The sequence below is a fragment of the Lolium perenne genome, chromosome 4, assembly GCF_019359855.2.
Source record: "Lolium perenne isolate Kyuss_39 chromosome 4, Kyuss_2.0, whole genome shotgun sequence".
In the NCBI taxonomy this organism is placed as follows: domain Eukaryota; kingdom Viridiplantae; phylum Streptophyta; class Magnoliopsida; order Poales; family Poaceae; genus Lolium; species Lolium perenne.
Window position 1 is genome coordinate 69,093,592 of NC_067247.2, and position 71,613 is coordinate 69,165,204.

The 71,613-nt window shown below is 44.3% G+C and overlaps 3 protein-coding genes and 1 long non-coding RNA gene across 14 annotated transcripts; 2 read left to right on the forward strand and 2 right to left on the reverse strand.

Annotated features, from left to right (window-relative positions):
- Positions 1-12,604: 12,604 nt before the first annotated feature.
- On the reverse strand, positions 12,605-14,830 carry LOC127292896 (heat stress transcription factor A-2a). The gene is made up of 2 exons (XM_051322417.1): positions 13,094-14,830; positions 12,605-13,020 (listed from the first exon to the last, which is right to left on the reverse strand). Exons 1-2 carry the CDS (start codon positions 13,469-13,471, stop codon positions 12,754-12,756), a joined length of 645 nt encoding a protein of 214 aa, XP_051178377.1. The 5' UTR covers positions 13,472-14,830; the 3' UTR covers positions 12,605-12,753.
- Positions 14,831-21,354: 6,524 nt separating this feature from the next.
- On the forward strand, positions 21,355-25,572 carry LOC127292898 (transmembrane emp24 domain-containing protein p24beta3). The gene is made up of 4 exons (XM_051322420.2): positions 21,355-21,674; positions 23,684-23,870; positions 24,058-24,165; positions 25,225-25,572. The coding sequence occupies exons 1-4, from the start codon at positions 21,459-21,461 to the stop codon at positions 25,356-25,358; spliced, it is 645 nt and encodes a 214-aa protein (XP_051178380.1). The 5' UTR covers positions 21,355-21,458; the 3' UTR covers positions 25,359-25,572.
- A 235-nt stretch (positions 25,573-25,807) lies between these two features.
- On the reverse strand, positions 25,808-28,336 carry LOC127292897 (uncharacterized). Of its 2 annotated transcripts, none has more exons than XM_051322418.2 (7): positions 28,188-28,336; positions 27,316-27,644; positions 27,092-27,211; positions 26,848-27,006; positions 26,352-26,524; positions 26,146-26,251; positions 25,808-26,061 (listed from the first exon to the last, which is right to left on the reverse strand). In XM_051322418.2, the coding sequence occupies exons 2-7, from the start codon at positions 27,556-27,558 to the stop codon at positions 26,032-26,034; spliced, it is 831 nt and encodes a 276-aa protein (XP_051178378.1). In that variant the 5' UTR covers positions 27,559-27,644; positions 28,188-28,336; the 3' UTR covers positions 25,808-26,031. The 2 variants fall into 2 exon arrangements, with proteins under 2 accessions (XP_051178378.1, XP_051178379.1); XM_051322419.2 differs by having other exon boundaries at positions 28,191-28,316.
- A 17,878-nt stretch (positions 28,337-46,214) lies between these two features.
- LOC127292899 (uncharacterized) lies at positions 46,215-52,449 on the forward strand. Of its 10 annotated transcripts, XR_007845432.2 has the most exons (12): positions 46,216-46,951; positions 47,073-47,134; positions 47,265-47,383; positions 47,585-47,727; positions 47,838-47,974; positions 49,025-49,133; positions 49,767-49,901; positions 50,410-50,498; positions 51,109-51,233; positions 51,503-51,542; positions 51,625-51,669; positions 51,943-52,449. It is a non-coding gene; the product is annotated as an uncharacterized lncRNA (long non-coding RNA). The 10 variants fall into 10 exon arrangements; XR_007845426.2 differs by having other exon boundaries at positions 46,215-46,951; positions 51,109-51,542; XR_007845427.2 differs by having other exon boundaries at positions 46,215-46,951; positions 51,109-51,669.
- The last annotated feature ends 19,164 nt before the right edge of the window (positions 52,450-71,613 follow it).

Consider the following 71,613-nt stretch of genomic DNA (forward strand, 5'->3'; position numbering starts at 1 on the left):
CCCAGATCCGTTCTGAGTGGCGTGGCGCCGTCTCTGACGTCGGTTTGCTACTTTTATCCGTATCAACAGATACGAAGAAAAATCCTAACGGACGCGTTAGGTACCCGATAAAATATGACTGGGACTCGACAGAATGGTAAGACCTTAAGCGGCACCTGTCGAAGTTTACACCAGTATCCCGAGATCATGTCCGGGGACGTGATCTTGAAGTAGGTTTTTGCGGATTGCCACTAGAGCAGTTAACTAGTACCTGATCCGTCAGATGAACTAGCCCCAATCACCATTATCCCTGTACAATATAGAAATTCGTATGAAGAAATATAGAGAAGTTTAAAGTTATAGAGTAAATATAAACAGTGGAGATTTTCCCTGATTCTGCGATTCAAGCAAAATCTCGGGGGCTACTGACATAGGCATCCCCAATGGGCCTGCCGAAGATAGTACCCAGGGTTTACTGAAAGCCCACGACTCGAAGAATAAGAAGAATCGGAAGCCCAAGTTGTTATTAAGGAAAGCTAGAGTTGTATTAGGAGATGATGTTTGTAATCTTGCGGGATGAGTTAGAAACCTTCCCGGAATCTGTAACTTGTACAATACGAATCCCTCGGCTCCACCTCCTATATAAGGGGGAGTCGAGGGACAAAGAAAGCATCGAATCTACTGTCAACACAACCCTAGTTTTATATTCGTCGAGTACTTTTCGGCTGAAACCTTCGAGATCTACTTGCCCTCTACATCTAGCTAAACCCTAGTCTACAATCCGTAGGCATTGACAAGTTGATACCTTGTCAACGGCGGCCCAGGCGGCAACGGCGGAGGTGGAGGCCAACTCTATGGCCAGGACAATCCTGTGGGACTCCTCCCTGGCCGAGGCCCTCGAACGCCGCAGGCGGGACGAGGTGACAAATCTGCGGCGTGCGCAGCGTGCGGAGTGCGCGAGGCGCTTCGACGACGGCGCCGGGCCCTCTGGCAGCCAGTAGTAGGCCGCGCGGCGAGTAACCGATGCCGTGGTGGTAGGCCGCGCGACGGCGAGTAGACTCGGGGGTTACTCCCATCGGGAGCGCATGACGCGCACCCGATAAAAACTACTGAAGATGAAGGAAAACGAACTCGAAGGTTTCAGGAGATCCAGGATTGAGCCCGAGGACTTGATCTTGAGTAAAGTAACGTTGTTTTGTTATCGACAGTTAACCAACATCGATTTATTGAGTAAGACTGGGCACATTACTTCTATCCCTTATGTACTATCATATTAAATGGCTTCACCGAAAGTTTTAGAAGACCCGATATATAAAAAGATATCGGATGATGATGGCAATTCAGAAATTATCTGCATCAGAATCTTCGAGTAGTATAAGTTGAGTCTACGCACGGTTGCAAGCATCCGTCCCTAGACTCGGGGGGCTACTCCCATCGGGAGCGCTGGACGCGCACCCGATAATCAAGCAGTTTCAACTCCAAAATGATGAAGAAGGATCAAGTCTTTTCAACAACTATGGACATTCGGATGAAGGCAATTATAGTCCCTACCCGAAGCTTTACTTCTGCCAGTCACTCGAGGGCTGCTGATGTGGGCAGTACTCTTGGGAACCAACATTAGACTACCTCCTCCAGCCCAACTAGGGGCCCATGAAGATTGCCCAACAACTAAGGTGGGCCTACACTTCAATTCCAGTGAAGGAGACTCACCCGAAGAAGAATTCTTGATGAATAAGGCATGAAGACGATATCACTACAAGAAAAGTTTTCATAGCCGACGAAGTTGAAGTCGCGTCGTGGTTGCCGATGCACCATGGTCGACGATTTTTGATCTCTCCGTGGTGCATGTCAAAACTTTTTTTTCTCATTTTTGAGGCCACCTAGCCCGACGAAAACGTCAAAAACGTCGTGTATGGTGGCCCGGGACGTGGTGCATGATGAATTCTCGGGTGCGCCGGCAGAGTCAACGCAAATCCGCACCGTCCAGGGATGTAGGGCCTAGATGGCAGCCTCTCTTGCATTGTTTTTTCTCGATCGCGCCATCTCGTTCAACGCTCTCCGATCAAGCCGTTTACGATGCAGCATCATGGGTCCCGCATGTCAAGAAATCGCACTCTCTATGAACATAAGCCTGCGTTTGCTGAACATCAAGAGGGACGAATTACTGTGGACTTGTTGGCTGGTCTGAAGTCTGATGAGGAGCGTCGACGGTTCTTGATCGCCAACACCGCCTAGTTCAGGCTTGACGCTTGAGTAGGTTCTGCCTCCCTCATGTAGCTTGATCGATGTCTCTGCATTTTTAACTGTCATAAAATTTGTAATTTTCTTCAGCATCTATACAAGACAGGTATTGATCAAAGGTGTGATATCCTCAACAAAATGGTCACCGTCGCTGGTTGGCACTGTTTCTTTTGATGCATCAATCTTCTTCGCTTCAAATCGGATGGATAGTGGCGTTGTTATCCGAGACCATAATAGTGCATGTTTGGCTACGTGTAGGGAACACTTTGAGGGGATCACATCGTCGGAGCTAGCTGAGGCTATGGCGGATAGGCAGACCATATGCTTTGCTAAATCTGATGGTTTTGAGAAAGTTTTTGTTTAATCAGACTACTCTCAGTTATTCAGCGTGTCAACTCTTCAACTACTGATCGTTCTATTAATGGCCCATTCATTGAAGACATCAATAAGCCGATAAAGTCATTTATGTCTTGCTCTTTCAAACATATTTATCGAGGAGCAAATGTTGCTTCTCACTTCGTTGGCTCATTTATGTGAATTTTCTTCTAAATGTGTGTCATGACTTCGGAGTGTCTCCGTGAGATCATTTGTAATGACATTACGGGACTGTTTGGTTGGCGCTGTCGCCAGCTGTACCAAAACATGATACGCCAATTATTTGGCGCAGATTTTGCCCGCCCAGCAGTTGGCGAAAAAATTGAACGCGTAACCAAAATTTTGGCATGGATCTAGAAATTTGACATCCAACCAAACGAGCACCCACGCGCATGGTTAACGCCGAAATTTTCGCTGGGCAGTACCGGGCTATAATCCAAACGACCCTACGGTTATGTGATTAATAAAGCACACGTTTCTTTCAAAAAAAATTGTAATATTTGCTGAAGAGTCATTCTGACTCCTTTCGAATGCTGTTTGGGTATTTCTGGCTCCATTTCTAATAAAAATGGGGCTGGTTGCTTTAGCCCCCTGTTTTTCTATAAAAAAAATCTTTGAATGGATGCTAATGACGAACTGTTGCCAATTGGTTTGCCTCATTGACAACCATGCAACTTTAACTCGAGTGGATTTACCTGTTGAGGCCCTTGACTAAAAATACTTATGAAATTAGGTTGACTGCTTGCGTAGTTGCGTTTAAATAAATATAACTGCCGTGCTTGGATGCAGTTCATGGGACCGGTTCGGGTTGAGATGGTACAGGCTCTGCACCAGCTCGTCCACCTCATCGTCCTCGGCGTCTCCTCCGCCCCTGCTCCTCTATGCTTCTCCTTCAGGCCCATGGCCATGTTCAGCAGCTCCATCCAGAAGCTCTCTGTGTCTTCGCCGCCGCCACGGCCGTCCGCGCTCACCGCACCGTCCGCGAGCCCGGGGCTGTAGCCTTACACCGCTGCGGGGCTGTAGCTGGCGCTGCTGCTGGTCTCGCCGTTGCGTGCGGGGACGCATTCGATTTGGGGGCGGTGGCGCTTCTTGGAGAGCGCGTCCTGGAGCTCCCTCCGCCGCTCCTGCCGGTCCACGAGCAGCTGCAGGAAGCTCGCGCTGTTCATTGCAAGGACCAGGAACACCGTCATCTGCTGCTGCTTCTGCTCCGTGGAGGAGATGCGCGCCTCTATGATCTCCATCAGCTCCCGCGCAGGGCCGGCCCATAGATTTCGAGGGCCCTAGGGCAACACGGCACCAAAGGCCCCTTCTTTACAGTGTCGAAGCTTTTTAGGGCAGGGGGCCATGGCCCCCTACTATGGAGAATTCCTTAAAGATATATATTTATGCTATTTTTACATTTTATTCACAATTTAAGTACGATTGGTGTTCTTGGCACCCCTAACAATCTCCGTCATGTTCCGCCATTTGGTTACGCATAATTTAAAAAAATATTATTAGTATTCCACAAGAGAAATATTCGGGTAATGCAATAACAAACTAAATAATATTTACATTTGAAAGATCCATAGTCTTTGAAATCTCAGTAAAGATATTGAAACTATTTATTTTTATTGTTCAATAAAATTATATATCATTATTCTTATTTTTACCATAGCTACATATATATATATATATATATATATAGGACATATTTATACTACACCCGGGTGTAGTTACACCCACGCGTGTTTCTCATAATCTAGAGAGTATCTATCATACCGAACGGTATGAATATGTAGTATGAAGTATATAAAACTATTTTGGAAGTATATATACTACTTTGTAGGCAGTATGTACATTTTTTTACGTAGACTCATTTTTTACGTATACATATGCATGTATTTCGGATATATAGTGCAAACTATGGGCTCACTTGCATTTTTTTCACCAAATTTGGTTTGGAGTATCTTAGATATAGTATACGAACATACTCAAACCGATAAAGTATCGTATATACTTCCGTACGGAAGTATATAGATATGGGTGTAACTACACCCAGGGGTTGGAAGTATTTATCCTATATATATATATATATATATATATATATATATATATATATATATATATATCTAAAATTAATCGGAGAAAATTTATGAGAGTCGGTGTTGTGGTTCATATTTGGAAAGGCTAGAAGAAATAATGTCACCAGGAAAAATTATTTAGAAGTATTGAATTATTTTTGTAAAAGGAGTCAGAGTAGAGGTATGATTGGATCTTTTGTATTTTCTAGAATTATTCTAAGCCCTGTGGCCTAAAGAGTAATTGTTGATTCTTCTGGTATTAGGAATCAGAGTAGAGAAGCGGTATGCTACATCATAAAACATCTATATATTCTAGAATTATTTTAAATTATACAACCCAAAAAGTATATATATAAGTGTATTAAATATGCAAACAAATCTTGGGCCAGGGCCCCTAGCTCCTGGAGGCCCGGGGCGAGCGCCCCTCTGCCCGCGCTATGGGCCGGCCCTGTCCCGCGTCGCCTGCTGCTCCTGCCGCAGCTTCAGAAAAAAGTCCACATAACCCCCATAAGTTTTGGGTTAGGGACACTAACCCCCCTAACTATTAAGTGGGGCAAAACACCCCCCTAACTATCCAAAACCGGACACTAAACCCCCCTGGCTGCTAATTCTGGTTTTGCAGGTGGTTTTGCGCCACGCTGGCAGGTTTTTTGCCACGCTGGACTTACCTGGTCGAGCCGCACCACAAATTCTCGAGCCGCACCGCACCTGGCAATAACTGATGCGATCAGAATCCCGCGACGTGCGGAAAAACCTGGTGAGATCGGCACAGACTTGACGAGGAGGATCTGCACCCAGACTTGACGAGGACGATCGGCACCCAGACCGGACGAGGACGATCGGCACCCAGACAGCGATCAAACCTGCTGACGACGATCGCCACCCAGACGGCGACCTCCCTGACGTGCGGAAAGGAGCAGCGGCGGAACGGCGGTTGCTCCCGACGACGCCGACGACGTGACGAGGTGAGATCGCCACCGCGATGCGCCATCGGCGCTCTTCCTTGTCCATCATCCTCAACCTTCTTCTGTCCCGGTCCCGTACAGGTACGTCTTCATCTCGGAGACAGCGGCGGAGGAGGACCAGAACGACGGCAGAGGACCATCACGACGGAGGTGGAAGCAGTAATTTTTCGACGAGCAGGTTAGATCCAGTTATCACCTGGCGATGCTTCTGTAACCATCAGCGCTATTTGGTTTACCCCTCTGAAAATCTGCACATGCCGGAAACAAACAGAGGTCATACTACATTATTCAGGCAAAATGAAATAAAGTGATCATTGAATTACTGCATAGTTACACTGAAAGTTATGTGGATCACCCATGTCAGTACGTGTTGATTTTGGAAACTGTGGCCAGTTAGAGCCAGTAAAGACTTCGATAATATAATTAGCAAACTGACATAATGGAGCAGAACTCTCTGACATAATCAGCTGACTTGAGATATATGCTGCCAAGTACTACATCATCTTGCATGATATAATGTAACAGAACTGACATAATTAGGAAACTGACATAATTCACCTGACTTGAGATATATGCTGGCAAGTACTAAACCAATCTTGCATGATATAATGTAGCAGAACTCTCTGTAAAGCTGTCATAAAACAGGAACCTCAAATTAGCATGGCCATTAAGTAGTGAGTGGTAGTTGCTAACCTGGTTTGCATGTGAACCAACTTGCATAAGCTTGAGAACACCATCATGATAATTTGTATTTGGCGTTAAAAAAGTCTGACTTTTTTAAGATAATTTCAGTTCAGTTCAGTTACATGTGCAATTTAGTTTTAATTGACAAAATTGTGATATTTTGTATAGGATGGACCATCTTGCTGTTCGATTCCATCTTCGTGGTAAATTGGAGTATGATGGGAAGGAGTGGAACTATATTGGTGGAAGGATTGGCCATTCAACAGTGGAAGTTTTAGACCTGTCAATTGAAGCCCTGAAGTTGCATTTGCTAGAATTTTTGGTAATATCTGATGAGGATTTGGAGGATACGACTCTGAGTTGGAGACTGATTGATAATGAAAGAAATTCGAGATGCATGTGCAGGCTTGATGATGACAGTAATGTGAAGAATATGGTTAAGCATGTGACAAGAGTTGCAGGTGGGTTTGTTGAGATATTTGCAGTAAGTCCAGAAAGACACAGAGTTGCTAGTTCAGATGAGGAGGAAGAAGCAATGGTAATAGAGGAGAAAGAAGAGCAGCAATGTCAGCATCAGCGAGAAGTAGTGACAGAGCATCAAGGTCGGGATGAGGAACAAGTTCTGACACAGTAGCAACTTGAGATAATTCAGATTAAGATGGAGCATGAACACCAAGTTGAGTATGAGCAACAAGAAGGGAGACAAATTGAGCATCTAGATGAGCAATTTCTGCAGACATTTGTTCCAAATATAGCAAGAAAAATGCCAGTTGTGAGGGCACCATTGCATGTGCAGGACAAAGGCAAAGAAATTGAAATTGACAGTGCAGATGGAGGAGATGATGCCGAGGACAGATCAGATAGTGAGTATGATGATGTGCTCGAAGCAGATAGTGGAGACAGTAGTGCTGATGATGATGAGGCACTACTTTACAGGAAGTATGCACAAGAATTGAAACAGAGTGTCAGAAGGCAAATGCTTGGAGAGGATAGGGCTAAAGTGAAAGAAGATTTTATTATTCCAGAGAATATTAAAGAAGCACAAGAAGAGGGTAGTGACTGCTTTTACAGTGATGACAATCTTTCATTTGATGAGGACAGTGATGGAGAAGTGAAAACAAGTAGGACAAAACACAGAGTATATGATCAGACTGCTGAAGTGAAAGAGTTTGAGGTTGGGCAATGCTTCACTGACAGTAGAGAGTTCAAGCAAGCACTTGTCAATTATGGATTAAAAGAGCACCATCATTTGAGATTTACTAAGGATGAGAGGACTAGAGTTCTTGCCAAATGCAGTTGGGTGAGTTGTCCATGGTCCATATACGGCTCACTTGTACCCAGTAGGTCACAGTGGTTCAGAGTCAGTAGGTACCACAATGTGCACAAATGTGTACAAAGGAGGAACAATAAGCTTGTTACTAGCACAGTAATTGCAGAGAAGTATTTCAGAGAAATTAAGGATAATCCTGGATGGAGGATTAAGAACATGCAGGAAGCAGTGCTAGAAGATTTGCTTGCTGATGTTAGTGCATCAAAGTGCAAAAGAGCTAAAAGAATTGTTATGGAGAGACTTGTTGAACACACAAGTGGTGAATATGCTAGAGTGTATGACTACCACATGGAATTGGTGAGAAGCAACCCTGGAAGCACAGTTGCTGTCACCTTGAACCCTGATGTCACTGACAAGCCTGTATTTGAAAGAATATATGTTTGTTTGGAAGGTTGCAAAACGGGTTTCCTTGCTGGCTGTAGAAGAGTAGTAGGCCTTGATGGGTGTTTTCTGAAGGGTCCAGTAAGTGGACAGATCCTATGTGCTATTGGAAGAGATCCTAACAACCAAATGTATCCAATTGCATGGGCTACAGCTGAAGGGGAAAACTACGACAATTGGTACTGGTTTTTATCACTACTTCAGAAAGACATACAAATGAATAACCAAGGCGGTGGATGGGTTGTCATATCTGATCAGCAAAAGGGCCTTATCAAGGCAGTGAACGAGATTATCCCAAGTGCGGAACATAGAATGTGTGCCAGACACATCTATGCAAATTGGAGAAAGGAGCACCGAGATAAGGTTTTCCAGAAATTGTTTTGGGCTTGTGCTAAATCAAGTGACAACATTCAGTTCAACTACAACAGGGCTAAGCTAGCTGAGAAAACAGAAGCTGGTGCAAAAGATATGATGAAGACTGCTCCTGAACATTGGTGTCGAGCCAATTTTAGGATTGGTTCCTTCTGCGATTCTGTTGACAACAATATGTGTGAGTCCTTCAATAATTCAATCATGAGAGCTAGATTTTATCCTGTTATCACCTCCATGGATATCATGAGGAGAAAGGTCATGGTTCGAATTGCAGAAAATAAGCACAAGTCGCAAGGATGGGTTGGTACAATCTGTCCCAACATATTCAAGAAACTCAAGCTTAATATCAAAAGATCCAATGTTTGCCAGGTTTTATACAATGGGGATGAAGGATTTGAGGTTCAAGAAGGGACTTGGAGAAGGTTTACCGTCAACTTGGAGAAAAGAACTTGCAGCTGCAGATATTGGGATCTATCTGGGTTGCCTTGTCCCCATGCTATCAGTGCTATTTACTGTCTGGGAAAAGAGGTAGATGAGTACATTGCCCCATGTTACAAGATTGACGTGTATGACCAGGTGTATAGCCATGTGCTGCAACCCGTAGAGGGCAAAGAGAAATGGCCATTAGCTCCAAATCCTAGGCCTTTTCCACCACAGAAAAAGAAAATGCCAGGACGGCCACAGACAGAGAGGAGAAGAGAAGAGCAAGAGAAACCAAAGGGTGACAAATTATCTAGGAAAGGTTGCATAATAAAATGCTCAGCATGTGGAGGTTTAAATCATAACAAAAGAAAGTGCACAAGCAACCCAGATGTTGTTAGGGAGCATGCACAGCAGAAAAAGAAAGCGAAGTGTGATAGGAGAAAACAAGCAAGAGTTGCAGCAAAGGTGTGTAAAAATTATAACTCTATTTCCTACTGTCTAAATACTTTTATCCATCCATGTATGACCTCTGCTATGTCTAAATTATTTCATGTAGGATGATTCATCTAGTTCCCAACAGCAACCTCAAGAGAAAGAAAGGCATGTATTGTACTATGAGAAGCCTGTACGCAAAAGAAGTAAAGGTACTGCACCTGCCGAGCAACATGGTCCTGCGCCAAAGACCTATACTGCCCAACCTCATGGTCCTCCGCCAAACTCCTCTTCTGCCCAACCTCATGGTCCTGTCAATAGGCCATTCATTCCTCCAAAGAAGAAGCAAGAACCACCATCTAATCAACCATCAAGTGAAGCATCAGCAAGTCAGTCATCTAGTCAACCAAAAGTAGCAGCAAGACAGACAATTCCCATGAGTGATGTTGTGACAGAAGCAGTGCCAAAGGAAGGGAGATTAAAATGGTACTTAACGGGGAACAACAAAGGATAAGAGAATTTTGGGCCATTTTTTTTAATCCGGCATAGGATGTTTATCTCAAATATTTTCACAGATTTCTGTTTTACTTTGTTGGTTTGTTCACAAACAGTACCATGGTTCAAGTACATTGTGTGTCCCAGATTTTTCTTCACAAACAGTACAATGGTTCAACTACATTTGGTGTCCCAGATAATTTTGTGTGCCAGAAAAAACCTGCAGGTACAAACACAAATATATGACATGCAGTACACAAACTGAACATAACTACACAACAAAATCATGTGATAACAGATAAGACTTCAGTGGATAAGAAGCACCAAAATGCATGACAACTGCAAATAATTACAACATAAATGCAGAAATAACTCTATGTACTGTTTTAACTTGATGACATGTACAAGTACAACCATGCAGGCATTTGTACAACTTAAACCAGGATAATCCAAATGAAAATGACAAAACAACATTGAAGTGAAGCATACAGTTTCTATTACCTCCATTACACATTACCTCATGTTTGACTACACTGTATTGGCCTATACATCCCAGATCAGAGATGAGAAAATGTATATTTCTACTTTGAACAGGAATCATAAGAATACTTAGTTTGTCCGTTGAATTCCGTCAGCAAAGAAGCATAAAATGGATTTTTAAAGGCCAGAGAAGGCGCAGTTATAACGTTCTCTCAATATGTTTCAACTGATTTTGTATCACATTTGTAAAGCAGCTTGTCATGAACAGCTCCTAACCAGAAACACTCATATACCCAGTCTTAGTAAAGCAGCTTGTCATGATGAGCTCCTAACCAGAAACACAGATTTAAATGAGCATGTAATAAACACGACAGAGGACACGAGGAACATACAGTGAAATTATGCCGGCGGCGACCATATTTGGGCGGCGCCGCCTACTAGCCTCTGTAACCTGTATTGAACAAGTGATAGAACAATAACATACTACTTATAAATAAGCACAGGTGTTTCTATTTCATGCATAAGAGTAGAAACTGAAGACATGTATAAATTGAAACTACTTGCTTTATATTTCATCATACCATAACTACTGCATTACAGAGCTACTGCATCTCCATCTAGCTACTGCATCTCCAAAAGATTACTGCTTTACATAGCTACTGCATTGCTAGCAAACTATAATTTTGGCTACTGCATCTCCAATAGGTTAACTAACATAGCTACTGCATGTCCATCTAGCACTACATCTGTACAACAGAAACTACATCAAAAGCTAGCACTAGACATGTACTGCTCATTTTCTCCAAAAGCATACTTGTCCATCATCTTCTCGGATTCGACATGGACTTCTTCTTCTTCTGCATCTACAATTAGCTACCACTAGCAGGGGGGTTCCATGCAATCGGCACCCCAAGCGGAGCAGCTCCGTGCTCCATCGATTTCATCAACAATCGAGCCATTTCGATCTTCGAAATGTACCTCAAACCAACCTCTGGAACATCTGCATACTTGCAAACCTCAATTATCTCGGACGTGTGCTCCGGTTCACCGCCGGCCTTGGCAGCACCGGCTCTGTATGCAGCAATGATATGCAGTGGCATCTCCACCAAATGGCGCACCTTGAACTCGGAATCCCAGCGGATGAGAAGCTCCATACCTTTGCGCCTGCACGCCACCCCCAGACGCTTCATATCAGCCATGGACCTAGGAGCAAACACCTCCTGCTGCTCCACCCCCGCCATATCCATCAGAGCCGCCGCCGCTTCCTCCTCCTCTTGCCCTTCTTTGGTACACGACGACGGCTGCAGGTACAGGCGACGAACAACCTCCATCACGGCGATGCTGTCGTAGAGGCCGACGGGCTGCTGTGGCGACGAAGGAGACGACGGCGCGGGCTGCTGTGGCGACGAAGCAGACGACGGGGAGGGCTGCTGTGGCGACGAAGGAGATGATGTGCCGGCGGCTGCTGTGGCGACGAATCGGAGAAGACGATATCCGCCGGCCTGCTGTGGCGACGAATCGGCCGCCGATGTGCCGCCGGGCTGCTGCAGCGACGAATTGGACAGAGCCGCCGGGCTGATGCAGCGACGAATCGCCGGCCGCCGTGGCCGAATCGGCCAACGACGCCCACGAATAGACGACGCGGTGGCGGATTCGCCGACGAGGTGGACGACTGTTGCCGCCGGCGACTGGAGGAAGAACGCGGGGAAGGAGAGCGGGGACGAGGTCAACGCGAGTGGAGGAAGAGTGCGGCTCCACTGCGGCTCGACCAGGTAAGGTGCGGTGCGGTGCGGCTCGACCAGGTAAGGTGCGGTGCGGTGCGGTAAGGTCCAGCGTGGCAAAAAACCTGCCAGCGTGGCGCAAAACCACCTGCAAAACCAGAATTAGCAGCCAGGGGGGTTTAGTGTCCGGTTTTGGATAGTTAGGGGGGTGTTTTGCCCCACTTAATAGTTAGGGGGGGTTAGTGTTCCTAACCCTAAATAATATTTACATTTGAAAGATCCATGGTCTTTGAAATCTCAGTAAAGATATTGAAACTATTTATTTCTATTGTTCAATAAAATTATATATCATTATTCTTATTTTTACCATAGCTACATATATATATATATATATATATATATATATATATATATATATATATATATCTAAAATTAATCGGAGAAAATTTATGAGAGTCGGTGTTGTGGTTCATATTTGGAAAGGCTAGAAGAAATAATGTCACCAGGAAAAATTATTTAGAAGTATTAAATTATTTTTGTAAAAGGAGTCATAGTAGAGGTATGATTGGATCTTTTGTATTTTCTAGAATTATTCTAAGCCCTGTGGCCTAAAGAGTAATTGTTGATTCTTCTGGTATTAGGAATCAGAGTAGAGAAGCGGTATGCTACATCATAAAACATCTATATATTCTAGAATTATTTTAAATTATACAACCCAAAAAGTATATATATAAGTGTAATAATATGCAAACAAATCTTGGGCCAGGGCCCCTAGCTCCTGGAGGCCCGGGGCGAGCGCCGCTCTGCCCGCGCTATGGGCCGGCCCTGTCCCGCGTCGCCTGCTGCTCCTGCCGCAGCTTCACAACCTCCGCGAGCAGGATGCTCTTGTCGCGCTGCAAACGGTGCGCCTCGCCCTCGTGACCCAACTGCCCGTCCTCCTCCTGCTGCTGCTGCTGCTGCGTGGGCGGCGTGCTCGACTGCGGCCGCCGACGCCTGATCGTCTTCAGCAGCTCTTTCTTGCCCCGCAGGAACCCCTCCGCCGCGAACTCCCACCTGTCCGGATCAACCTTCCTGAACCCCTGCAACCTCGATGCAAGCACATCAGGTTCAATTTGCGTTTGTTACCCGTCAGACGTCATTAGGCTTATTTACATAGGTGTTGAGCTGGCGGACGAAGCTGGAGAAGTTGCTGTGCTTGAAATAGCGCGGGAGGAGAATGGTGGAGAAGGCCTGCGCGTCCCACGCCATGAAGCTGTTCCCGGCGAAGCCCCAGGAGATGACGGTGTCCGTGCTGTGGTCGTCCACCACCTCGTACGTCTTGTTGAGGAACGGCGTCGGGCCGGCCTCGCCGAGGCTGTCCATCGGCCGGGGCATCTCCGGCAGGGCGCCGGCGCCGCCCCACGACGATGGCGAATAGTCATCAGCGGCGGCGCCGGCCCAAGACGACGGCGAATAGCCATCCGCTGCAGCTCCGGATAAGTTCTCGAATTCCTCCTCTTTCACAATGCCGTTGAACCTGAATGGATCCATGGCGATACAAAGACAGATACAAATGCAAAAGCGAACAAATAGAAAATCCTCAGAATCAAGCCCGTAAATGGCCTTTCCTGAATCAGATACAGAAGAGAGTTTCCTGAAGCAATTCGGATGCTAACTAACCCATCAATTATCGTCGGAAGATGAAGGGGAAAAGAGTGTTGTTGTGAAGAAGTGGAGCAGCAGAGAAGTGATCTTGTCCAAAATTGCCGAATTGGCAATACTGCTGGACCAATTTAGGAGATGCGAAAGTACAGGGAGAGAGATGGATTGAATAGTGAAGGATTAGGGACCATGGAGGCGGCGAAAGTACAGACTACAGAGCCCTATCCCTTTCACTCGTACTTGGAGCGGGCCAGCACGCGGTCGTCGCCCATTTATACAGCTCGCCCCCAGCTTCCGATTCCGATTCTGAAGTTTCCAGACGGTTCTGGAAATGGAAGGATTGGAACCATCTTCTCCTCCACGACGGAATATCTTATTAGCGGTGATGTGGCGGAGGGCGCGTTCGTCCGGATGGGGAGGAGGGTTCTGGAAGCGTCGCACAAGTTGCGGCTTATCTTATTGCCGCTGGCTCTGTCGCGTTCTCTCAACCTGCGGGCCATTGACCGCCGACGTCGCGCGGTAAGCTCGCCAAGTTGGCTGGACGCGTGGCGCGCACAGTGGCCGCTGTCGGGCGGGATATTTTCGGGGAGGCCGGCGGTGTCGCCGTGCGGCGCTGCCTGAGCTGAGGAGGGAGGGGATATTTTCGGGAGGTCGGGCGTTCTCGTTGCGCCGCCTGAGCTCGACACGGAGCGTGGAGTTGTTTATGCGGCATGGGGGCACTTTTTGCTACAGAGCCAAGGTCTGTGCGGTGTGCTTTGTCAGTTTGCTGCAGCGCCGGAGGCATGGAGAGGCCGCCCACGGACGGAGGACGTGCGCCGGGAAGCCTGGGCCAGCTCCGAGGCGTCGGCCCAAAATGTGCAAGAAACCATGGCCCGTACGGCCACACGGCCACTCTTGTTCACCTGCGGGCTGCCAAGGCCACGACCGGTTCCTTGCGAGCGGCACCGCGCAACGCCGCCACACACAGTCCTCGCACTGATCACGCGTCGCGCGCGGCTTCCTTGCCGGACGGCACCCACGCGCGCCGAAGCCATCCGCTGATACGGTGGCGCGCCGCCGTGCTGGCTGGCTGCTGCCCAGCGGATGCTCCCGGTATGCGATTCTTAGATGGCAGCCGGCAAACTCTCCGATTTCTCTCGTGGGCGTTCCCGCTCGCTCAGTGCTCCTCGCCGGTGCTCCCGCTCCGATTTCACAATTGTGTGGGAAACACCCCGGAGGAACACACGATTGGCTGCTAGCTCTCACCAACTGCTCCGCATTGTTCGGCGCTCTGCTTATCCTCGCCGTCCTTTATACACAGCCACTCAAGCGGTGGCGGGTGCCGAGTGCCGTGGCCGCTGGACACCTGTGTGGTGCATATGCCGTGCAACCCAGATATTTTCGACGGAGCGAAGCCGGAAAGGGACACCGATAGAGCGACATTTTTTTGCAAAACATTTTTTTTCAGCAATTTCACAATTAATATGCGATTTTAAAATTTTACAAATTGTGACTCTGTCGGTCGGATAGCCACCAATCGGGAGACCGGTTGGCTGCCGACCATGCCGGCCATTTGGGTTACATCCATGTACATGTTGTGCCTTTTGTGTTGGCTGCCCAAGCTTCATATCTAGTTGGTTAACAGTTAGCCCAACATTTGAAGTTTTTAAAATCGTATATTATTTGTAAAATTGATCAAAAAAAATATTATTTAAAAAAACGCCACCAATCAAGCACATCTCTGGGCTATGGTGGATGCTGGGGGTATAAAATTTAGGGCATCTCCAGCAGGCCGACGCCAAATGGACGCTAAAAGTGACTGCATTCATCCATTTATGTCGGTTCAAATGGCCGAATTCGACTGCGCGTTTGTTTGCATCTGGAGTGTCCCAGCGTAAAGAAATTAAAATTTTCCATTGAATTGAAAAATATAATTTACATAGGGAATAAACAAAAATAAAAACCTAAAACTAAAAAGTCCATGAAGCGCCTGCTAACCTAGCCTACTCCTCTTCCTCATCGGTGACGACGATCTCCGGGATCGCCCACGGCCAGTTGTCAGCCGGCAGAGCATACGTCGGTGTTATCGGTGGTGGAGGTGGAGGTGGAGCGGACAATGCAGCCCACATATTGAACGGTGGAGGTGGAGGATGCGTCGGGTGCGGGGCCGAGTTCTGGAGCGCCCGTTCGAGGGCCTCATTATCATATCCGTGAGGTATGCTGGCATGATCTCGGTGGCGTACCAGGGCATCTGCGGAGGTGCCTGAGGCAACTCCAACACGAAGATGCCGAGCCTCGCGATCTCGTCGTCGGTCATCGTTTCTGGCAGCTGGAAATCTCGGCCCTCCTCCATGGACGTTTGCTAGTCGTGGAAGATGCTGCCGACGAAGTCATTGTTGTCGTCCTTGGCCTCCTTGTTGTGGTAGGCCAACGTGGCGTCCTCCTGGGGAGGCGCAGGAGGGGACGGCTGCCATGCTTGACAAGGCGCATCATGGCGTGCGGGCGGTGGAGGTAAGACCAAACGGGTAGTGCCGATCATCGAGGAATCCCGCCTTCTTTCTCGGATCCGTCTCGAATTGGCGTAAGCTGAGCCATCAATCAGAGTCGGTGGCGTACGCAGGGTCGGCGCGAAGGTCCGATGACAGGTACATCCGACTGCGCCGAATCTCCATGATCACGCGGAGGCACGAGCGGGACACACACCGACGGTGGCTGAGCCGTCATCAACCACCAGGCAGGTGCACGTCCTGCCAATTGCCGCACGACATCCAGTTATCGTGCATCAGCCGCGTCATGTCGACGGCGGCTGGCACCCTGTACGGTCGCGCCTCCTTCTTCACGCCGCTGCCGAGTGCATCTAAGACATTCTTCTTCCCATGGTGACGCGACGAAGCGCGGTGGTGGTTGTGCGAGTGGAGGTGGCGGTGGTAGGGAGGTGTGGGCGATAGTAGGGACAATGGCAGTCGCCTTTTAAAGGCCCGGGGTGCGCGGGAGACGATGCCATTAATGGTGGCGCCAGAAGGCCAGCCGCTGCCCACCACTCATGGCGCGCTGCAACATAGACGCGTAAGCGAAGATCGCCGAGATGTGGCCGAAACAGACCTCGCGCCCGCTGCCAAGCAGGAACGTGGTGGTAGGATGTGGTCACGCGGCGCGACCGTGCAACGTCCACTCAGACCCATCCAAGGCACGAATTGAAGCCGCGTTTTCGTCTCGACGAATAGCCCGATCGCTGTATGTTGGGATGCTAGACTGAGATGCATATGCATATTTCAACCGTTCGGTTGTAAACGATCGTTTTGTGTATGTCTGCGTATATTTTTTTTAAGAATTCGACCGCTCTTTATTGATTAATCACAGTGTTCAAAGGAATACAAAAACCTTCTCGGGGTTGTAATAACCATTTCACGCCGTTGGATGCTCTACTTTCATACCTGAACGATGCCATCTCGATCAGGGCCGCCGTTTGATCATACTATATTCCACAGAGTATGGCCGCTACATACTACAGATCACCTTCAAGCAGTCTGATGCTACCTCGCATACCTTGTTCAGATTCAAGTCTTGGACAAGTGCGAGCATGTTTGCCTCTTTTTTTTTTTAAGAACTCATGTTTGCCTATATTTGCGTCACACCGTTAAAGATGACCTTAATTCAAAGGGCCCAACGAAGGGCCACATATGAGCCCATGATAAACCCGCAAACATGCAAAGCTTCCTCTCTCTATTCAACGGGGCTGTCGAAAATAAAACTTTTTCTAGACAGAGAAATCACATTCTTTTTGGGTCGTTACTGGAACCAAAGGTATGTCCCATTCTGTTCCGATCTTCCATAATAAGTGTTTTTCGATTTATAGCATTTCCTATGGAATTTTTCTTCAGAAGCTCTTTGATTCAAACAACCATATCTTAGAAAATATATCTCGTAAGAACATTGTAGTGTAGATTTCATAAGAAAATAGCATGATGTTAGACCGGACACAGGCGTTCTGGATCATAAGAGTATATGCTCATAATTTTTAAAATTAGTGTTATACGCATTTTAAAATTTCAAAAAAATCTAATAAAAAATGTCCTATGTACAACTTGATGCTCTATGTGCTCGCAAAGTCGTTTCGACAAAAAATATATATTTTATGTATCATGTGTAAAAAATGACAAAATTCAGTGCTTAAAATAAGCTGTTTAGGAGACATTTCCTTATCTTTTTACAGAGGACACAAAAAAATATTGGTGCATATAAAATATCGAGATGTATGCGCGGAATTATTGTTCAGAATTTTTTTTAACATTTTAAAATGTTATTTCAGATACCAAGAGTATATGCACCGTAGATCAAAAGTGGATTTCCCGATGTTAGACCTCATTTAAAAAATATTATTTGGGATGTAGTATAGTAGATTTTTTCCCTAAAAGATCTAGCTTTATCAAACCTTGGGAAACACTTGTTGATGATTAAGTAACGTCTATAGGACATGCTAGTTTATTTTATCTTACGTTTACCGGACTTTCCAGTTTCTATCTTGGATTGTGTCGATGGATGAAGATAGATCAGGAATGAAGTTTCACCTGCAACTATACATACATATGGGATGGAGATAAAGTTAAGCATACTCATGTGTAAATGATCTGACATAGATAGGATTTCTGGGAAGCATATTTGTAAATACAATAGCCCATGTGAGCCACATGCATATCATATATTCTCTTGGTCCAACTGTTACACCACGAAGAACCAGGCTATAAACGATTATTAAGTGAAATACATACCAAAGCATTAAGATATATAGATGATGTTGTTCTTCCCAAGTATATCGCATAACGAATATTGTACTCCTCTTGTTGTCACTGGGTTTCATGCGTAGACGCTATTTATCACACATCTCACCTCGAACCTTGATCAATCCTCGGGGTCATGGGTGTCTGACAATTCCTCGGTTTGTGGTAAGAGACAATGATACGAATAAAAAACTCCTATGTAATCACCGCACAATACTCCCATGTAATTAGATGCACATAGTTGCTGCGAGGCTAATCCTCAACCTGCAACATGTGAGGATTACTCACTCATAATAACAATATCAATGAAAGAAAAAATTGTAGAATTACTTAGATAAATACCAAATATTCTTACAAGGTCGCTAATCGCGAGGAGATCTCAATTACAAGCTATGACTATGACTGTGAGATGGGATGGAGATGATGAACTATGGTGCAGGCAAAGCGGTGGATCTTCCTCTGGGTGTATTTTCTGATGCAATCCGAGAATGACAATTCTCTGTGCGGCGGCTGGAGTCTCGAAATATATATGTGTCTTTACAAAAGTTGCTCCGTTTGACTAGGAGAAGGGCGATGCCATATGGTACGGGTCGACGGTACAGACGAGCCCTGCTCGTACCAAAGCTCGTTAACACTTTTGGACGCGTATCTTCGACCCCAATTAACTTGTGAGTATTAGCAACTTCTGATTTTTCCCTTTTTGCTCCATATTTCGCCATAAAAATGTGATTTCATGTATCACACCAATTAAAATAAGGACTTGTACGTCTTTGTAATAATTAGTCATTAATGGCAAGGCTAGAGAGATATTCATCAATTTCTGGACTTAATATACGATTTAAACGCGGATAAAGATGGTTATTTTCACAACCATCATTGTGAAATACCTTGTGGTGTGGGAAGATAATGAATTACCACTAGAATTACCCCGATACTTTTGTGACGTATAATATATAACAAACCAATGCATAGATATCATAAACATGCTTCCATAATATGACATACTATAAAGTATCAACACAATGATAAATTCGTAACATGTATCATCTCATACCACAATATCCACCATACAAATAACATAGATATCATTGTAATCATGTAATGAAGCTCATACGGGCTAGAACAATGATCATACATAGAGAGACCGGATCAAGTTCCCCTCTCATGGCGGAGAGCGATGAGGAGGCGTTCGTGAAGGAGAAGAGATGACCAGAGGCAATTGCAAAAGCGGTTCACCCTCCAATCTTCCGCTGATGGCAGACAACATGCTCTTTGTTTCGTGAGATCGCGATCGGGGCCCTTTATAGATGTTTTTATGCCAAGACGAAGAGATCGATGTAAAGACGGACAACATGGGACGCTCGAGGCTTCAGGTAGGCCCCATGGCGCGACGAGGGTATCTACCCGTGCCATGGGCCTCATCTCGAGCCTCTAGCCTCTCCACGTGAGGTCCAAGTGCTCCAGGTCCTGGTTTCGGCAAAAAACTCCAGTCGAAAAAAACCAGGGCCTTTTGAGCTCTCAAATATCCGTGAAATTCAAAAACACGAAAATAGGTTATAATTAAAATAAAAGGGATTTTATAGGAAAATCCCAAAATCATTCTAAATCATGATTATAACTACTTATATAAATCAATAATGATGAAATATGGCATAATATACTGCAACGAACATGTATACATTTTACATGCATCAGATACGTGATGGATGATGCCTCATCGACTTGTTTTAATAAATAACGTATTGGATTTCGTGGCAATAGTATGCGTTAGTCTTGTCTTTGTTTATCGAGTGTCTCATTGCCCATGTTTCTGAGGCGTGAATTGGAGATGTCTCAATCACTTGGATTGGGATGTCACACTACCTCACTCTCCCTCCCATGATTCTTGATCCCATTTGGTGGAAAAGAGAAAAGAGATCTAGAAGTACAATTCCACCAATCAAAATGTCCTCTTTGTGACGGAATCCATTAGATCTAGATCTTAGAGAAATGTGGTATTCTTCTCTTGTGTTCCTCCCATGGATTTTGTAGCTTTCGTGGAATCTAGAAGTGAAGAACTTGCAATTGCGTTTGGTGCATATGTTTGAGTTCTCCAAGATGATACACTCTCCCCGTGCCCAACTACATTCTTGGAGTAATTTGGCATTTTTTTGCAACTGATTGTACTTATCACCCGTGTTCAACAATGTTGAAATTACTCACAACCACTCATATATGTCTGTACCATCTTCCTTCACACTTGTTTTTGGTATGGATCTAAAAAAACTTTAGTTATGCACTATGGCTTCTGGTGTCGACGTAAGACTTGGAAAAAAATCGAGACAATGATCAATGTGGGCAACTGTTCGGGGGCACCAAGCCACCAAGCATGAGCCCGCACAATATCGAAGCTCGCTGGCACCGACAAAAATGTCAATAACGTAAAAAATAAGCCACACATATAATCATTATTTTTTAAAAAGTTCAAATTAGTTAAAAGTTTCGCAAGTTTCAGCACGATGGAGAATATCTCGAGAAAACTAAAAAGCTCATGGATATTTCAGAATCAGGTTCTACCTCTCATGCTGAGGTAACCAATATTAGTCAAACCTTGTTTGAACCAAATTTCTGTAGTTTTCTATTCTTATATGATGATTCAAAAAGATTGCATTCTAATAATCCTTGGAATCAACAGGCCATAGAAATACAATCTTATCTGGGAGCATTTTGGCAAATTCCACTAGTTCCTAAGATTGACGTCAGTGACGTACGCATTGGTACGTATCTTCGGTCTCTTTACGTAATCATATCGAGGGGCCATGGACCGCCAGCTCAACCAAGCCACGTACGCGTCGGGGCCGGCAGCCAGCCACTCGCACTCACACGGCCACGTCGCCCAGACTCCATGTTGGCATGTTGCACTATTACGCAATCTGCGAGGTCCTTTACTGCAAAAACCACGCAACATCTTGCTTCCCCGTGTCCAATCTCGCCTCGTGACTTCTTCTCGCCTTCCCCAACACCGGAGACCGGAGCTCGCCGTCTCGCCGTCCCCTCCCCGTCCACCCCAGCCCTAGACCAGGGTCGCCGGTGCTTTCAGGCAGGGTCGTCTGCCGAGCTCAGGCACCGACCGGCGGGCCATGGCGAGGTGGCGGCCGGCGACGCTGCTTGTCGCGGCGCTGGCGCTGGCGGCGGCGTGCGCGGGGTGGCGCGCGGAGGCGCTGTCGGTGACGGTCACCGACACCGAGTGCATCCACGAGTTCGTGCCCTACGAGGGCGACTCCGTCACGGGGAACTTCGTCGTCGTCGACCACGACATCTTCTGGAGCTCCGACCACCCCGGCATCGACCTCACGGTACGGTACCCCGGCCGATCCCCCGCCTCCCTCCTCTCGGCTCACCTTCTATCTCCCCGCTTGATCGCGGCACGCGGGTCTGGATTTAGCGGGGTTTATGGGCTGGTTTAGTCGGGATCTGGGGGATCGAATCGGGGATCAAGTGGATTTGGCACCTCCTTGTGTGATCTGCGTGCGGCTTGTCGTGCTTCGTCGGGGGGGGGGGGGGGGGGAATACCTGCGGCGATTTGGTGATCTCGATCAGTAACGTTCACGATTTGGATTACTTTTAGCGACCAGCTTTAGTTACTTCCTCCTGTTGATTGTTCTCTGGGTCAATTCTGCCGTGCTCTGATTCAAAGCACGGATCTTTAGGGGGAGTTTTGGTGGATTGCCGTGCCCTTTCTATCAGTTGCTTGGTATGTGCGTATATACAAAATTTGCCAGAGCGAACTACAGATCATTCAGGCTGGATGGTTGAGGTGTGGAGCAATTGACTCACAGATGCTAATTTAAGTGTCGTTCTATTACTACTTTTTGATTTGGCTGTTCAAGTTGAGCAAATATTTTATTAATCCTTTCACACCTGTAGTGGCGTAGAGAAGTCATTTAAGATGATGTACCTTTCCAATAACGATAAGTTCTTCCTTAGTAACTTGAGTCACAGTTAAAGGATCAGTTCTCAACTTATATTCTCTTAGATTAGAAGTAGCATCTGAACATTTATTCTGTAAAGCGACCGTCTTAGTTATGATTAGGCTTTGTTCCAGTGGATGCTTTCTTCATCTCGTGTATAAGGTGTGGTAAGGCTGGACATTTGGGGTTAATCGATCTCGGAAGAAACGGCAGCAGTGGGGAAGGGTCCTAAGGGTTGCTTCCTATCGCCCTGGGATGCTACTTAAGCATCCTATCGCCCTGTTTAAAAACTTACGTTCAAACAACTTGTTCTGTAGCTGAGGGGGAAGTTGGATTTCATTTTCATTTTTGTGTAAGATCAAAAGAAAGAGGTGTCATATTGTTCTTGAGGTTTAAATTTAGCAAATTAGAAGCCTATTTGTGCAGTGCTATTAGCCGTAAGTAATTCCTTGGAATTATCAGTAGAAAGAAACCAGTATATTTCTTGTTTTGAACTTAACGTGTATATTTTCCATCCTACTTGGTGGGGGGTAATGCTAAATCAATTGATCTTGTACTACTGCTAATCACGGTGTCCACTCTTTTAGATGATTTATGAGGCAAATGAAACACCTAATTGTTTTTGCTCGACTTCAATACTAGCATTAGCATATGGAAACAGTTGACTTCATGGCAATTCCTTTGGATGGTTTAGCCCATGCGTTGAGAAATGGTGGTTTGTTTTACGCATGTGTATACTCCCTCCCTTCCTATATGAATAAGGCGCATGTGCTTTAAAAGATTTAACTTTGACCAAGAATGTTCAAGCTTATGATGATTATTTGATAGAAAATTGTATCACTAGAATTTTTTTTTTTCAATACGAATCTAGCAGTACCGATTTTGTGTAAGATAATTGAGATATAGTTGCTCAAATTTTTGGGAACCGCGTGCGCCTTATTCATTGGAATAGAAGTGCTCCTTTCGATCCATAATAAGTGTCGGGGGTTTAGTACAATTTTATTATGGATCGTAGTGAGTAGTACTTTGTTTGTTTTTCCTGATGCCCAACCATTGCTGTTGGCTTACTTGGAAATATTTGAGTCCATCTTACTTTGTGTATTACAGTCCGATTTTCTTACTTTGGCTGGTCATTTTGGTTTTCCCATATTAAGCCTTATTTATTTCTTAATTATTCCATTTAAAGACTTCTAGTCCTAGGGTTTAGGGTTTAGTTTGTTGATATCCATATTAGTAAAGCTAATTTGGCAATGGTTACACCTGGTATGCCCACTTGTGAAATATTGCAGTGTAAGTCTGTATTTTACGGTTAGTACTGAAATATGTTGTGTTCACTTAACCAGTGATCCATCAACTGTCTTTCTGATGTTCTATACTCTTCTTCATCGATGTAGGTAACTTCACCAGGTGGTAACACTGTACATTCAATGAAGGGAAAGTCTGGTGACAAATTTGAGTTTAAAGCTCCAAGGGGTGGAATGTACAAGTTTTGCTTCCACAATCCTTACGGGGCACCTGAAACGGTTTCTTTCTACATTCATGTTGGGCACATACCCAATGAGCACAATCTGGCGAAAGATGGTCAGTGTACTGATCGTGTCCCTTAAAATTTCAGCAGCTGCCTATTCCTTAATTTTTTTTTGTTTGTATGTCTTGAGGAACAATCAATTCAATTGTATTATGTGATCTTAGGCTCACCAGTTCATCAAGATATCTGTTCCCAACTTCCATTCCTTCACTTTTTAACACTTATTTGTTCCTCTTCCAGAGCACTTGGATCCTATCAATGTGAAAATTGCAGAGCTTAAGGAAGCATTAGAATCTGTCACTGCTGAGCAGAAGTACCTAAAAGCACGCGAGGCTCGTCACCGGCACAGTAAGCTTCATGAAATTTTTTTTCTGTAAATGTTCTCTACTAATTTCATCCTTCTCGTATGGCCCTGTTAACTACAAGTAGAGAATATTATGTCCGGTGCACTTACTCTGATCCACCCATTCCCCATGTGTTATGGACTGGTAGATACTAGATGGAACCGCAAGAGGCATGTTGGTATCTTGATGGCAGCCATGCCTCAAGGGCAGGGATAAACTCACAAAGGACACTGGGGTTAGATTGGTGCATTCTCCGCTTAATGGAAAAAGTCTCAAGGGAACCTCTTTTTATAGAGCTAGGAGACTCCTAAAGACAGTGATATATCCCTAAAGCTAGCAACTAATCAGAATGTGCCTACCAGGCCCTTTGGCTTGGTGCTGCCATGTACATCGTGTTTTGAAACAACTGAGCATACCTTCATTCCATTTTCAGTACTAAGCTATGGAGTTCTGTTTTGCTGTAGCCATTATAGAGCTTGCTCCATGTAATGGATTCTGCTTTACTTTCATCCTCCATTTTTCCAAATCACTTGACTGATGTTGTGAGGGAACGGTCCGTGAAAATGAAAGGAAAAAACACCAGAACTCGTGGAAATGCACTAAATACTGTTTGAAACACTTACATATCCACAGTTTCTTCATTTGCAGTTTAAGCTTCCTTTTCTCCAGTTATGCTCCCTCGTACGATTAGAATCTTGTCCTTTTTTCCCTGCTTCGTAGCAGTGTGTTGTTCAGTTGGGATAGGGGCACATGATCTTGCATAGGGGAAAATATTCAACCTTATTTTGTTTCACCTGCCTATCTCAATTCTTTATTTTAGTTTGAAAGAACACCCAAGTGTCGAATGAGATATCAGGTACTTCATCTGTTTCTAAATATAAGACGTTTTTGCAGTTCACTTTGAGCTGCCAAAACATCTTATATATAGGAACAGAGGTAGTACTTTACTATTTAAACCATCCAAGCTGCTAAGTACACTCTCCATTACCCTTTTGTTGATTTTCACATTTTTCTTATCTTTGTCTAATTTTGTAATATGTTCTTCATGAAAAACTGAATCCAGCAAATGAGAGCACCAGAAGACGTGTCATGTTCTACACGATCGCGGAGTACCTAGCTTTCATGGCTGCTAGCGCGTTGCAAGTGGTCTACATCCGGCGCCTGTTCAGTAAAAACGTGGGGTACAACAGGGTCTAGGACACCAGACTTCTTGAAGGCAGCAGCAGATGTTCGCAACAGGGAAATATTTTCTGTCATATTGTAGCTTTTCACCCTCTTTTTTGGTGTTAGTCTAAAGATGCTGTTTTAATTTATCACCATGTACCTTACCTTTAGCAACTATTGTGAAATGTGAAGCGCAATTGTTGTGTAAACATAGATACATAATTAATCTTCAGAGTGTTGATGTCAAGGAGAAAAAAAAAAAGGGCGGCAAGAGATATAAATTTTTATAACATATAACTAATGCCAACTTGATCAAATTTGCTACCTAGGGGTACACGTACGCCTAATAAGCTGTGAGAGAGGGAGTAGATTATATCGCCAAAATGACAAAAAAAATCATATAACTTCTGCAAAGCAGCAAAAAAAAAAAAGTGGACAACGACAAAGATGTAGCAAGTCATACATCTCTAACAGGCATAATCGACGTTCACTTTCGTTGTATTGTAGTTGAAGGTGGAGATTTACAAAGGCAGTAGCTTCTATATACATGTATTGACAAATGGTACACAATCTAAGCACATGCAGAGATTTGATTTTGGTGTACATTCACATGCCTGGACATCAAGAAAGCATTTCATTCCTGGCTGTGGGTCACGATGAGTCCTGTGAACCGAAGATCTTTGTACGGTATATAGGCATCACTTCATTACACTTTTGGCCACTGTGGACTAACTACCTGCAAAGTAAGATACCTGGTCAAAACAGTGAGGATTTGATTTATTTCTACAGGTTTGCAAAGCCCGAGAGTGCAGCTACAAACCTCTAATGTACTGAAAACTAATTGCATCCGACTTGCCACCACTGATGGCTCCTCGGAACTTCCCATGACAGCCATTTGTTCCAGCTGCAATGTTTTCACTGGCAGCCTGTGAGCAGTTTTCACCCACATTCAACGTGATCAGGATCATAAGATACAAAGGGAGAAAAGAGATAGAACAAAATGCTAACAGAGAAAACCTTTCGTACCATGCCATGCCTTTTGTATAGTACGCGTTTGCTATCAGGGCACAGAATCCTTTCCACTGGTCCAACAGATCATCCGACACTGGTGGGGAAGTAGACCACCTGATGATTGTTGGCTGTGGTGTGCACAGTATTGTAATGAACACTATACTCAGCCACAGAATGCATTCCTTCACCTACAGTACATGAAATCATCATTGAGACAAATGGAATGGAAACACTGAATATCATATCAAGGGGGGTGTTTACATGCAAACAAGTCCTCAACTGGGCTGAGTTTCATATCTTGCTAATATGATTTAGTGGATTCCATCTATGGATAATTATTAACAAACTAATAAGAAAGTAAAGACGTGGGGGGATGGGAAAGACCTAAGCAAAACTCGTCTACTTGAGTGTAAATACTACAGAGCAGCCAATAGTTTCAATGAAAAACATTTGAAGATAAAAGATAGTTTTAAACTGAAGCATACTAATTCAGATTTGAGAATGTGCTAACCTCGAAAGAACGGACTTTGAAGCTCAAGCTTGTTCCTCCTCCATAAGACCGCAGGCCTTCAATCTCGACACCAGAAGCTTTGATATCCATAAGTTCCATTCTAATCCCCTCTTCTGTACAGCCTAGGGCATATGCTTGCACTCCAGCATTAACAAATCCCTAGTAACATCAAAAGGCGATGTAATGATTGTAGAAAGAAGTTATGTCAAGAAGACCAGTGAAAAATCTCAACAAGAATCAATACTTTTATGTTATCTCCACCTCCTCGATCAATGACATTCTTATACTGCTTGAATAAGCTAGTTGCTATATTACGCGATGAACGGAACTCCTCGTCTGATGAAGCATTAACATGAAATCGGTGCTGCACACAGCACAATGGTTAATAAATAGACAAAGAACCAAACAGATAGTGATCAAGAATTCATCAAATGGAAGGTCTTGTCTTTATCACAGAGTATACCATACCAGCCAATGCCTTGTAGTTCTCTCGTTTAAGCTTCTGTGAAGATAATGACTGACTCTCGCAAAGTTAACTCTGAAGCTAGGAACAAAGTGTGGCTTCTGTACATGATGACCTTCAAAGGAACTACAAACCGCATGGCAACCTAAGAAGTTGTTAAATTGACCAGCAGCGTTTTTTGGGCACGGTTTCAGTTCAGGGTAAGCACCGGGCCTGACAAACAGAACGGGTCCATGTAGCGCCGGCATGGCTGGATGCTCATCAATCTGCTGCGAGCTGCTCAAGCATTTCTCCAACAGCGGGAGAGTATTTCAGAGGCCGCGGGCAACTCACTCTACAACAGAGAATGCTTTGATCAGACACACAGAAGGACAAAGGGATCCAGCGATATCATAGGAATTGCCACTGAAGATTGCTATTACTGACAGAAAACTTATCTTCTGTCCTTCTAATACATTTCTAACATAAAGCTGAATGTTTACAAAAAAATCGTGGTATTTTCATGTTAATCTGGTGACTGGTGTAGCACACAGTGGTTGCTTATATAACCAAAATGGACGGTGCACATCGAGTTCTTAAACCAGTAGATCATCATCCATGAATGAACTGGGCCATTTTCCAACTTCCAAGAACCCAGCCTAGTAGAAAGTTCCGGGAAGCCTGAAACTTCACATGCACAAAGCTGAAGATTCTACCCCCCAAAAATGTTATTCTCTGCCCCAAAAATCCTAACCCAAAACAACCAACAAAATAAGATTCTCCAAAAGCAACCTAATCCCTTGCTAAGCATACAAGATTGGATAGACTATCACCACTGGATTCAACCGAAATTAACACAAGTACAGAAGAACCAACGGGGTTAGGCGGGCAAATTTACCACCGGAAGAGGCGAGGAGCGGCCGGAAGCTGGCGGGGAATCCACAGGAGGACGGAGAAGAGGATGATGTGTGGCAGAGAGGTGAAAATGCATATACCGTGGAGGGGTTAGTGGTTAAAAGAAAACAGCGGTGGAAATGTGAAGAGAAGGGTGGGGAAATTCAGGGGCCACAACAAAAGACGACTGGCCAGGCGAGCGGCGACGTGGACCCCGCGGAGAGCAGCCGTCGTCGGCCCATCGCTCTCGGTGAATCTGCTGTTAATGGGCCCCGTTGGTACCCTGGAAATGGTGCGTGTGCTCTCTTCGTCTAGAAAAAAAAAATGTAACTGTGCTTTCCAACAGAAAAGGAGAAAATACCATCAGCCACAACCATTTTGCTTTCGAATTAAGGAAACAAGGTATTCAACTTTCCATTTCACAGTAGAAGATGATAAGAGTAACATAATCCTCTCCAGTTGCATCAAGCCTTCATACAGAAGGAATAAAAGGTTTTATCTCACGCCCAATTAGGTGCTCCATGCCTTAAACTTGCACTGATCTTGACAGTCATGTTATGTGATACAAGTCTACTGAATTTCTATTCAATTTGTAGTAGCTTATCCATTGATTTGACTGTCTAGACTGACACTGGAGTAAAGATTTGATTTATCAATACAGGTTTGTGCAAATTGTAGAAGAAATTTAAAAGAAAAAACTAAGAAGTCGTTTGGTATCCATCATTTGTCCCTGGAATTTTGAAATTCATTTTGGAATTCCACGGGTGGTTGCCACAGAATTGGACCGTTATTTCATTTAGGAAATCCAGCAAAATGATGACATGGGTAAACACGATTCCGAACTGAGACCTGTCATTCAGTTTCTCTATGGAAGCCATTTACAAATTTAATATTAAATTATGCTGTCATTTGCAATTCCTGTGGCAACCAAACAAGTGTCCATTTCCAGAATTATAATGTAAATAAAATAAATACATGTATTCATTTTATTTACATTATAATTCTATTCATTTCAAAATGTTACAAATGAAATAAAAGCCTGGCTTCCAAACGACTTCTAAGTGCAAAATCGTTGCACTGTCAACAAAATATATGTGGTGCACGACTAAGACAACCAGGTAGACCCCTGGGAATCCAGGGTTATACACTAAACAAAGATGAAAAGAAAGTGTTCATGGAACTAAACCAAGGGCCAAAATAAGTATAAAATTAAATGTGCATTTTTTTTTAAAACTGGAACGAGCACCGCGGACAGATGACAAACAATAACAAAGTGCCGATGCATCAGTATTACGAGCTCAAACTGGTGTTCATACATGCTTAGCACAAGGATCCAATTCCAACCAAGTTAAGGTAGAGCAGAGCATGTCTGCTGTAACTAAACCATACAGATACGATAAAATCAGCTAGTAGCACCAATATAGAGATCACTAAATAACATGGAATGCTATTTCCCGGGAAATCGAAGAATGCTGAAGCGTAGACGAATCTCCTTGAACTCCCGATGCAGCAGCCCCTGATTGACCCACATCACACCGCCCAAGTACGGCATATTTCCGAAATCATTGGGGACCGAAGAGCCCAACATATGCTTCCTGTGTCACTGCTTGTTCCTGGTTGTGCTCTCAAATGCAGGATTAGGACCTGATGCCGAGAGGATGGACACGTACACAGGCCTCGCATCTGTCGGGCCGGGCCGGGCCTCGGGCCGGCCCGAGGTAAGCCCGACGCAAAAATTTCGGCCCAAGCCTGGCCCGGCCCGACCAAATACCCACCAAGCCCGTCAGGCCATCGGGCCGCGGGCCGGGCCGTAGTGTTAAAGTGCATTTTCGGGCTACCCAGGCCCGGCCCGGCCCGCCAGTCGGGCCAACATTTTTCGGCCAATGCCCGAGTTTTTTGGGCCAGGCTTCGGGCCGGGCCTCGGGCCGGGCTGCCCATGGCCAGGTATACGTGCCCTGATGCACACGAGGCCAACGCTATACTGAGCCGGCGAGCTCTTGTCCACGGCCAGGAGAAACACGGCACTATCCTCCTCTGCGACCAACAGGCAGCGGTGCTGCTTGCCCGCTGGCCTGACGAAAGGGTAACTCTTGTCGTAGTTTATCTTTTGCACGGGCCAGACTTCTCCGCGAAGTGGTGCAGGAGAATCATCGGGGAGCCCTTGACGTGACACTCGGAGCAGTAGCAGGGCTCCACCAGCTTGTTTTGCTCCACAGTAGATCTGCAACGCATTTCCACGCACCTCACCACCTGAGTAACTGTGGAGAAAATGCAGTCATGGAAATAGGAAGACATCCTTTCAGAAATAACCAAACTGGTCCGGACTCCGAAACACATTACAGGATAAAAATAGAGATTACTTATATCAATTCTCAGTGAAATTACTCAGCCCACCTTTTTGAAAATCAAATAGAAACCACACCGAGTTGCAGATCCAACCAAAAAAATAGCAGACAGATTCCTTAATCGAGTATTATCCATAATAAATCATAGAAGACTAACTGTAAACAAAAGTAAAGAATAGAAATGATGGACAACTAAACCAGGTCCAGTTACAACAAACTAGGTAAATTATACTGTCAATTTAAAGATCCATCCACAAAGGAATTAAAACATTGTCCAAACGATTACCAAAAGTTAGAGCATGCGCATACAACGACTTCGGCAAAAGTTTACAAGGATATTTGAGAACACATCATCTTTGTCTATACCAGAAAAGCAGAAATTTCTAAGATTTAGAGTAACAACCAGAATAGTCTTTTCATTTCTTCATTTTAAGGATGAATGGGATAATAAGAAGCTATAAAAATGCTGACTGTCAACTTACGTTCAGAAGGCCTCTTAGTCCTCTGGATATGCTGAAGATGCATGCCATAGGCTTTCAAGATCCTAGAAATTGCTTCAACCCTCTTATCGAACTCTTCATAAACAACTTCAGCTACCCTAAGTTTCTTAGATGGAAAAGACTGCCCATGTTGATTGTAGCTCCCTTCTGATTCCACCCAGTTGACAGGCATCTGGACATATAGTCATATACCTGACCAATTTGAACTGTGAGCTTCTCTAGAACAGGTGCTTGTTGGAGAAAGAATACTAATGGATGAAGATCAGGCTCCACACACCATCCATTAAGTAACAAAGTCTTTAAGTTGCTAAATGGCGAGCAACACATCAAATCCCTTTCGAAAAGAAACTAGCAAAATGGAAATGAAGTAGGAATAGCTCAAGGTTAATGTATGAGCAGGCCTGAGCATACCAAAATATTGCAAATTAAGAAATAATTGGGGCACCAATAAATCATTAACCAGAACAATAATTCAGTAATTTATCTACATGTCCATTCATGCACCACTGTCACAAAATAAGGGTTGTTTCTAAACTTTCCCGTCTCTAAGGCAATAACTTAGGGCATCTCCAACGGGACGATGCAAAACGGACGTCTAAATTGTCCGTGCGCGTTCGTTTATGTCGGCCGAAATGGTCGAAACTCGAAACTGACCGCGCGTCCGTTTGCGCTGGGGACTGCCCGCAGCGGCACGACATAACTTTTTTTGGGTTCGCATTGTTTCAACATTAAACATAATTTACATAGTGATAAAAGGAAAATATAAAATATAAAAACTAAAAGGCGCATGTTGACAAGGTATCAACTTGTCAATGCCTATGGATTGTAGGCTAGGGTTTAGTTAGAAGTAGAGGGCAAGTAGATCTCGAAGGTTTCAGCCGAAAAGTACTCGACGATTATGAAAACTAGGGTTTGTAAACAATGATTCGATGTCTTCCTCGTCCCTCGACTCCCCCTTTATATAGGAGGCGGAGCCGAGGGATTCGTGTTGTACAAGTTACAGAGTCCGGGATGGTTTCTAACTCATCCCGCAAGATTACAAATAACGCTTCCTATTACAACTCTAGCTTTCCTTAATAATATATTGGGCTTCCGAATCTTCTTATTCTTCGGGTAGTGGGCCTTCAGTAAACCCCGGGTACTATCTTCGGCAGGCCCATTTGGGATGCCTATGTCAGTAGCCCCCGAGATTTTGCTTGAATCGTAGGGTCAAGGAAAATCTCCACTGTTTATTTTTATTCGACAGCTTTGACTTTTCTATATTTTTCCTCATAAACATCTATATTGTACAGGGATAATGGTAGTTGGGGCTAGTTCATCTGACGGATCAGGTACTAGTTAACTGCTCTAGTGGCAATCCGCAAAAACCTACTTCAAGATCACGTCCCTGGACATGATCTCGGGGTACCGGTGTAAACTTCGACAGGAGCCGCTTAAGGTCTTACCATTCTGTCGAGTCCCAGTAAAGTTTATCGGGTACCTAACGCGTCCGTTAGGATTTTTCTTCGTATCTGTTGATACGGATAAAAATGTGACGCAGTCTTCGGCAATGCCACGCCAATGAGAACGGATGCGAGGGTCTTACCTTCGCAAATTTGCGGCATTCAGAAATTGATCGCAACTTTGGCGTTCTGAGAATATATTGTCGAGTGCTTTTTCGGCTGTTGGAATGGCACATTTTATCGAGTCAAAGATGACTTATACTGCTCTCCCGATGGGAGTATATGTAGAGTTAATTATAACTCGAAATATACTCTTTTGCTCTTCTATCTTTCTTTTTCTCTTTCTTTTCTTTCTTCTTTATAATTTCATCGGGCACGCTAGCAGCGTTCCCGATGGGAGTAGCCCCCGAGGCTACAGCCAAGGACTTGTTCTTGGTTGTAGGCTCCACGCCTCATGCCGCTATATTCTCTTTTTATCTCCCGAAGTTTTATAATTCCTCGGGTGCGCGAACAGCGCTCCCGATGGGAGTAGCCCCCGAGGCTATGAAAAAATATTTGTATTTGGTCATAGGCTCACGCCATTTCTATTTTGTCTGTCTAGATCTTTTTTCCTTTTTTCCAAAGTAGCCCCCGAGTATTTGGTCAGAAACTTGTATTTGATCAAAGGCTCAGCATTATTTTTCCATGTCGCCTTTTATGAAGTTGTGTAGTCGAATTTTTCCTTCTGCCAAGGTGACGTTATTGCTGACGATAGCCACGATTGCTAGTCAGAATTTTGCGACAAGTCTGTTCGCGCTGCCATGCGGGCTCAATTGATCCACTTTCTTGACACGTCGTGCAGGTGGGGGACACACGTCCTCCGCTTTTTCGGGCACACGCACCGTAACTTCCCCAACGTTAAGTTACTTTTTTACCCTTGTTGCCACGTGGCTATCATCTGTCACACATATTCCTTATCCAACGGTTCGTCGCATCTGCAAATTTCCTCCTGCGATCCACAATCTCCTAAGCTCCTCGCTTCCAAGCTGCAAACCCTGCGCCATTGTTGATGCCACCGCGCCAATTGACAAGGCACAGTACGCCGGAATCCTCCATGGCCGCCGTGGATCTTGGAGCGGCGGAGTGGGAAAGATCCAAAATTTCCACTCAAGACGTCAACATGCTGAAGAAACTTGGGATCAGCAAGAAACCCAAGGCATTGTGCTTCCCCAGTGAGGAGAGCTACCCAACCCCTCCAATGGGGTACCGGGTAAGTTTTGTCGACCACCTCATCCGCGGTCTTTCCGCCCCTATTCATCCTTTTCTCCGCGGACTGCTCTTTGTCTATGGTTTGCAACTCCACCACCTTACGCCAAATTCAATCCTCCACATCTCCATTTTCATCACTTTGTGCGAGGCCTTCCTTGGCGTCCAGCCTAACTGGGCGCTATGGAAGCGCATTTTCTTCTGCCGCCGTAATGGCTCGCCCAATGTCGCCTATAATATAGGCGGCGTTGTAATTTCTGTTCGGCCCACTGTCGACTACTTCGACGTCAAGCTTCCTGACTCAGTTCAAGGATGGCGCAAGAAGTGGTTGTACATTCAGGAGGAGAACCATGGATGTGCGGAGGACAACATCCCTCCTTTTGATGGCGCCGAGAAAATCTTTCGCCGCCGCTCATGGGACGCGGAGGCCACCGAAGAAGAAAGGGCGTCGACAGAAACCTTGATGGCTCGTATCCATGAGTTGCAAAATACTCGCGGCAAAGAATTATCGGGTATTCAAATCACTGCATACTTTCTTAGGACTAGGGTGCAGCCGCTTCAGGCTCGCAAACATCCTCTCTGGAAATATGCCGGCGACAAGGACGTAGATCGGCTGTCGGTGAATTTGGAGGTCAAGGATTTAGAAAGACTTGTCCGAAAAATTTCATCTCTCAGCAAAAAAGATGCTGTTCCTTCTTCTTGTCGTGTGACGCCATTCAGCGCCGCCAATCCACTTCCCGAGGTAATCTTTGTCTATTGTTTTGTTGTTGCTTTGCTATCTTTTTTGTAACTTTATTTCTGATATCGCTCCCTGTTTTATTTTGCACGGAATCATCCAGACCTTGTCTCGCTTCCTCCTCTCCCTGAAGGTGGAGAAGTCGAAGAAAGGGCCATTGTCACCGATGACAATCAGGAAGCTCCATCTTTTGTGAATGAACCCGTGGATTCTCGAAAATCTGCGGGTTCTTCCGAAGGTACTGCGTCGGCACAATCTCCTCCTCCCGCTGTCTCCCCGAAAGGCAAAAGGAAAAGGAAAGATGTCAAAGATTTCGGCACTTCCAAAGCCGAAGAAGTTGATCCTTCACATCAGAAGGCAGCTTACGATCCTTATCTTGAATCCCTCGTCAGCTCGTAAGTTATTTTTACTTCTCCTTATTTCTGTACTCGAAATGTTTGTCTTGTCTTGCTTTTTATGCTGTCGATTTTTAATCACAGCGATGATGAGGAAGAAGTACCAACTGTTGACGTGGCTCCTCGGACGAGCACGTCACATACTTTACTTGCCTCGGATACGCTAGTTGAAGGGGAAGAATCCTCGCCTCCTCAACGAAACGTCGTCACCACTACTCCGCCATCAAGCCCCCTTGCTCCTTCACCAAAAAGGACAAGGATTGAAACGATCATTGAGCCTGCCCCTCAATTGGGTAGCTCTTCTACTCTGCTCTTGGATGATGTAAGTTTTTGAATTTTCTTGCCAATATCTATATTTCCTCTATTTTGCTTTTTCATGCCGTCACTCTTTTTTTTATACCATTGTTTCTCTTTCTTTGTTCTTCTTTGACAGCCCATGATCAAAGAGCTTATCCGCATCGGATCCCAATTCATTGGGTATCGTGAGTATGCCAGCAGAACTGAAGGTAATAACTTTTTTTGCTGTCGTTGTTTCTGACTTTTTGCTCCTGTCGTTTGTCGCAATTTTTGACCTTTCTTTTTTATTTCGACAGAGAAACTTGCAGAGGCCAACAAACGTGCCGACGCACTTGCTCAAAAACTGGAGCAAAGTGAAGCGGCCCGCAAGAAAGCCGAACTTGTTGCTAGCGAAGCCAAAGCAGAGGCTGATGAAGCCAAAGCAAAAGCTGCTAGTGTCGAGGAACTGCAGAAGAAACTTGAAGATGCTGAAACTGCTTTAAACAAGCACAAAGCCGCACAGGCCACTCGTGAGCAGGGGATCCTCAAGCGCCTGAAATCGCAAAATCGACGCATTCAAGGTAATGTTATCGATCCCTTCTATTTTTTATGGGACCTGCTTTTTTCTTGCTTTTGACCGGCGTTGATTCCCTGTTGCAGGTCAAACAAACCAAGAGTTTGAGCTAGAGGATCCTGACAATGATCCTCTCCTGGACACACTTTCTTATTTGGAGCTTCATGGATCCGAAATTCGTGAAGGCGTGATGAATGCTGACGCAGGATTGTCGAAGTTATTCCCCTACTTCTTCCCGAAGAAAGAGGAGCCCAAGACTTTCCTTGCCCTTGCTCAGAGCTTCAATCCATCAGAGGATCTTGGGCTAAAAATGCGCCAGGAGAACATGAAGATTGCTGTCGAGAGCACTGTTGCCTTGGTCGCTGATAGCCAGCAAACTGTTGACTGGATGAAGGTTGGCGACACCGAGCAGATAGAGCAATCAAAATGGCGGTCTTTGATCAAGGCAGCCAAACCCAATACGAAGAAAATTCTGGCCTATCTCGGGATCAAACCATCTTCAACTCCTAGCTCGTCGAGGCCGGAGGTCTAGTTGCATGCCTCTTTGTTTTTTGTTTTCTCTGTCTCTTTTGCCCTTGTCGCCAATTTAGCTGTGGCGACAATTATCCTGGTAGTTCTTTTTGGAGAAACTTCTTTTGTAATGTCTATGTAAATTTTTCTAGAAATTAATGAAATTCCTTCTGGCACTATCATTGATCCTGGCGCTTTCTTTTCCAGTTAATATTTGATAACTATTCGAACAATCCTTGCTCTGTCGATGCTTCACCTGCTTCTTCCTTCTCGAAGAAAATGATAGTTGATAACGACCCCCTGGAAGGTTCTTCGAGCAAACATTTCTCGGAGGATTTGCAAGAACTTCGACAACAACTTCAGTCCATGAAGAAACAAACTCTGGCAATGATGGAACAGTCTCGAAAAGCATCCGAACAAGAAAAACTTGCTCTCCAATAAGCCAAAGAAGCTGTGGCTGCCAAGGATACTGCTGTATTGGAAGCAAAGGGAGCCACTACCCGAGAAAATAGCATGCTCGAGCTAATGTTGGAGGCTAGCACAGATATGTTAGGTATGTTTTTCCAACCTCGCAATGCCTCCTCTTTATTTTGCTGTGCCCCCCTTCAAATTTCTTGCCTTGTCGTTTAATAGGCTCGGTTCTTGATGCTGCCGCCGAAGATCGAAGAGTGAACGAGAGAACAAATCTTCTCGTCAATCTTTCCCTTAACCATGGCTGTTTATTCTGGGCCTCCCCTGAACGAACCCAGCAAATTGTCAGGTTTCAAGATCGTGCTTGCCAAGTGCGCGAATTTCTCAATTTTTACACGACAACATTAACCCTTGTTTACAAGACTTTGTTTCCTCGAAATGAAGTTCCCAAAACTCTTCCTGAACTGCTGGAGGTATTCAGAGATGCTCCCCGCATTCATAATTTTGTGCGAGCTCAATTAACTGCTGGAGCGAGGTTCGCCATGATTATGATAAATATTTGCCATCCAAAATTAGACCTGACGAAGATTGTTGCTGATTGCCTGGCCAAGAAATCGCGGCGAAAAAATGATATTGACTCAATCAATGAGATGGTAACTCCTGTGGCCGAGTCGATGATAGATGAGCTTCTTCGGATGGACTCAGAATTCTTCGTCAAGGGGTCCTATGCTGAGCATAAAACAACCAGAGGTTTGTCCATAGATAGTATTTTAGGCTTTGACTGATTTGTACTATACTGGACAACATTATGTCTGTATCTTTTTGATTTCCGAAGAAAATTGTTGTATATTGTAAAGTGCTCTATATTGTTGGAGCCCCCGAGCTTTCTGGCTAAAGTTTGCACTGTTTTTTCCATCTCGAAGACTTTTCTTCTTGCCGTAAGGAGATATCTTTATTTTTGCACCGAATAGGTTGCAAGCCTCTATCGAAGTTCTATATTTTTGTTGCGAGGTTTCTTGGACCAGAGCAATAAGATTTTTGACGTGTACACTGTATTTATAATTTTGTTAGCTTCCGATATTTGGCGAGGTATTTAGTGTACCAAGGCGAAATATTTTGGTAAGTCTAATATGTCTATATTGTACATATTTTGAAACTTGAAGGCGTTGAGCCCCCGAGCGTGTCGAAGAATAAGAAATATCTCTCCACTATCTTTATTATATTGCAGCACCGCGAGCCCGCCTCATTAAAAACCTTTCCGGCCCCACTCGGTGCCCCGAAAAGGAAAAGAGTGCGTCTGAAAACTCGCGGGCGTTTCAGTACATTGTATTTTTACAGAGAAGGACTATATTTCGACTCTAAGCGTAGAACCGCCTGAGCTGTGCTACGTTCCAGGGGTTTTTCTCGGGAGCCCCTGTCTTCTTGTCCTTGATCCTGTATGCGCCTCCGTCGATGACTTCCGTGACCACGTAAGGCCCCAACCATGGTGATTCGAGCTTCTCAGTACTTTTTTGATTTAACCGCAGGACCAAATCCCCAACTTGAAAAGATCTTGGTCTTAACCGTCGACTGTGGTAGTTTTTGAGGTCTTGCTGGTATTTGGTGACTCGTGAAAGTACTTCATCGCGAGCTTCGTCGAGTGCGTCCATATCATCCTCCCGAGCTTTTTGTGATGTTTCTTCGTCATACTCTGTTACCCTTGGAGAATCATGCTCTATTTTAATTGGTAGTACTGCTTCGGCTCCATGGACGAGAAAAAACGGAGTTTCTTGTGTCGCCGTATTTGGTGTTGTTCGGATGCTCCACAAAACACTTGGCAGTTCCTCTGGCCAAGTATGTCGAGCTTTTTCAAGCGGTCCTAGCAGGCGCTTTTTGAGGCCGTTGCAGATGATACCATTGGCTTTCTCGACTTGTCCGTTAGTTTGCGGGTGCCCAACTGACGCAAAGTGCAATTTAATGCCTACTTCTGCGCAGTATTCCTTGAATTCCTTGGATGTGAAGTTTGAACCATTATCTGTGACAATGCTATGAGGCACCCCAAACCGAAAAACGAGGCCTTTCACAAACTTTATTGCCGACGCTGCATCTGGTGAATTTATTGGCTTCGCTTCTACCCACTTAGTGAATTTGTCGACAGCGACCAGCAAGTACTCATATCCTCCTGGCGAAGCTTTGTGCAACTTGCCCACCATATCGAGTCCCCATTGGGCAAAGGGCCACGACAATGGTATTGGTGTTAATTCCGCCGCTGGAGAGTGAGGTTTGGCAGCGAATCTTTTACACGCGTCGCAAGTTCTTACTATTTCTTTGGCATCCTCAATTGCTGTCAACCAATAGAATCCTGCTCGAAAAACTTTGGCTGCAATAGCTCGACTACTTGCGTGGTGGCCACATATTCCTTCGTGTACATCCTTCAGAATTATTCTTCCTTCTTCGGGTGTGACACACCTTTGCAGGACACCTGAAATACTTCGCTTGTATAATTCCCCTTTGATCACTGTGAAAGCTTTGGATCGTCGAATAACTCGCCTTGCTTAAACTGGATCGTCGGGTATTTCTTTCCTGAGGATGTATGATATATATGCTTGCATCCAAGGAATTTGTACCATCATCACAAGCTCTTGGTCCTCTTCATCCTCCGCGGTTTCTTTGAGAGGCGTCGAAGTTTTCTCTTCTTTTGCTTTTTTCTGCACCTTTTTTGGCTTCGTGGATCTCTCTGCTATTTCTTCCCAAAATACTCCTGGCGGGATTGGGAGGCACTGCGACCCGATATTTGCGAGAATGTCGGCTTCATCATTACTCAACCTACTGATGTGATTTACCTCGCATCCATCAAACAGCTTCTCTAGCTCATTGTACACCTCCTTGTATGCCACCATGCTGTCGTTGACTGCGTCACATTGGTTCATAACTTGCTGAGCCACCAATTGTGAGTCGCCAAAGATTTTTAGTCGAGTTGCACCGCAAGCTTTCGCGATCTTCATCCCGTGTATGAGGGCTTCATATTCTGCTTCATTGTTGGATGCGTTAGGGAACGTCATCTGAATGACGTATTTCAGCTTGTCGCCTTCAGGTGATATAAGTACTACTCCTGCGCCGGCTCCTTCTACTCTTTTGGACCCATCGAAGTTCATGGTCCAAGTTCTCGATAAATCTGGGGGTCCTGTGTTTTGTAGCTCCATCCATTCTGCAATGAAATCCGGCAGAACTTGCGACTTGATTGCCTTTCTTTTTTCATACGTGATGTCCCGAGGGGAAAGTTCTATTCCCCAAAGGGAGACACGTCCTGTAGCTTCTGGATTGTTCAGTATATTTGAAAGAGGTGCTTCGTTGACTACTATTATCGGGTGTGCCGAAAAATAGTGGCGCAACTTCCTTGCCGTTGCAATTACTCCATATGCTAGTTTTTGGTACTGCGGGTACCGCTGTTTGGAAGGCGATAGAACTTCACTGATGAAATATACTGGCCTTTGCACTCCATGGAGTTTTCCTTCTTCTTCTCTTTCAACGACTAGCACCGTGCTAACCACTTGGGGCGTGGCTGCAATATACAGCAGGAGAGGTTCCTTTTCCTTCGGCGCCACCAAGATTGGTGGTGTCGAGATTGTGCGCTTTAAATCCTCGAAAGCTCTGTCGGCTTCTTCGTTCCACTGGAATTTCTCTCCTTTCTTTATCAGAGCGTAAAATGGTAACGCTTTTTCTCCCAACCTGGCGACGAATCTGCTCAAAGCTGCGACTCGCCCAGTTAGTTGCTGTATTTCTTTCAACTTTGTTGGCTTCCTCATTGTTACGATAGCTTGTATTTTGTCGGGGTTTGCTTCAATTCCTCTTGCTGAAACTAGAAACCCCAGAAGTTCTCCTGCTGGGACGCCAAAAGAACACTTCGTCGGGTTCAGCTTGAGGCAGAATTTGTTGAGGTTGTCAAAGGTTTCCTTGAGATCCTCGATCAGTGTTGCCCCCTTTTTTGACGTTATGACGACATCGTCGATGTATACTTGCACGTTTTTCCCAATCTGTGTTGCCAAACACTTCTGCATCATCCTCTGATATGTTGCTCCCGCGTTTTTTAAACCAAAAGGCATTGTTCTGTAGCAAAACACGCCGTAAGGTGTTATGAACGCTGTTTTGGCCTCATCGTCTTCTTTTAGTCTGATCTGGTTATAACCAGAGTATGCATCCAAGAAGGAAAGACGTTCACAGCCTGCCGTGGAGTCGATGATTTGATCGATCCTTGGGAGGGGAAAGTGATCCTTAGGACAATGTTTATTGAGACACGTAAAGTCGACGCACATGCGAAGGACTGTTGTGTGTTTCTTCGGCACCATCACTGGGTTAGCTACCCATGTGGCTTCTGTAGATATCTCTTTGATAAAACCAGCATCCTTAAGTCGATCTATTTCTGATAGCATAGCTTTGCGGTTTGGTTCCGAAAAACGCCGCAAGGGTTGTTTGATTGGTCTCGCGAGAGGATTCAAGTTGAGGTGGTGCTCGACAAGTTCCCTGGGTACTCCTGGCATGTCAGCTGGACACCATGCGAAGATTTTCCAGTTCTCACGGAGGAACTCGACGAGCGCGCTTTCCTATGCGAGGTCCATGTCGTTTGCGATGGACGTCGTCTTTTTCGGGTCTGTCGGGTGAATCTGCACCTCCTTAGAATTTTTCTCGGTGTTGAAAGTTGATTCTTTGTTTGGCCTTCCAACGTCTGGCAGCACGTCGTAGTCAGTCATACTCCTTGACGCCAGATATTCAGCTTGCATCCCGAAAGTTTCTGATATCCGGTGAAAATCCTTATCGCACTTATCGGCTAAGGCGAAGCTTCCTTTAACTGTGATTGGTCCCTTTGGTCCAGGCAATCTCCACAACAGGTATGTATAATGTGGCACCGCCATAAATCTAGCATATGCTGGTCTTCCCAACAGAGCGTGGTATTGCGACGGAAAATTCACGACTTCAAATTCCAGTCTCTCGATTCTATAATTCTCTCGGGTTCCAAACTGAACGTCGAGATTGATCTTCCCCAATGGATAACTTGGTTTCTCCGGTGTGATACCGTGGAACCTTGTGTCTGTTGGCTTCAAGTTTGCTAGGGATATGTTCATCTTCCTCAATGTGTCTGCATACATAAGGTTTAAGCTGCTGCCGCCGTCTATGAACACTCGAGAGACATCAAATCCCACAATAACTGCTGGTAAAATAAGTGCTGACTGCCCTGGTCGAGAAACTTGCTGCGGATGATCTGCTATGGTGAAGCCAATATCTTGCCCTGACCAATTAAGATACTCGACTGTTGGTGGAGGCATTTTTTCTGCCATAAACACCTGTCGTGAGATTACTTTCTGAGCTCTATTGGATGGCCTTCCCTTCTGAATCATTGACACCGCTCCGTTGGAGTTAGGATCAACATAAGGTGGTGGTGGAGGTGCTGCCGCTATTCTGAGCTGGTGTCGATTGTCGTCTGTAATCGCGGGGTAGGTGGTAAGTGAATCTCGCTCCTAGGTTCTCGAGGATTTCTCTATGCTGCCCGAGCGTTAGCGTGCTCTGCCCACTTTAGCATTGCCTGGAAATTGCGACAATCTTTCTGCAGATGTCCTGACTGTCTTTTTCCGTTGCTGTCGAGGAAAAAATGCACCTGACACGGCCCATTCATCATCTCTTCAGGAGACACGAAAGGCCTCGGGAACCTAGGCCCGCTATTTTGCCTGTTATTTCGAGAATCATCCCTATTATCGCCTCGCTGCTCATTGCTTCTCTGATAATCATCTCTGTTGTTTTCTCCTGTGTTTGCCCGAAAACCTGCCGAAATTTGTCCTGGAGCGTCATAGTTCGGGTACCGCCGAGGAAATCGTCGCCTCGGTTGATAATTTCGACCACGGTCCTCCTCTGGCGACCTGTGCCGTTTGTTATGGACAGCATCTTCTCCATCTGCCCATCTGTTTGCTATTTCCATTAACGCGGATACTGTCTTTGGGTTGGTCCTTCCCAAGTCCTCGACGAAATCTCCACGCCTGATTCCTGCGACAAACGCATCTATCGCTCTCTCGTCAGATATATTTTCTGCCGAGTTTTTGATGATGTTCCACCTTTGGATATATTTTCTCATTGGCTCATCTGGCTTTTGTCGACATGCTCTCAACTCCTCTAACGACGCAGGTTTTTTGCATGTGGACCGGAAGTTCTTGACGAACACATCCTCGAAGCTTTCCCAGCTGTCGATAGATCTTGGAGGAAGTTTCTTTATCCAAGATCGTGCGGCTCCACTTAAATGCACCTGGATGCTTTGCATAGCTGTTGCCCTGGTTCCTCCTGTGAGCTTCACCGTCTCGAGATAATCAACTAGCCAGTCCTCTGGATCCTGAAGGCCGTCGAATTTCTTGAAGTTGTCAGGTAACTTGAATCCTGAAGGGACTCGAGTTTTTCGGACTCTCCTCGTGAAGCACGACAAGCCACACATATCCTCGTCGTTAAGCTCTGGGGATTGCCGATGTTCCCTTCTGCTTTGCCGCGCTCTGTCGACCCTTGCTTGTGCTGCCGTGTCTCTTGCTCCACTTGGTCCTTCAGGGGTTGCCGCTGCTGCTGCTGCAGGTCGTGGACTATTTTGCCTTGCTGCTCCTTCGGGAGGCGTTGATACAAACGCTGTCCCCATAGCTCCAACTCCTGCTATCGCCATATTGTATAGTGTTTCCCTTGGATCTCCTGGAGGTGGTTTAGATGTGAGGATAAAAGCATGTGTCGCCATATACCCAGCCTCTGGTGTCTTAGGGATGATGTTTCCTCTTGTATCTATCGACATAAAGGGCATGTCGAGGTTTTGTACCAAGTGCTCTCTTTCTGCTTCGGGTATGTGTTGTAACCTCGATCTTGCTCTGTTCCGAGCCTCCCTGTGGCTATCACCCGAAGTTCTAGATTGTCGACTCAAATCTGCCCTTCTCCTGCTGGATGCAGAAGCTGCCTCCTTTCTTCTGTTTAACTCAGCTGTCTGTTTTTCCAATTCTCTTGCAGCTCGTGCGAGCCTATATTGATATGCTTGCAATTCCTCTGGCGTGGCTGTGGTGGCCATTGGTTCTGAGCCATCCATAGCTCTCGCGGCTCTGTCCCACGCTGCTAGCGGGAGTTGAATTCTGTGTCGCGGCTGTGGCCCGACGTACTTATTGCCCAGGCCTCGTCGCAGATCGGAGGGATCGACGTATGGATTTCCCAGATCGTCGAAAGCCTCAGATGTTTCCTCTTGATCATTATTTGGCTCTTCAATGGCGTAAATCTGATGATATTTTGTATTCAGATCTATGTTGGGTTTGGTGACACCATCGTCGAGATTGATGAAGACCTTGCCCACTGTAATAGATTTGTCGATGAAGCCGTAACTATCGACACTGCTTGAGCCATCGCTTATATATGAGTCCGCAGATGACTCAAACGACATGTCGCTGAAGATCTTGGCGAGTTTCTCTCTTGCCCTGGTGCTGACGTAGCGTGTCGACGAAGTTTCTTCTTCGCCTGATTCGGTTGACGATGTATAGCTTGAAAAATCGGAATCGACCGCCGACGATCCCGACGAAATCGGAATTTCGACACGATACGATCCTTCCTTCTCGACGCGAAAGCGAAACCTTCCGAACGTCATCTCCATAGGCTCCTCCAGATACGCATATGCATCCAAACGGGAGGGTGGGCGAGGAACAAAATCGACAGGACCAGCAGCGATCTGTTTACCTCGATCCATTTCGTTGCTTGCGGTTGATGATGTCGAAGATCTTGAACGTGCCATCGAGATCAGATCCTTACGCCTCTAGTTCCCACAGACGGCGCCAATTGACAAGGTATCAACTTGTCAATGCCTATGGATTGTAGGCTAGGGTTTAGTTAGAAGTAGAGGGCAAGTAGATCTCGAAGGTTTCAGCCGAAAAGTACTCGATGATTATGAAAACTAGGGTTTGTAAACAATGATTCGATGCCTTCCTCGTCCCTCGACTCCCCCTTTATATTGGAGGCGGAGCCGAGGGATTCGTGTTGTACAAGTTACAGAGTCCGGGATGGTTTCTAACTCATCCCGCAAGATTACAAATAACGCTTCCTATTACAACTCTAGCTTTCCTTAATAATATCTTGGGCTTCCGAATCTTCTTATTCTTCGGGTAGTGGGCCTTCAGTAAACCTCGGGTACTATCTTCGGCAGGCCCATTTGGGATGCCTATGTCACATGTACCGCCTGCTACCCTAGCCCAGCCGGTGTCGCCGGTGGAGCAGCCCACGGGTTGAACGCCGGTGGAGGAGTTGGAGCACCCCAGGGGCTGAACGACGGATGTGGAGGCGGTGGCGGTGCGGGGCCGAGTTCTACAACACATGTTGTAGGGCCTCTTCCTCCGTGATACCAGACGACATGATGTCGATGGCGTACCGGGGCAGCGGCGGATGCACCGGTCGATCCACCTGCGAGACGAGAACGTCGAGTCTCTCGATCTCCTTGTCGGTCATGGTCATCGGGAAGTCGAACTTCCGGCCCTCCGCCATGGCCGCGGAAGCGATGCGCTCGAAACAGGTCGCTGCTAAGCGAGCCCGTGGGAAAAGCGCGAGGACACTATGCACCGGACCGCTGGACCTGGATAGAGAGAAGAGCGCGGATTTGCATACGTGGGCGGTAGTGGGTTGGGCAAATCTCCACGAGGGTAATAAACATGCTCTTTATTGTTTCTAATCGCGGTTACTCTGTTGATCTATCTTCCATTTCTCCCTTACTTTTTTGATTTAATCCTGATAACACAACTAGTACGTACTTGAGACAAAATGAGAGGCCCTATCTATTTGGGGGCACCCCTACCGTATGGGACTGGCGGATATTTTATGGTTTCTTTTGAATGGAATACGGTAGGAAACCTACAGTGATTTTGTTTTTTAAATAATAAGAACCTAAATTTGTGTCCCTTGGGACTTGAACCTGAGTGGCTAGGTTGTACATCCACTTACCTAACCAAGTGAGCTAGGCTCACTTCTTTATATTTTATGATTTGTCACACTTCTTTAAAATGTCTATTATTTGCTACATAATCACTATATATCAGTGACACAGAAAATAACAAATGATAGAAGTGTCCGCACCTTGCAAATCTAATCTTTCTTGTGGCAGTCAATACCACATATATTAGTGAAAAATAGTACATGGTAGAGATACACAAGCTGTCTCCAACGATTACAAAGTAAAGTATAAAAGATACTTGCAAATCTCGAGGTCTTCATTTTTTTCTTCTTCCAGGATAAAATCTTGTACTCTCGTGAAGACAACCAAAGATAGATAACAAACCGTAAACATGTAAATAACAACGAAGATTCTCTCATAATTTTAATTTGACCCGCAATATCAAGGTTGCGTGCAGGCGCGCGATCATTAAAGTAGTCAATCAACATCGGCAAGAGTTCCAACATGCGGTTCGACCGGTGTTAGGGCATGGGGGCCAAGAAGGTGGAGTGAAGGCGAAGGTTGTGGTGAGGAAGAAGAAGACCAAGGGGGTGAGGAAGAAGACCAACGTGGTAGGCCCACCCTTGTCTCCCTTCGGGCGTCGACGTCATGATGGATGCAATCTAAAGGTGTATATGATGCCCCCCATAGGGGGCCTCACAGGCTTTTGGATTTTGGGCCGTTCGATCGAGCTAATGTGGCGCGATCTCGGCCGACCGTTCGTCCAGGGCGCTGAGGCCCTCCCGCAGACCCACTTTTTATCCATGGATCCTGTGAAAGCCCTCCCGGCCCAGTCTCGCGTCGCACGAGTATAAAACTGACAACCCGCGGTGAAAACCCTAACTGGACCCGCACCCCTCCGCGTCTCCTCTTCGTCGTTCTCCTCGCGAGAGGCGGCGGCGTCTCCGCCTCGCTCCTCCGCTTCAGCTCGAGTTCTCCTCCTCAGCCCCCGTCCTAAAATGAGAATCTCACGAAGGAAACCCTAGCCCCCAGGCCTCAATCCCTCCCGTGCTTGTGCTCCCCAATTCCCTCCTCAGGCGGCTCAGTTCCGGCTCCCTGGCCGCCGCCCGCCCTTCTCCTCCTCCCTGCCCGACCCATCTCGCCTCTTCTTCTCCCTCACCAACCCCAAACGACAACCCCCTCTTCCATGTTCTTCCCCTTTCCTCGTCACCCACCTCCTGGTTGTCTCCATGGCTGAAGCTGGGAGAGGAAAAGGGCAGAAGGACACCATGGATGAGGAGGTGGAGCACGATATGAAGGAGCACGCGGGAAGATGGCGACCGGCACAGGGATGCTTGGTATTGGCCAGAAGCACGGTCCCCTGGTGGCGCTGCTGCTGCTGCTCTTCAACCCTCTTACCACATCTCCATCCACCAACTGCCAGGTTCCTCTCTCTTCTTATATGTCTTTGTTTGTGTGGATCCCCTTATTTCTGCAGTAGATAGACATGGTACGAGGCCTTCTTATCACCTGTTAGTTTATTTTTATTTTTGCTTGCTTTGCAGCACAATATGACTCTTCTCAAGAACCGATTTGTCTTCCTAGAGTAGATCGAGATCAACAACATGTAAGGATTCATCCCTCTGTTGGAGTTTGTTTCATTTCTCATGAGTGATGTAAAAATGACGTGATGGTATGTAGATCAAGTCACTTGAATGACATATACAATAATCATGGGGTTTGTCACATTTTGCTAGACTATTTCGATCCCATCACGGCTATTGTGGTGCCTAACATTATCTCCTTGTGGACCAAGGCAGCGGAACAATCCTAGGAGGTCTCTTGCTGACTTAACTTTCATCTGTTTGAGAACGAGGTACAGTTCACCAAGCCCTCTATGGGTTATGCTACTTTTTCATTATACTTGTGTTAATGTGATGCCCAACAAATTGTCATTTTTTACATAGAGGAACGCATGTGCATTAGCACTGTGAAGAAATGAATGTCAGCATAAATGAACAGGTTTACTGAACGAATGTTGGTGTGAAGGCTGATACATGTAACTTCTTTGCTGCAGGACCTCAGAAGTAACGACGGTGTGTTAAGCCGCACTGTAAGTGTCAGTTCAAAGCAGTGAACCTGGGTGCCATGTCAGATTTGGTGAACTTGCATTCTCTTTTGTTCGAATGCATTGCATCTTCGATAGCTGCAAAGCATCAGGTTAGTTTATCGTAGTTATACATTTTGTTCTCTGTTAAAGATGAAGTTTTTTCATACTCCTGAGTTAATTGAGTAGTATACTCATCCATTATTGATTTTACTCTTGGCAGTTACAATACTGAAACTTGATCGTGCCATTTCAGATATGCTTGCTTATGGTTCATATGATGGTAGTTTGACGGTTTGCCAGTTTTCTGACCCACCATTGTTCTTCAAAAATTAATAGGACATTATAAAGATATCACAGGTTAGATTTAGTTATGTGTTGAAATGTATTTTTGTGAATCAACCTTTATTTTGTCACAAACTATTTGACTTCAGGCACTAGGAAAACTGAAATCTACACCTAGGTTACTAAACGGATATGGGTTTGTGTTAGCTAGAAAAGTTCGTAAGACTTGATTTTTTTTGATATTTTATGCTTTTCGCACATGTAAATGGACCGCGATCAACTTAAGTTGCACTTCACTGTCTATGCCTTTAAATTGGTTGATCCAGAATTATATGAAGTTATTGGTAATGGCCTTTCAGTCCACCAATGTTGTTGCATTGGATCTGAGGGTGTAATGATGGTCTGCCCATTCTCTCATTTACTCTCCTTTGATTTTATGTGTGTGATCCGACTTTGAGCTCTGATGGATGTGGGCGATATGCTTGATATTGCTTATGGATATTACCACATGTAAATAAGTAATAATCTATTTGTGAGTCGGGTGGTTAGATAAACCTCTATATTCCAAACTTGAAGTTCTCAGTGAACATAAATATAGTTTTTTGGTTGACGATGATGCATTGTACAAATTTATATTTGAAGTTTCTATTAATGGTCGAAGCACATTTTGAATCTGCTAGACCATTGCAGTGTTCTAACGGAAAGAATTTATATTACAAAATGTAGTTCTTGATTTATATGTGTATATTGTTTCTTAAGACTGAATTTTGTATTTCTATTACAAAATGTAATTCTTTGTACTGAATTATGTATTTTGTTGGGATGTACAAGAGTTGTCTGGTAATGTTTTTTTCCTCTGATTTCTTCCTCCCAACCAATTTTTGTGGGCAACTGGGCACATTATATAAGGTGTTCTATCCTGTAGTTAGAATGTTTCTGCTATTTATCCTTCTAGACTGAACTTACTTAGTTTGTTGATGCAAATTAAATTTAGCATTACAGTAGGCCAGAAAAATAGGCAACTAACCTATGTTTTAGTGCTTATTCATGTGCATCCTTCATAATCGGGTTCTTGAATTAATCTTCTAATCTTTTCTATGTTGTGGCTCTGTTTTGGATTTTCAGGTGCTAAACAATATTTGCCCAGTCTAGGGATGTCGAATGTCCCATTTGGTGGTTACAACTGTTGAAAGATCATGTCTACTACGTGCAAGTGCAGAGAGACAAAACCACAGTAAGTTTCTATTCTCTTTATGTTATTTCCCTAGGATTATTGCTTCTTTTTTTACCCAGGTTTGATGTTTCTCATCTTCTTTATTTATGGTATATCCAACACATATCTATCTGCAAGGCAGTCTTAACCATTGTAAGTGTCTATCCATGTACCAACTATTAACTTGCAAGATTATCTACTATATGCACACAACGAATGTTGATGCAGTATGCCTACTCATGCATGTCCATGTTAGGAGTGGTACACGCCGTCCGAATCGATACATGTGTTTCAGTGGCTACTGCATGCATCATTTCTACACCATTTTTTGTTGATCTATTTGGAATACAGTAGTATCTCCTCTAGAATAATTTATATTGCTGGTTCTTTCTCGGGGCATGCTTAGTACACAGGTAGATTACCGTCACTGCATGATTCAACTGCATTAATCTACTGTGACCTACTCCCAAATTGCTCGTGTTGTTTGTTCTGAGTACTTTGACAGTACTGAAAAATTGCATATTTATCATGCTGCACTTCAAAACATTGGCACATATCTTTTGTCTGCATTTTACTGTCTGTCTGCATCTATGTTTGAATTCAACACCCGCTGGTTTTTTTTCTACCAACAAGATTTGAGTATGATATTTGCAGGAAGCAAGTAAATGCATTGTACAAGTTCTCTTCGTTCAGCTTCGTATGCGCCTTTTTCAGTGGTTCTATACTGCTGGAGATAACTGTTGATTTAAGAGCTTCACTACATTAGTCCTTCGAGCTTTATAAGAACAGGTTAGATCATAGTATACGTCTCATATACTCCTTGCCTACTCCTTATTGTCTATAGGAGAATTTCTATCTTCGCCTAAATATCTAAAAGTAAAGTTGGCTGTGGTGTACTTCTTATATACTCCTTAATTTTAGGGGCATTTTTCTGCAGAAGTGTAGTGTAATGCAGCTGTAAATTGCATGTTTTCTACTGGTCGTGTAGTACCATGCTTCATGCTTGTTGTTCTGTTCTCCTCTGAGCTGTGATGATTCATGTTTGAGTAGCTGAAAAGTGAGGTAATTGTTTAGTGAACAAGCAAAAATTCTTGATGTAGGAGTACTTGATGTACGAGTGTTATAATTTCTCTTTGTAGTTGTTGGAGTAGTGTTGTAGTATTCAGTTATATTGTTATTTACTCCAACAGTACACTGAATTATTCTTGATTTCTGGGAGTAGATGAAGTGAAGTGGAAATTAAGATCTGCTGCATTGTTTGCTTCTTCTTCTTCCTCTAAATTCTGACCTTATTCAGTAGGTGGGCTGAAGTTAATATCAGGAACAACCATTCTTCAGGTGGCATTCCAGCAACGATATTGATAGAGGAGCGAGCATCTTCTTCAGGTGGTAATGCTTGTGGTAGCATCCCTTATTTCCAGCTGGAGAAAAGCTTATCTCATTTGATAGTGTCAACTGTATTTAGCTGGATCATACCATTCTCCGTTGTGTGTGACAGGCGTATTATTCTTTTAGTCGTCTTCAGAAATCTATTTTGTATGAATGCATCTCAATTAAACATGTGCCATTTCTTGGACAAAATCTGCTATATGTGTTGTTCCAGAATATAAAACTATTGGGAGATATTTTAGATTTCGAGTCAAGGCTAACATACTGTACTCCCCTAAACACGCATTAAACATTTCTTTCTAGAATACGCGCATTAAGCAAAATTAACCCACCAATCATATGAGTTCTTGCTTGATTATTCATACAAATCTGGTCACTTGGTGGCAGTACCATCTGATTAGCTCCGGTGTTTGTTTAATTGTCACAATCTACCATCAACCAGAGTTATAGATGGTTTCCTGAGTACATTAAGATGGATTAAAAATCCTTGGCTGGAAAATCAGATGTTTGTGACGTGACATGATGCTTGAATTGAGAATTAGAGATGTTTTTGAGGTGTGACATGATGCCTGAATTCTTCCCATGTCTGTCTGTCCGTGTGATGCAGGGGCGAGGTGGCATTCTGCAGCGACGAGTGCAGTGAGCAGCAGGTCCACCGCACACAGCAAGGTTGCATTCACCCACTCCAGGCATGCTCGCTGTCTCCCTCGAACTCTACAACCTAGGGTCCAGGTGAGTGCTCTTATAATTTCTTGGCATTTTTAGTTCTCTTTCTTGACTGGGTTTTACTTGCTCCCATTGTCAGCCTTACATGTTGGTTTCGAGTAGTTCTATGTTGTTAAAATTACAGGAATAACTTTGTGTGTTATTACGCAAAAGGCTTTATGCACAGGTTCTATTTCTATGTGAACGAAACCATGCTCATAGTCAACCGTCAATAGATAGCGTGTATTGTTCAGGTTTCCACTCCACCTAATCATTCAATTTTTGTAAATTGATAGTGAGCACAGATGCACGCTTGCTGGACATTATTTCTTCCAGGTGTTTTTCCATCTGATGTAGATTACTTCTTCCATGTCCCGATCTATAATGCTGCAGCCTGACTATTATGTTTCTGTATTAGATTTGTTGTCTGAAGATTCAACGGATGACGGCCAGTTTGTGGAAGGTTCAGTAACACAATACAATACTCCTATGTTGTTATGTACCACTAATTAGCTGCTAAACATTGGTTGCTCGTGCTACCGCTATCCTTACGCAAGTACATAGTCATTATTGAGATATATTTTGTGTTTTCTACTAAACTTTAACTAACATAATAGTGCAAGTACTTGTTATGATGATCCCACGTGTTCCTCAAGACTGAGCTCAATTGAGATCCATCATTGCTGCAAGTGGTATTTTACTTGAGCTACAATCTGATGATGCTCCAGCTGCGCAGGTCGTCGGTGCGGGACGACCACCTCGGGCCTGGCACGGTGTGGTTGCCAGGCGCCATGGCATGGCGTGTTCAGCGGTGGCTTGGCAGACATTGCTGTGGTGGTGTGCACCTTGGAGGGTGGCACTCCGTTCGCCGGGTGGTGCGAGCCGACAATTGTGGTTTGCCTTGTGACCTGGCTTGCTGGAGCCCGATCTGGGCCACCACGTACATTGTGCATGCCCCTCTTAGAAATTGGCACTTCATCTTAGAGATCTAATTCCCTCTTATTTACTTGTTCCCAGTTAGTTAAAGAAATAAAGTTTGTGATTTGAAGTATATTAAATGATTGTTGTGATTTGAAAAGCAAGCGTTATGTTGTGAACCGGCAGGTCTATGCTGCTTGCTTATAATAGATTTTCGTACATGATCAATATAGTGATCTACAAAGCTGTGTATTGCTGAGGGACGGGGCGTGTGCCAAGGATCATGTATTTCTTTTGTGATGATGATTGACCAGGTTCTGCAACAGTCCATGTGTGCTACTTATGTGGTGTTGCTTTCTTTTTTTTCCATTCCTTCGTGCTCGATTATTTCTATTCTTTCTAGCAAAGGCCTAACTATTCCTAAAATTTTCTCATTCCTATGAACCTCCAGTTTATGGTTGTGGCTTAGTTACCTAGAAAAGTGCTATCTAATAGGTAGCTATGAACCTATGGCATTATATACTTATGAGAAACAGATTGTGATTTTTGTTAGTCAAATCTTACACACGTATGCATCTGGTTTCAATATACCACACCCAATGCTTAGTCTGTGTTGAACTTCACGAGCTAAGGACTTTGAAATTGGTAATTCAAATTTTCATATATTATCATTTCCCATCTAATTTTAATCATCGTATAAGTTGGTGCGAATTCTACGGGGTCGTGCGCCAAGGCGCACATCTAAATCTAGTACATGTTAGATGGGGGCACTCAACGGATGAATCCAATATGCCGACAAGCTCAGCATGCACCGCGCATTGTGCGCAGTATGGGCGTGGCCCAGGCTAGCAATTTTTCTTTTCTTTTCTTTGTTTCTATTTTCATTCCTATTTCATTTATTATTATCTATTTTTTCTTTCCTATTTATTTTCAAAATTCAAAACAAATTTAGATTCAAAAATATTTAAATTTTAAAAATGTTTAGATTAAAAAGTTATTCAAAATTTGAATTTTGTGAGTGTTCCTAAAAAATCAAAATTGTAAAATGTTCATATTAAAAAAAAGGTGCAGATTTGAAACTTCTCAATTTCAAAAAATGTTAAAATTTGAAAATAAATTTTGAGTTTTAAAATGTTTAATTTGGAATATACATTTTTTAAAAAAATAAAAATAAAAATGTCCATATTTTAGGAAATATTCAAATTTTCAAAAAATATCAAATTTTGGAAAACACAAAAAAGAATAGAAGCAACAAGAAAGAAAAACAAAAAAAAGAAGGAAAAAAGGACACTGGCTGGCCCAGCATACACGCCCGGGGTTTGCGGTGGGTCGTATACACTGACTAGGTCAGCATATAGGACCCTTGGTGGAGAGGTGCATCTCAAATTTTTTTCTTTGTTTCTCCATGAGATATTCTTTGCATGGAGAAAGTAATCCATGTGATGGAGAGTGAAAATGGCTAGAATTGTCCCATTTTTGAAACTTCAACATAAAATGAACCAAATTTGTAAAAAAATTCACATTCCACCGCAAGAGGGGCTTGGAGAGGATTAGGAACTGAAAAGAGATGTGACTAAGCACCACCGAAACTGGATCAGACGACGGTGGTATCGATCGAGCTAGTTTATCCACCGCCTTTTTGACCGATGCCTTCGTGCATGTGCAATAATGCTAGCTCCACCACATGCAGCAAAGACATCCGCGCGCGCTGCCGCTCGGGTCAAACACTCGCGAACGTGACGAGCTAGGTGCTGCGCAATGCATGGAGCACCATTATTTTTTTAGTACGAGTACTCAGTATTTCTATTCGATCAAGCAAACAAACAAACACTTGGTGACAAGGTTATGTTATTGCTCCATTTGCTCGATCCACCTGGTGATGCCACACCTTTACAACCTCTCCACTACTGTCCAGTCGTCCGTGCCATCATCGGATTGTGGTGGTCAGTACGATTGTGCTTCAAGTCATGCATGCACACACGCATTTATTTAAATTCCTCACTTAAAAGATCTTTATGGGACAAACTAATACTCCCTCAGTCTTAAAATGTAAGGCGTCTAATGATTAGTCAAAAGTCAATGTTTTTTAAATTTTACCAAGTTATACACAAAAAATATGAATATTTACAATACTGAATTAACATGAATAGATTCACCATAAAGTATATTTTCTTAATATGTCCATTCGATATTGTAGATGTAAATATATTGTTCTAAATATTTAGTCAAAGTTAGTAAAATTTGACTTTTTATCAATCCTTAGACGCCTTACATTTTGGAACGGAGGGAGTAGTAGTTTAATGGTTTTGCTAAATCTTAATCGAGCTTAATTTTTAGACCTCGTGAGTTGCCTCACGATATGTGTTCGTCGTGAGTTGCAACTAACCAAAAGTGCTCCAGATCGTTGGATTGTCATTCTCACTACTCATTAGGTTGCAACATAGATTGCAGCTAAGAAAATAGTCTGAACCGTTAGATTGATTCGTGATTCGAGCCAGTTATAAGTTGCAACGTAAGATGCAAAATTTTCGATGCTGTCACCTGACTGAAAATAAGTCACTCTTAGCTAAGTTTCATGGGAAATGATATGCTTGATTTTGGATAAAACATTGTTCTCAAGAATTTTGCAGGCGATAAAAATCTCTGTTCCGCAAGACGGAAATAAATCGCACGACGCTCTTCTATTACTAGCAGAAGTAGTTGTGGAATTTTCCACATGTTTTGAGAGTAACAAGCCAAACAGTGAACTGGTGGTTGGTTTAAAAACAGTGTTTATCTTTTTCTACATCACGGGCGCACATGCTTTTGACGAGTTCTTAAAAGGGCAAAATCCGCTGGGACAAATCATGGGGAATCGACCATCGAAGCAACTAGCCGACCTCTGGTCTGCCATGACGTGGAGAGCGAAATTGCAATCCATCGGGAGACTCTTGCCCGTCGAGGTACTCGTCCCGAGCTGCCTGGGAGTGCACAGCTCAATTTGACACGGCTCAATCGGCCACATTGTGAGTGTCGTCAGTCACGCGAAGGAGTGCACAGTGCGCACGCGGTCAGTCAGTCGTGGCCGCACCTGGATCCCTCTTTCTTCGATGGCTGATTGGATAGCGAATAGTTCCAAGCCCTAGATCGTTCCTTCACTATGGTATGACAGGCATGTAAACTGTACGCGCAGGGCAGACATTAGTCTCCAGGGTTCCGAGCGGGTCTGTTTTTATGTATCCTGACGCCTTCCGGTCCCAACATTGGCCGCTTTATTTAAGGTCAAATAGCTCACAGTAAACGTAGGATCAACAAGGAGGGGTCACCTAGCTGGACTTTGAGAATTGGGTTCTAGCATATGGATACTACCAAGCATAATATCAAATAAGTAGAGAAGAAAGGAAGACCGTCGGTGTATATAAAGAAGAAGATAATTAAGAGGCTAGAGCAAGGCCAACAACCAGTGCGATAGAAATCACAGAGAAATCTAGTGACACCATGAATTTATAAATGAATGTGGATTTGTTGTGGGGCTATACCACCGACCTCATGCCGAGGATTCAATAAAACATCTAGACTGATATAAAAAAAGCTTGACAGGCAGATCCATTGGATTTCAGCCGTTTCACCATGTCAATTTGACGGTCAAGATCGATCCAATGTTGAATAGCAAACGTGTAAGGCTGCCTAATTCCTTACGCTAATTGAGCCCCCGTAACCTCCTCTTTTCCCACAACCACGATCCACGGTCCACTTCCTTCCTGGAATAATGCCGATGTGGATTTTTTGTGGGGCTATACCACCCCGTCTACATGCCGCCGGATCCCATAAAACATATTACTCATGTGTGCAGCCTGGCGCCCCTTGAATGCTGCATCGTCTGGCCGATTGCTCGAGTTATTTCCCATGGCCTCTATGTTTTGTGTATTCCATGTCTCCATGACCGCTTCCTACTACCCAGTTAATTACTGCCTCCATTCCAAGGCTTAAGCCTTTTTTTTTTGAAAAAATCAAAGCAAGTAAAGTTTGACCAATTTTTTAGAATAATCTATCAGTAAATATGATATTTTGTAGATAGCACATAAAAATATATTTCATTATCTATCTAATAATATTAATTTTGTATTTCACATGTTAATGATTTTTGTATCTATCAATAAATATGCGACCACAACACATATTTAAATATGTCTTCAATCTTCATTGAAAAACTAGACGTGAGCAATATTTGACGACCCAATTGACTTCAATTCAGCACGAATGAATTATAAGAGGCGTGGAAGTACCTATGCATATACATGGTTAGATTTTTTAAAAAGAAACTGTCCTCTTGTATGAGAAAATTAGTCCGTTGGTCCATCATCTCACTTATCTTCTTCTTGTTTTCTTTTTACTCAAAGTCGTACATGGTGAATACATACATATTCATCAAGAAAAAAAGTTTCTCAATTCTATCACCATGTCGCATTGTAGTTATGATTCTTTAAACGAGTCCACAACTCCATATACAATTCTCCATATACAATTGTTTGTTTGGGGCGTTTGGAATGAATGAAATGGCCGCACCAAGATCTTTCGGAAGCATGCAAATTAATGGACCTTAAAACTTGTTACAGAAATTCAAGAATTCGCAAACCCTACAACGATTTCTTCAGCATGATATGACAGGAAATTGTACGCAGACTCGCAGAGGGCACATGGTAGTCTCGACGGTTCGCCACGGGTCTGTTTTCATGTATCCTGACACCTTCCAATCCCAACATTGGCTGTGTTATTTAAAGTCAAATAGCTTATAGTACTAAGTCAGAGCAAACATAGGATCAACAAGGAAGGGGCACTTATCTGGAACTTAGAGAATTGAGTTCTAGCATGTAAATACTATCAAGCATAGTAGCAAGTAAGTAGAAAAGAAAGGAAAGTCGGTGTATATAAAGAGGAAGATAATTAAGAGGCTAGAGCACGGCCCAACAATCAGTGCGATAAAAATCACACACTAGAAATGCAGGGACATCATGAATTTATAAATGAGTGTGGATGTGTTGTCGCTCGGGGGCAAAGGAAGGTCGATGTATATAGTAGCATATTGTCCGTGCTTCGCTATGGAACCACATTAACTAATTCAATGCATGACTTTTTAAAAGGATGACCAAATATTTGTGTCGGTGCAACTGCTCTATTAAAGTTGCACCAGAATGCATGATAATTTTTTAGAAGTGTAATGTGGTTAAAAACAAATAACACTGAAGCAATTATTTCAAAAATTCTTTGGCGCTTATTTTCTTTCAGAAGAAGTTTTTTTTTGAAACGAGGCAAAAGACTTTCCATTTTCATTAATAAAGTAAAAGTACAGAAATTGGCCAGTTTATTAGCGGGAAACCGGCCGAAAACCGAAACAAGTGCCTCGGCGACCGTCATGGAGCACGACCGCTGCGGGGACACAGAGCCACCCTGGCAACCCACACAAGATACACAGGCCACCGAAGCGAGAAGTCGTCGCGGTTGACCTTCAACGTCATCGCCATCACTCTTCAGCGACTCCGGCTTCACCAAAGAACCAACCACCAAGACCTCGCCGAAGTGGCACCGTGTAGCTCAAGCCGGCCAACGCCAAACAAGCGGCTCCTCGTGAAGCAACATGCATCTCTGAATCTGATGACGAGCTCTAAAGAGGATAAGATCATCTCTAGCAGAGCCCGTAAAAACGAGAACTGAAAAAGTGGAGTTCCGTTCACCGAACTCGCGTATTCGGATCGTAAAATGGCTAGACAGAACAGAGCCCGTAAACCAAAACAGTAATTCTGTTTTACAGTTTTTGTTTACGGGCTCTGTTTTGCGCCAGCAGCTTTCGAACCAGTAAAAACATGGTTTATGATTTTTTTTTGCATATGATCAAACAAACGAAACAAAAAATGCAAACAATTCATGCATAGTTCATACTGCAGACATCAAATGACACAATCAAAGCAAACAGACATCAAATGACACAATCAAAGCAAACAGTTCATAGTTCCCCATCTCCACTCATCGCCGGTATCAAACCGAGGTTGGCCCGTCGTCAGCACCATCGCCACCACCTCCTGGAGTCACATCGCCACCACTAGTTGCCTCTTGATGAGCTAGTCTTCTTCTTGCCGTGATCTCTGCCGAGGCCTCCTTCCACCACTCCAGTTGTTGCTCATTCATGTCCTTGGTGTTCATCATCATGATCTCCCTCTCTTCGGCCAAAAGTTGCTTCATTGCTTTGGCCTTCTTCACATTGATCCTCATGTCCTCCAACTTGGCCTTGTTCCTTGCTTCCTCTCGGCTGGCTTCAAGCTTTGCAAGGCTCACCTCCTTCTTCGTCTCGATGATGACAAGCTTGGTCTCCAAAGTCTTGGACGCTATCACCTCCTTCGACTTCATCATTTGACCAAACTTGTCCCTCAACAATGCAGCCTCCCCCTCGAGGCTGAGCCTTTCCTTCGCCTTCTTGTTCCCCTTCGGCTTGTCAGCGTTTCGGCCCTCCTTCTCGTCCTCGATGTCGTCGAGCGCAACCATTGCAGCTTTCTTCGGTGCTACTTCTTCATCCCTCAATTTCCACTTGGGGAGGTGCTGAAGCACATCAAAGCAATGATGCATGGTGAAGCTCTTGTGCTTGCTGACGGTCATGTCTCTGTACCTCGCATCGGCAATGCGGTCCTACATTTGCAAAAGAAACCAAGAAATCGTCAATATGTCACCAAAGCTAAACTACAATTATACAAACCAAATATGCACTCACATATTCGTCGACAGTTGCACCGCTAGGAGGATTGGGTCATCGTAGCTCAAATGAAGACTCCCGACGAATCATAGTAGCTCCGACTCCACAACAAGTGAAGCACAAGACGAAGAAGCTCAGACGCGCACCGAAGCCAACGTCTTGACGCTACCAGACCATCGCTCAACACCGCCATCGTTGCCACACAAGCTACCACACGGACCTCACACATCGCCGACCATCCGCCGTGATGCCGTACAAGTCCAGCCTCAGGAAAGCACGCTAGGGAAACAAAGTCTTCAAGACGACGCCCCCAAGAGGGAAGCGACGTGGATCGACGCCGTCGTCCGGCCCTACGCAGCGTGGCCTAGGGTTTCAACCAAAAACTATGCCCCGGGAGCGGAGGAGGTCGAGCGCTCCATGACGGGCCCCAACTCCCCAAGAGGATAGCGACATCCGCAGCTGCCGCACCGTCAACTTTCGCTCGGAGCAGCCGAACCTCCGTACTCCCACGTTATCGAACGGAGATGAGGGAGACCCACAACGCCGCCAGCCTACGAACCACTGGTCCAAGCACCTCCCGCGCGGCGATTATGCCACACCACGTAGGACCATCAACCTCACCGCCGGCAGGAGCCAACGGGCCAGATCTTTCAGAACCAGATTATTTTCAAGAATAGTGTTTAATCTTTTGTCGTATCACGGGCACACATGTCTTTGACGAGTTTTACATGAAAAAATCCACTGGGACAAAATCATGGTGAATCGGCCATCGAAGCAACTAGCCGACCTCTAGTATGCCATGACGTCGAGTGCAAAACTGCAAATCCACTAGGAGATACCTGCCCGGTGAGAACTAAAATTAAGTTGGTTCCCGCGCCGTGAGTGCTCAATTGGCCACTTCCCGAGCGCCGTTAGTCACGCGAACCGGTCTTCCAGATCGAACGAGTGCGCACGCGGTCAGTTGGTCGTGGCCGCGCATCTTCCCTGCACCGGTCGCCGCCATCCTATCCGCAAATTCCGTATGTATAGTAGTACTTTGACCCGATACGAGCCGGTTCACCAGGCCCGGTTTTGCTCTCCATAATCCCAATTGACCTTACCTTTTCTTTTCCATGGATCCAATTGACTTTACTTTGGCACGAGCGAATTATACTGTTATCTTCCCGTTGTTTAGTTTCTCAATTCTATAACACGCAAAAAAAAAAATCTCAGTTCTATATCACCATGCCGCACGTACCATTCTCATTCTTTATTTTTTCTAAGAATACATCATGGAAAGATGTATAATCATATAGAAGGGTGTTAAAGAAGTCACAGTTGTGCTGTGGGCAGCTTCCCACACAAGCCTACTCTCCATGCTGTCATGGTAAAGAAAAACAAAGAACATGCCACGGAAGAGCTTGGCTAGCCGCCACCTATCGAACTCCCCTCGCATTTTGTCCCTAATGGTGAATTGCGATGCCACCGCGCCGTTGAAGACCACGTCGTTCCGGTGCATAAAACTTTGTGGCTGGGTCAAACTCCGTGTGAAAGCCATGCAACGGCTATGGTCGGTGCTGATGGCGACGACAGCTTCGGGCCTCGTATTTATTCTTGTGTGCGTTATTCTAGAGTGTCCCGGCCGACGCAAGTGTTTTCAAATTGTCCCGGTGAAAACCAAAGCTCCATCTAGAATAGGCTGGTGATGGACACATCACTACCTTGTTGGAGGAGTTGCCTTGGAGATCTTGGGCCTTACCACCTTGTGGTTCGACGGGTTCACGGCGGGTTGGCCAATGGCTCCGTGGTTTACGTTAGTGGACACTGGGCTGGCGGTCATATGGGTCTTGGTCGTGGCCTCACATGGAGCTTGGGTGGCAACTTAGCAACAATCTATGTGGGCTACGAGTTTGTCGACCTGACTAGTTTGTCTTTGGCTAATGCAGGGGTCAAGCTTGGGTGGCGACTTGAAAATCTAGTCTTTTGTGTATCCCTTTGATTAGGTTTTCAAAAAAAATGATACAATAATCATGGGAAGGCTAATTAGGACCGAGTTTATTAGAACTAGCTTATCCCCATATGAGAGAAGTTTACCAGTCCAACTTGTGAGTTCTCTCACGAAACGATCTTGTGCCGGCTTCCATCCCCCATTGTTTGATCTTCTAAAATGAATGGATATGCCCAATAATGTAATAGGGAATTATCCCCCTCTAAAATATGTCTCCCAGGTATAAACTCTGCTTGTGTTGGTCTAACTTCTAAATATGCAACCTTTGTTACACGATCAGTGCTAAATTTTGAAAAAAAATTGAAGCTTACATTCAGCAAGAAAATTGGTCTCTACTGCTGATCTGAGCATCATTTTCCATTTAAGGAAGTAAGATGATAGTACCACAATTAACTTTAAACAGAGCCCCCCTTGTTGGAAATTTTCAAACAACTTCATGAGGCCATGTTCAATATTCCCCAAAAAAATTATAAAAACTTCGTAGGGGTCTCATCTAGGCCCGACGTCTTATTTTTCTCCACGTGCATACTAGCTTCGTGCACCTCGTTTTCTACAAAGGGAGTTGTGAGGATACTATTTCCCTCATCCGACAATGAAGGAACATCAGCAAATTCGTTTTCCACCAAAGAAAAGCTTCTTTGGACCTGTGCCCCAAATTAATAGTCGCTTCCAGAAAGCTCCCATGTAATTCTTTAAATTTTCTTGGACTATAATTGTATCCTAGTTGTACTCGAAGCGAAAGATCTTATTTCTAATATATTTATAATTGGTAATTAGCTGAAAGTATTTTGCATTCTTTCGCTCCTTCAATGTGTTTCACCTTAGCTCGTCGAGCTCATTTAGTTTTTTCGGAGCATCTTCAGTCGCGTTCCCCGAAACGTCCCCTAAAGTTTTTTAGGGCGCGCTTGACATTTTATCGTTCCCAGTCGTGCGCCCCAAAGGCTCTTTGCGCCCGGTGATGCCCTATACGATGTCCAGTGTCCCGAGCCCATTCCCGCTCCACAGGGAACACTACGGGGACACCGGCCAAAGCGAGAAGCGAGGCGGGGAGTTGCGGGCCGACACATCATTGACACACAAACTGAAAGATCGAGATGTCGCCTAGAGGGGGGGGGGTGAATAGGCAATTACAAACTCTTGCGGATTTGTCTTGTAAGAATGCGGAATTAAACTAACGTTTAGTTTACAAGCACAAACCCTAAATATGCTAAGCTCAACTAAGTATAACAATGGCAACTAGAGCTAAGCAAGATAGGCACAAGATATATGTAGCACAAGGCTAAGCAAGATAGGCATAAGATATATGTAGCACAAGTGATAGCAAGATATATATATATATATACTTCAAGCACGATGGCTATCACAAGGAAAGAGAGCTCGGGTATAGAGATAACCGAGACACGCGGAGACGAGGATGTATTCCCGTGTTCCCTTGCTTTGCAACAAGGTACGTCACGTTTGGAGGAGTGGAGGTCCCACGAAGGATTCCCCGCGCCACGAAGGCTCACCCTATTCTCCGAACCACACCCACGAAGGATAATGGCCCTTTCCTTATGGTTAGCTTTTCCTCCGCTCCGGAGATGGCAAGCTCCACAACCACTTCACAAGCTCCACGAAGGAGAAGCCCGGGCCTCTTCACAATCTTCTTGAAGAGATCACCGGAGCATCAATCACCAAGCCATCTAGGAGGTCACCCTCCAAGAGTAACAAGCTCACGGTCTCTCACTCGAACAAATCGTGGTGGAGAGCTCAACACTATGCAATGATGCAAAGCAAGAACACCGGTGGTGTTCAAATCCTTCACACTCAAATCCCACCAAAGCAACAAATGCTAGGATGAGATTGGAGAGGAAGAACAAGGGGGAAAGTCAACAAAAGACTCCAAGATCTAGATCCCAAGAGATTCCCTCACTTAGAGAAGAAACGGTTTGGTGGAAGTGTAGATCTAGATCTCCTCTCTCAAATCCTCAAATATGAGCAAGATTGATTGGAGGAATCAAGGGAGAGAGAGAGTTCTTCAAATAGCAACAATGGAGGTGAGAGAGAGTGAAGAACTTATTGTCTAAAGGTGGAAGAAGACCTATTTATAGTCCAAGAAGAGAAATAACCGTTGGGGGAAAAACCAAGAGAAAAACGCATTAAAAAGGAAGAAAAACGGGCAGAACGGAGCCCCCGGCGGCCCGGCCGGCTGACCGGACCAGCAACGGACAGGCCGGTCTGCGCAGGCCGGCCCAGCCGGAGCGATGACCGGGCGGGGCGCATGGGCCGCGTGGAGGCGCCAGGCCCAGGCGGGCGAGCTGGCGCGTGGACCGCGCGTGGGCGGCGCGTAAGGCTAGGGGCGCTCGGTCGGAGCAGGCCCCGGTCGGGCGGGGAGGTGGCCGGGCGGCCCGGTAGCAGCCGGCGCCTGGGCCGGAGTGGGGCGGCGGCCCGGTTATGGTCCTGGTCGGACCGGAGGGCTGGCTGGGCTGCCCGGCTGTTGGGCCGGTGGCCGCCCGGTCGACCGGGTGGGCCGGCATGCGGTCCGGCAGGCCGGGCGGCAACCGGCCGCCTCCCCCTTTTTTCTTTTTCCTTTTCTTTTCTCTTTTACCTTTTCTTTAATAACTATTGCTCCCGAACTCCGATTAACATGAAACCAATTTTGTTGGAAAGATAACGACGAATACTATCCAATAGAAAGTGCAAACTCAAGAACCTGTAGGAGGGGATTTTATCATGAATATAAAAGGGTAGAACCTTATATCATGAATACCCGGTAAAATCACCCAACCTCGAAAACGCAATAGAAGATGCATGCGAACTCCGTTTTCGATGAACTTGGGCTTGTTGTAAAGCTAGCAACAAGCTCAAGAACCTCACATAGAGAAACACCAAGAAACAATAAGGATATGCAAAGTATGCAAAGGATTGAGCTCCCTAAGACGATGTGATCAAGTTACTCAACCGAAAGCCCCTCTTAATAGTGCGGCTATCTATCCTATAATCCGGTCTCCCAACATCCACCTTGAGACCGGTAAAAGGAAAACCTAGCAATGCCATACCTTTGCCTTGCGCATCCCGCTCGATCTTGATGATAACTCTTCAAGCTTCACTCAAGCCGGAATGCCTCATTTGATCATCGTCGCTTCGTGAAGACTCACAAATGCTCCCCCATACACCATGATGGGAAAGCTCTATTGATGCACATCTTCACATGTCCATCATCACCAAATGGACGGCAAGCTTCAAGTATGTGATCCACTCAAGATGCTCAACTTGAACTTGCCCAACTCAACCTTGTATCTTCTCATACTCACTTAAGATAGAGCATGGCTAATATTGAGTTCCACATAAGAACTCCATCTTCATTTCTTCTTCTTGATCATATCACATATATATCTTCATACCGATGATCTTGATGCCAATACACAAGGTATACCTTTATCTTCATGGCATCCATACTTGAATCCAACACATGGAGAGCAAGTAGATCCTATGGAATATTCCTTCATATAAACTCAATGAAAACATTAGTCCATAGGGGTTGTCATTGATTACCAAAACCACACATAGGGGCAATATACCCTTACAATCTCCCCCATTTTGGTAATTGATGACAACCACAATAAGAGGGTTTATATAATGAATATTAGTGACAAGTACGCAACTTATCCGAGAATAAGTTGTATACAAGAGGTTGTATTTGATATGGTCAAGTAACACAAAGCTACTAGCCCATATCAAAACCGGCTCTACTCACACAACTACAACAAATGCAATGGATGTGAGTAGAACCAATATATATAGAGGAAACTCCCCCACAATGTATGCACGTGTGATGAACATGAATTCATTGCATATATTGTCAAGATTAACCTTTGGGATAGTTTCCACTATATATATACAACCATGCAAGACATATAAATATGGAATGCATGAGAGGCAAAACACTTAAGCACAAACCAAACTTAAGTATAAAACCATTCCCTTAAACCCTCTAAACTTCTCCCCCATTGGCATCGATTGTCAAAATGGGTGAAAAATTTAGAAGGCCAATATAATGTGAGTTCCTCCCCAAAGTGTGCACTTCACATAATTTGAGTGAAATCAAGTGCACATATCCAATGATGAATACTTGAAGGAAGTCAAACTATATTGAGGATCAAAGATTGCATAAAGATAACATGGTGAAGTGAGCTTCAACAAATAAAGCAAGCAATCAAAGATCCAATTGGACAAACAAAGATATCATGATAAGAGAAATATAGTGCTCTAAAAATAAGAAAGCTCCCCAAGGTTCGTGCACAATTTATCATGTTTGCATTTGAATACAATATGCACAAACATGGAATCCTCACTCCCTATATATCATTTAGAACACAACTAGGATAAAGAGAGTATGCTTATCAAGAACAACTTTAATCCAACAATTACGAGATATGAGTGCATGAAGAGAATAAATAAACCAATCACTCATAAGTTTTCTTTACCAACCCACTAAAAACAAAAGGGGTAAAAGATGGTCGGCAAAGATCAAGAATATCAAGGTGATGGATTAACACTCTTATGTATATAAGTTTCTAAAGTGGACAAAGTGATCCATAAAGAAACATGCACACACAAGAGGTTAACAAAATAGATAAAAACAAGATATCCAATATGAAGTCATAAAATATACCAAAGGATGTTTGCTTAAGAAGCATATATAGCCTATGGCTCCAATTTTCACTTATGGTATATATGAATGAACTTCAACTAAGTTAAACCTCAAAAACATTACAACTAACAATAAAGGAAGTAGGGCTAGTTGGAGTGTTTTGAGAAAGGCAACAAGTATCACAAATACGGATTTATTTCACAAATTCATCAATATTGCACACAAGAGCTCTTTGAGGAATTGATACGCAATAAATTGCTAGAGGGCATATTTGTGATAGGTGAATCATAAAATATGATATATATATATAACCTATCATATGCATCTTCTCAAATTACTCAAATGTTCAATAAGAAGTTTTACTTTAAATGGGTTTTTCAAGAACCGCAATATTTTCGAAATAAATAATTTCATGCCAAGATACAACCTACAAGAGGTTGGATGCTATATGAGAGTGCATGAATAAGATACTTGTTACCGAGATGGCAATGGCTTGATGTAGTAGATAAGAGTTCATCGATCATCCTAGCTTGACTCCAATCCTCATATGGTGACAACACCTTCCTTATAGATGAGACAAGCCTCCATTGCATCTCCAATGTACCTAAAACATCATTCAAGTACATCTTGGTCCCCAAACTTATTGGGTCCAACATGGTTAGACTAACCACAATATATAGGACACACTCCATATAAACATGTGCATATTTAGATGAAGTTTGAATTTCATGCACATCTTAGCCATTTAGGATTTGATGGAGTATATCCTACATAATGGATCAAAAGAAGGCAAGCATACTACAAGTATAAACAAATTACATATAAGCATGCACCAAAACCTTTAACAATCCAAGAAGGATATACTTTGGACAAAACACCAAAAGAATTAGATAAGGCATAGAGGTGCCACAAAACAAATTTGTTGTCCAAGTTATATCTAAGAAGCAAATCACAAAAGATTTGTTCAACAAAGTTCAACAAGTGAACTAAGAAGAAACCATTGAGCATAGAGGATGAAATAAAGCAAACATGCTCAAAGATTTATCTCATTCAAGCTAATAAAATATGCAAGAAGGAATGAGATAGCAAACTCCCAAAAGAGCAAGGTTCGAACAAATAAACCAAACCCTCACTTTTCACAATGGCACAATGTACCGTAAGGAAAAGGTATGTATTCCAAAATAAACACTTGATATGAATCAAGAGGATTTATCAAAAGATTTTTCAAAGGGACAAGGAAGACATATGGGAACAATAAAGATTTCTTGGAAATAAAATAAGGAAGTAAGAAGCAATCCAAGGTGAAGATGATCCATGAATTCAACCACATACAAGGTTATCAATTGTCAAAGACAATGAGTATATTGGAAATAATTTCCGGTGGTGAAATTATAATGATAGTAAGGATCAACTTCACAATAAAAGGCATAGGATAAGTATATCGAATTAAGCACTATGCACGGATTAAGATTCTTGATAGCTTCAACTAGTCAAACAATCACGCACGGCAATGATTAGAATAACTTGAAGCAAACGGTGTCCCAAATAAGATATAGAGATATGTATTTGAGGAAAAACCGTACCAAGAATTTCTTAATCAAACAAGAGTCCATAAGATGAGCCAATAAAAGCTTTTTAATAGAAGTGGAGCTTGTTTGAGCAAACATGCCACCTAGGAACAAGAATAATTAAGAGCATCAACTCTAAGTGGCATAACCTCATATGTTCACATTTTCTAGGCTTGTGATATGTACAAAACATATTACTCCCCCATAATGTGATAAAACATTTCTTCTAAATAAGAGGCAACTAAAATTCAACTAGAGATGATTAATGGATATTTAGAATTTGAATTTCTCATGAGTATGGAACACCACATAGTGACTAGATAATCTTGCAATATCAATACTAAGTGGTGGTACCCATGTACACACATTTTAAAGAAAGAGAGATGCACAAAGCATATCACTCCCCCAAAATGGGATGTTCCATTAATCACTTCAAGAGAGCCAAATAAGATATCATCAAGATGCATTAGGCTCAAGGCAATACACAAGTATATGGTGAGTCAAACAAACATACTTGAATACACAAATAAGCAAGTAAGACACAACACATACATACACATATTTGGTACAAAACCAAACATGCAAAGGGGCAAGTAACTTACAATAAATATGATGAGTTGAAGTATAAGTTACCGCAAAAGAGGAACATTGGATATAAGATATAGATGATAATCCATATGACTTGGCTTGGTCAAAATATAATATATGAAGATCCCTTAATTCTTCATGAAGTAGCCAAGTCTCCAATGACCTCCTCATGTACCTATTGATCAAGTTTGAGATTGTTGGTCCCCAACCAAGTTGGGTCCTAGGAGGTTAGTCACAATAGGCTTGGCAACCCAAATGGTTCTTTTCTTGAAACCACTTTGAGTTCCAACAAACTTGGCAAACACATTGCCATCCTTATCCTTCCCTAGAGAATAATCATTATCAACAATTATAGGGTTAGATAAGGTACCACCTAAGCAAGAAGAAGCAAAGTGCCCCTTCTCACGGCATAAGTAGCAAGTGTTCCCCTTTCTCTTCTTTATTGATTTCTTCTCTTGGGGAACAATATCTTGATTCTTCTTGGGAAGTGGCCTATCTTCAACTTGAGGTCGAGCATGAGCTTGACCTTTACCTTGTGGCCGTTTCCTTGTTGTTTCTCACTCAAGTGCTTCTTCTTCTTCTTCAATGGGCATGATCTAACATGATGCCCTTCAACCTTGCACTTGAAACAAACCAACTTGGCCGAATCCTTGACTTTGTCTTGGCCCTTCTTCTTGTTGCTCTTGCTCTTGGACTTATTCTTGTTATTGGAGTTGAATCCAAGTCCACTCTTGTCATTGGGGGATTGTTGCACACTTAGCATCTTGTCAAGTGCGGATTTCCCTTCATGACGCTTTTCCAAGTCTTTCTTCAAAGAAAGGACTTGGGCCTCGAGCTCTTTTATTTCCTCTACATGGTTAGTAGAAATACAAGTACTAGAGGAAGTAGAAGCTTCATTGTTAGAGCAACAAGGCAAAGTGAGTAATCCAACACAAGGTGTATCACTAGTTTGACTAGATAGATTACAAGGACTAGCACATGAAGATATAGCATTTGTAGTAGAGATTGTGCTAATGTCCATATGAGGCTCACAAGATGTTACCTTAGTGATACTAGCCTCATGAGCTAACTTTAGCCCATCATAGGAAATTAGAAGTTCATCATGAGAGCTTGAGAGCTTTTTATGACTTTCTTCCAATTCCCTATAATTGCTAGTTAGCAACTCAAGTTGAGCCCTTAGCTCAACATTCTCCTTTAAGGTCGATGCTTCACAAGAATTAGAGTTAGTAGCACAAGCATCAACAATAGTTTTCTCATTTTCATGCATATAGGATTCAACTTTTTGTGTAAGCATGAAATTAGCATGTTTCTCATCTTTTAGCTCATGCTTGAGGAGAGTGAATCTCATTTCCTCATTTTCAACATGGGATTCCAACTTCACTATGGTTTCCTTATATTTATTCAAGATATCCATAGAGTATTCGAGATTAGCACGAGCTTCTTTATTACCATGAAGAGAAGCATATATCATTGCCATATTATGCACCAAGGTATTATATTCTTCATCATTATCATCATCATCACTCTCATCATTAGAGGAAGTGTTAGGAGTCAAAGTAGGGGATACCTTTGATCCATTTGCCATAAGGCACATGTGCATATCGGAGAATGAAGATGAAGATATTCTTGAATCCTCATTTGAAATCATGTCTTGATCCATAGAGTGTTCGGTTTCCTCTACAATGTTAGTCAACAAGCAACTAGAGGAAATAGAAACATTTTGATTATGGGAGCAAGACAAGGCAAGCATATCCTCATGAGATCTATGTAAGCAATTTACACATGATATGCAAGGACTATCAACACAAGCATGTAGATTATTTTCAATGCAAGATGTGTTTAAGTCCAAAGAGGAAACATTGCAATGAGATAGAGATGAAGAGTCATCACTATTGAGCACAATATCAACATTGCAATTTCCCTCACCACTCACCATATCATTACCTTGTGTCTTGCAACACGTTGGTGAAGTGGAAGAAGATGATATATCATCACGACCGGAGGTGGAAGCAACTTGGAGCTCTTCATGATGTGAAGGGGAAGAGAGCTCCTCGGAGTCACCACCGACCAATTTAGAAGTGGATCCACCAAACATTTCCTTAAGCTTGATCCACATCTCATGAGACGATTTTCTCTTTATATATATCAAGAACCTACGAAAATCGGGTCTCAAGGAGAATAAAAGCTCATTAGATACTTGAGCTTCAAGATGTAAGTTTTTCTCATCCTCTAAAGATAGATTTTGAGAATCCATCGGAGGAGAAAAACCAACATCTAGAAATTGCTCTATATGTGGACACAAGGTCCGAAGATTACAAAGCAAGCAATTTCGCCACAAAAGATAATTTGTGCCATTAAATACAATTGTGTCATTGTGCACTATACTAGCCGACATCTTTACTCTCAAGGCGGTGAAGCCTTAAACAAGGAGAGACCTTGCTACGATACCAATTGAAAGATCGAGATGTCGCCTAGAGGGGGGGATGAATAGGCAATTACAAACTCTTGCGGATTTGTCTTGTAAGAATGCGGAATTAAACTAACGTTTAGTTTACAAGCACAAACCCTAAATATGCTAAGCTCAACTAAGTATAACAATGGCAACTAGAGCTAAGCAAGATAGGCACAAGATATATGTAGCACAAGGCTAAGCAAGATAGGCATAAGATATATGTAGCACAAGTGATAGCAAGATATATATATATATATACTTCAAGCACGATGGCTATCACAAGGAAAGAGAGCTCGGGTATAGAGATAACCGAGACACGCGGAGACGAGGATGTATTCCCGTGTTCCCTTGCTTTGCAACAAGGTACGTCACGTTTGGAGGAGTGGAGGTCCCACGAAGGATTCCCCGCGCCACGAAGGCTCACCCTATTCTCCGAACCACACCCACGAAGGATAATGGCCCTTTCCTTATGGTTAGCTTTTCCTCCGCTCCGGAGATGGCAAGCTCCACAACCACTTCACAAGCTCCACGAAGGAGAAGCCCGGGCCTCTTCACAATCTTCTTGAAGAGATCACCGGAGCATCAATCACCAAGCCATCTAGGAGGTCACCCTCCAAGAGTAACAAGCTCACGGTCTCTCACTCGAACAAATCGTGGTGGAGAGCTCAACACTATGCAATGATGCAAAGCAAGAACACCGGTGGTGTTCAAATCCTTCACACTCAAATCCCACCAAAGCAACAAATGCTAGGATGAGATTGGAGAGGAAGAACAAGGGGGAAAGTCAACAAAAGACTCCAAGATCTAGATCCCAAGAGATTCCCTCACTTAGAGAAGAAACGGTTTGGTGGAAGTGTAGATCTAGATCTCCTCTCTCAAATCCTCAAATATGAGCAAGATTGATTGGAGGAATCAAGGGAGAGAGAGAGTTCTTCAAATAGCAACAATGGAGGTGAGAGAGAGTGAAGAACTTATTGTCTAAAGGTGGAAGAAGACCTATTTATAGTCCAAGAAGAGAAATAACCGTTGGGGGAAAAACCAAGAGAAAAACGCATTAAAAAGGAAGAAAAACGGGCAGAAACGGAGCCCCAGCCGGCGGCCCAGCCGGCTGACCGGACCAGCAGCCGGACAGGCCGGTCTGCAGGCCGGCCCAGCCGGAGCAGTGACCGGGCGGGGCGCATGGGCCGCGTGGAGGCGCCAGGCCCAGGCGGGGCGAGCTGGCCGCGTGGACCGCGCGTGGGCGGCGCGTAAGGCTAGGGGCGCTCGGTCGGAGCAGGCCGGTCGGGCCGGGGAGGTGGCCGGCGGCCCGGTAGCAGCCGGCGCTGGGCCGGAGTGGGCGGCGGCCCGGTTATGGTCCGGTCGGACCGGAGGGCTGGCTGGGCTGCCCGGCTGTTGGGCCGGTGGCCGCCCGGTCGACCGGGTGGGCCGGCATGCGGTCCGGCAGGCCGGGCGGCAACCGGCCGCCTCCCCCCTTTTTTTCTTTTTCCTTTTCTTTTTCTCTTTTACCTTTTCTTTAATAACTATTGCTCCCGAACTCCGA

Bases quoted from the DNA above. Each gene is read 5' to 3' on its own strand.
- LOC127292896 (XM_051322417.1), bottom strand. From the start codon at position 13,471: ATGGATCCATTCAGGTTCAACGGCATTGTGAAAGAGGAGGAATTCGAG. The intron at 13,021-13,093 runs GTAAATAAGCCT...TCGAGGTTGCAG, and splicing joins TCCGCCAGCTCAACACCTAT to GGGTTCAGGAAGGTTGATCC.
- LOC127292897 (XM_051322418.2), bottom strand. From the start codon at position 27,558: ATGCCGGCGCTACATGGACCCGTTCTGTTTGTCAGGCCCGGTGCTTAC. The intron at 27,212-27,315 runs GTATGGTATACT...TGCTGTGTGCAG, and splicing joins GAACTACAAGGCATTGGCTG to CACCGATTTCATGTTAATGC. The intron at 26,525-26,847 runs GTTAGCACATTC...CATGTACTGTAG, and splicing joins TCAAAGTCCGTTCTTTCGAG to GTGAAGGAATGCATTCTGTG.
- LOC127292898 (XM_051322420.2), top strand. From the start codon at position 21,459: ATGGCGAGGTGGCGGCCGGCGACGCTGCTTGTCGCGGCGCTGGCGCTG. The intron at 21,675-23,683 runs GTACGGTACCCC...TCATCGATGTAG, and splicing joins ACCCCGGCATCGACCTCACG to GTAACTTCACCAGGTGGTAA. The intron at 23,871-24,057 runs GTCAGTGTACTG...TTCCTCTTCCAG, and splicing joins GCACAATCTGGCGAAAGATG to AGCACTTGGATCCTATCAAT.